This window comes from Drosophila yakuba, chromosome 3R (assembly GCF_016746365.2).
Source record: "Drosophila yakuba strain Tai18E2 chromosome 3R, Prin_Dyak_Tai18E2_2.1, whole genome shotgun sequence".
Taxonomy (NCBI): Eukaryota; Metazoa; Arthropoda; class Insecta; order Diptera; family Drosophilidae; genus Drosophila; species Drosophila yakuba.
This window is the reverse complement of record NC_052530.2, coordinates 8,906,596-8,957,079: the sequence shown is the minus strand read 5'-3', so window position 1 is coordinate 8,957,079 and position 50,484 is coordinate 8,906,596. Positions and strand designations below refer to the sequence as shown.

The window sequence follows — 50,484 nt, the reverse complement described above, 5'->3', positions numbered from 1 at the left end:
CGCTGCCTCTGTATCAGCCCAGTGCTGACATTCTGGCCATTTTTTGAGAGAGTTTGTAAAGGAATTACAAGGAGCCAATTTTATATAACATTATACACAAGTAAATATAACGTAGTAAGTATACACATATATTCCCTTATTTTAAAGAGGTATTTTCTTAAGTTTGTCATAAATGCTATCTTAGTAAGCAAAATTTGGCTCACGGAAATCTTAAGGCATCTCTGTTACCCCGCAATTCGTCTGAACAGCGATTTTTTTGACGACCACCCTGGAAATTGCAGATTCCATTCCCGCTCCCTTAGCCCACGATGTTCTGGAAAATGTAACTGTCGAGTGTGGAAAGTTTAGCTGTCATTACGTGTCAGTAAACCATGATCAGGCCTCAGCTCATTATCGTCATCAGCCTCTGCGGATGACAACTGGCCCAGTTGATTGCCCCGGGTCCAATGGCCAAAGCTCAGTAGTAGGTGACCAATGACTACAGAGCAGTGAGCAGTCATGGGTTCACACACAGAGCACAGAGATATCGTGTTGTATTTAAAATTAATGTTTAACATAAAATCTTGATCAGTTGAGGGCGGTATTTATTTAATAATGTTGTACATTCTAGTGAAAGATTGGTGAAATGGTTTTCACATATAGCACTCAACACTCTCATGTTTAGTTTTTTACTGTGCAGCTTTCCAGTTCCCTAGTTAACAGCAGTGTTGTTCTGCCAACAAGGCTGGGACTCAGTCCTGATGGTCTACTCCACCCCAAAGCTAACAATCAACACATCCGTTTCCGTGGAGCATTCAAATTCACAGGCGAACAAAGCGAAGCAGCTAGAGGAAGGCCAGCTGGATTGAGTACAACTGGGCCAAGTTGTTGACCAATTGGCTCCACTTAGATTGAACGTTCGCTTGTACGTGGGCAGATTAAGTAGTTTTAGCGGATGACTATCAGGTTAAGTTAGCATATAAGTGCAAGGCTTAAAACAAAATAAATAATAAACTTTAAATGAGCTACGTTGTTCTTATGGTAAAGTCACGGAAATGCAGAGGTTTATACTAACTGCATTCACTAATCTGAACTTGTCATACAACAAAACAAATATACTTGCAGCAGTAAGGGGCAACATTTAGTCGCGTTTATTTAATTAAAATATAATACGAGTTGTCCGGGGAAAACGGTAATTAATTGAATTGGGCGCGTCCCTCAACTTGCCAAATATTTTGGAATGTATCTCCACTTTTTGATGGCCAGTTTTAATTGTTTTGGATCTCCTTTCCCGGCCACTTCCCCCTCCTGCGCTTTGTGCCTCCATTGACAGTTGGCTGTGGACATGACAAAGCCGAAACAAACTAGCAACCGGAGGAGCAGTCGGTACAATTGGCCAACAGGTAACAGAAAACAACAACTGCTGGCGGACGTCGAGGATGGGGGCTCCGGGGAGGAGTTACCGCAGCGGCGGTTGCTTTCCGATTCACTAACTTTCGCATTGCGCTTTTTGTTGTTTGGCTCTCTTACCCAATTGCTTTTGTTGTTGTAATCCTATTAAAGGGCCAGCTATCTAGCTTTTGTTGGCACCGTCGGCTGCGATTTTCCAGCCTGTCAGCCGGCATTGTTTGCTGTTTCATTTCGACTCGTTTCGGCGAAACAAAGACTTAAAGTACTCATTCACCTGCTTTTACTGGTTTTAGTGCCGACGCTTGGGCCTTTATGTTCAAATCGCACACTCATAGAAAAATGAGTGCATTTCTGAATTTTAGAAAATCGCCAAAGAAAAAATATACCCTAAAACTAGGGACGATTTTTTATTAAACAAAAAAATAGTGATATAAATTCATGTGCAAAGCAAGGCTACGGACCATAAATGCAGTTCAATTAAGTTCAAAATCTAGAGTAATTGCCACTTAAATAATCCTAATACTTTTCTAAATCGGGTAATTTTAAAAATTTGAGAAATTCCCTTCGATCTTGTTGAAGAGGCTGTTGAGTTTTCCAACGGCTGGGGATTTAGCAAAAAAAAAAAATGTAAAGTAATATCATTTTGTCTGTTTTTTTCGTATTCGAATAACTTGCGTTGCACATATGTTACATACATAATTATTATGTATTATAAATATGTTACAGTTATGGTAACATCTTGAAAACGTTTGCAATTTTCTAAAACAACTACACAAATATTAAATAACATAATAAACATTATGACTGTTTCATTTTATGAAATATTTGTTTATAAAATTAAATCTAATGAAAATGTATGAACCAAAGCTTATTTATGAACTATAACAATGAAAAAATACCTTAAAATAAAGACAGAACATTTTTCATAACTCAAGAAAATTCACTAGAGTAAGCAATATTATGCTCACTTCTTAGGATTAATTTTTCTGAAATAGAGGGCAAGTTGGTAAAGGATCATTTTTTAGGGCTCTTTTCTGAATGTATAGTCAAGTGAGTTTTTAACTATTAGGAATAATAATAATAATTTTAGGAAGTTAATTATTTCTCTTTAAATGTATATAAACCGTATAGATTAGAAATGTTCTTTAATGTTTTGCGTAATGAAACATTTGAGTTAAAAACTTAATAATTCGCATTGGCTAAAACTCAATAAAATCGATGTTATCCAAATTTATATATAACAAAAAAATACTATCTAACAGTTAATGTACATACTGAAATTATATTATACTTAATCTGTCTGAAACCAATCGAATTTTATATTAAATCCAATTAGCAAAATATAATTCGCTCCCAATGTAGATTGTGGAAAAAAAAAGTCCTCAAGCGAAACTTTCTTTACCTCCAGACATCCTGACGAGTATTATCCTTCGAAATGAAAGCAACACTCCTTCAATACCATTCACCTGGCTGGCTGCACATAAAAATTTCAAGTATTTTATGTGGAAGCCAATAAATTCGAGCATAGCTCACACAACGTTACTTCCGCTATTTATTGCCGTTTGCAGCAACAGTTTCCACATGCTGGCCTCCGATTACCCGATATTGTAGGGAGTTGCCTCCAATATCCCTCACCAAGCCTGCCTTATTTATTGAAATTTTCGCTGCTTTATGTTGCGCAGCTTCTGGCTAAGACTTAAGCCATTTCAATTGTGTCCTTGAGAGCCTCTTATATTGGCGTCGTCGAGCGGGCCAAGACAAGGTCGAGTCCTTGACCCCGGAGGTGGGTGGAAATCGCCAATTTGGATGCAGGCACATCCAGACAATATGTCGTAAAACTCAGTCGTAATCGTCAAAATCTACGCAGTCGATTGGGCATAGATTTCTAGGCACCCAGAATGCGAATACTCACTCTGAAAAAGTGCAGTCACTTGGCCTAATAGAGAAATCGCAGTAAATTCTGGTACCATTCATTGTCGAAATGGCACCAAGTCTGTATTGCCCTGATCGATTCTGCTGTGGCTAAGGAAAATCACGTTTATGTTTTCGCCCAAAACACATACTTACAAATTTGGCTCAAACTCTTTAAACCATAAATAGTCCTTGCGGCTTTCGAATTTGCCATCGGCTACAAAGGGAACACCACCCTTATCTAATGGGTTGTTGTTATCTATTGCCGAATTTCTCGCACGTCCTCAGGTGAAGTGCGATGTTTTACCCAGTTTGGAGGATACACTATGCATGAAGAGATAGATGGAAAAATCGGGTCTCTATAAACTAAACTGACTCAAAATGTAATCCTTTTTAGTACTTGAAGATACCAATTTTTTTTCTAATAACATTATATGTATAAATACAACAAAGCTTCATATACTGATATATATTTAAGCGTCTATTTAAAGGTCTAGTATTTCGATCTCAAAAGATTCTGGTATTTTAATACAAGACGTATGAAGATTTACTTTCTAAATTTCCACTTTGCAGTGAAGTGTAATTGAAATGGTGCGCTGTTCGCGACACGAATTCAATTGGAAAAGTAAACAAATCAGAAAATGGTAACAGCGCGACATTAGCGCAGTTCCATCGCCAAAAGGTGTCCGAATGGCATGAAACTATGTCGACAGCTTGGTTCCTGCCGATGATGTCGGGCCTCCTGGCTCCTGGTGGCTCCTGGTGGTTCCAAGCAGCTTTCGAGTCCTGCGAGTGCTGCTGCGGCCGAGTCCTGCCGGAAGCCAAACGCAAAACATTTCTAATTTCAGCTCTGATGTTGATGAATGGCGATGGACAAGAGCAGGTGGCAACGGCAGCGGAAGCGGCCAAAACGCGACAACAAGCCACCCCTCCACACAATCACACAATCACCCAATGACCCAATGAACCTCCCCATCCCCCAGAAGAGCACCTATCCACCCACGCAAATGATTGGGGACGCGGGAGCGAAGGCGACTGCGATGGGTGGCCAAATGTCAATTGTCGGGGCCAAATCCTGCCCAATGGGACTTCGAATGGGACTGGCGTTGAGAGTGGGACAGTGGATATGGCGAATGGAAAGACCATTTGTTCAGGAGGCCTCGCGGGGACGTGTCGCAGCAACTTTAGCTTAAGGAGTGCACAGGTACAAAATTAGTACCTACATTTTATACCGAAACAAATAACATATAACATAACATATATTCCATATAAGGAATTTCATCGAATGGAAAAATCATTGTCACTCAAAATATATAACTGCTCTAATTTAAAATTTCATGAAATCAAGAAAAGTATATCAATGAATGATTTTGGTTAAAATTTTCCATCTCTATAGAATAAACATACATAGAATAAAGAGGAAAAATAACAAGAGGATCTAGCTTGGAGTTTTTAACGTGTATGCCTGGCGGCAAATGTTGCTCGGATGTCTTGAAATGTTCGCATGGCTTTGGCACGCATTGTTGGTGGCTATGTTTTGGATTTTGGCTGAATTCGGACTGGAGCTGGCATTCGGATTCGGTTTCGGACTCAGGCTCAAATACGCCGGCGGCAGCGAGTGTTCCGCTCTTGTGTCCCCCGGGCTCCTGTGGATACTAGCACTCGTATCGCAGATAGATGCGGGTTTGTCGGCAGCAATTACCGCTGATCTGGAGTGTTTTTTATCGTCACGGCTGTTATGACAACGGTTGGCACGTATTCCCACGTCCAACTCATCGCATTCAATTTGCTTGATTTCATTTCCGATTCGCCTTGGCTTGGCCTTCGTTCGAGTTCCTTTTCCTGGGGGCCGAGGAGGTTGGGGAGTCCCAAAACTGGTCATTCGATGGTCGGGCCAAACTATTTCCATTTTGATTGGGCTCCCTGCTGCCAGCGTACTTTGATTTCTCTCGATGCCGCTGCAATTGCAGCTTAAGTGTGCAATTTGATTTGATTTTTGGCCATTTTTTGACAGGTCCTTGAGCTGCTCGGCTTCAGTGCCCTCTGCTCGAAAACCGAAAATGTATCACGAAATTGACATTTTGTTTAATATTCTCGAGTGTGTTTTGCGCTGTGTTTTCTGCCCTCCGGGGCAGCTCGTTGTCGTTGCAGGCAGGATGTGTGTGGTGGTGCCGATTGCGATTGTGTTTGTATTTGTGCAGGGCCAGGATATGAATTGCCGGGCGATTGGCGGAGAATTGCACTGGAAGTGGGCCTCGTGCTCGATCGAGCCATGTGCTCGGCCTGGCGGTGCATTTGGCCCTATTCCTGCACAATTTAAGGATAAGTGCTGGAGAAAAAGGCATGTTATCATGTTAAATACGGTGCATGTTACGGCATTAAATTTAAGGCCAATGTTTGTGTAGAATTTGAGCTAATCAATCATAGTTAGCCCACTACTGTCGATTAAATGGCGGTGTAACACATTTTGAGTCACGATATAGGTATATACGTTTTTTTTCAGCGCTCATATCATCACAAATATTCTAGTAAAAACCGATTGATTACAGCTATAGAAGGATCCAAATTATTGAATTTAAGGAAGCCATTGCAAATGAGTCGTCATTTAATCTTAGGCCCAAGAGATCGAGAACGTATAAATGGAAGGCAACATTAAGAGAAACGGCAGCTGAATTCCTGTGTCGACCCCAAGCCCTGAACTATTTCATTTCATTTAATTTGATTTATTTCCGGTGTCTTTATTCTGTTTTGCTGTTTGCCAGTATGTTGTGCGGCTCCATTTTCGGCTAAAAGGAATGCAGCTTAGTGGCCACCCACTTTCGGAAGCAGTCCATCCTCGAATCCAAATTCAGTCCTTGAAACGCCACGTCCTTGTGCCATAAAGCCTACTCTGAATAGAGACGAAAAAAGTGCGAATATAATTTCCATCCAAAAGATTGAAGCCATAAATTTGGGCGTGGGAAAGGGGAGCAGATTTTTCGAAAGGCAGAATACAAAATAGAATTAAGATTTATAGGAATTACATTTAATTAACGGAGCCAAATAGCACTTTTTTTTTTTGACTATTCCTATTTCAGATATATTGCATACTTTTCAGAACCGGCATTTTAAAAACTATATATATGTACCTTCTGGCATTATATATATATGTACCTTCTGCCATTAAAAGACGAGCATGGATTTATCACTTTGGAAGTTGATATTGATCAAAAATATATATATATTTACATGCTGAGGTTTTATTAAAAGTTTAAAAAGGGTTTAAATTATAACGTACAATAAATATTCTCAAGCATATATATCTGTAGAGTTGATATGTGTTTTTGGCACAGTTTTGGCACTTACTACTTCATATCAACACCAAATAAATTAACTTTAAATCGCACGCAATTCTGCCTCGACCGCGAAAAACTTTCAATGCTTTCCTTGTGGGTTTCCTTCGGAATTATTGAGGATAAAATCAATGCCGAGCCGACTCACAGGCTCACCCACACATTAACAATTGACTTTTGGACCGCTTAATATCATCACGCATACGCCAGGTATGCACACACGAACAGTTCCGCCAGCTCTGCAATCTTTTAAAAAGGTTTTCGGTAAAATATTTTACATATTTTTACGCACAAAGTATGTTGAATGCAAAGCCTGAAGGCAGTACGTTCTCCAAGGATGCTGTATAGTAGTTGAGGTGGTGGCTCTGGAAGTTAAAGGAGAGCTGAACCCGACGCCATTGGATAAATCGCGGAAAAAATGGCGACTCGGCTGTGCGCCTGATAGTTTATAATTTCATTATGGCTGCCTTTAGTTTATTGATTTTGTATTTCATGAAATATTCATAAGCTTTTGGCTTTTGGTTCACATCTGTATTTTCCTTTAGTCATTGTGAATAATTCAGTTTCGTAAGGTATCAAATTGAATTGGGTCTCATTAGCAGTGTTTTGTATAGCCTAAAAGTTTGATGTTGAAGCCAATTAACCACGTGGGCAATCGGAACTGGAACCGAAATCTAGCCTTTGTGCATTTTAGTCTCTCTCTCTTTCATTTATTATTAAATAATGTAAGTATGGAAAGGGCAAGTTGAGTAATTGGAGTGACGAAAATGCTATAAAAAATACTAATAAGAAAATAATATAGAAGAAGGAAAAGGGGGAAATAATATAGATCTAAGAAATATTATTTAAGGTGGCACTTTTGGTCGGTTTGTGGGCGGTTAGAAAGCATTTGAAACAAACTTTCACGAATTATGCGTAACTAGAATCATCATCTGTTCGTACAGATAACGAGTATATTGGATGTAGAAATGATGTTTATTAACATCGTCTATATTACAGCAGGCTTTTCATTTAACTGCAAGTAACTAAAAGTAAGTTCACACTGGTTCTGATTCACTCGTTGTTTTTCTTGGTCTTTGCAATGTCTATTGTGCGGCAATCGGTTTTGATGGATGATGAAAAAGAAGAGAACAAGTCGTTCAGGAGTGTATTTTCTGCTCGCTATACCACCACCATGGGGATTGCATTTGGGAGACAAACCACCAAATTTAATATCCCAATTCACGATACTCGAGCCTTGTTGGACAGGAATGTAAAACGTCACGAAGACGACGCGCGGTTTGTTGGAGAGTTTGATGACAACGAGAACGCTAAGTTTTTCAAGTATACGCCGCAGTCTGAAGATATAGATATTTGTCCCAACGATCCCAGCTATACCAAATTTAAGTGTCCCATGTAAGACCTAATTAATTCATATTAATATTTTAATTGAGTTAAATACTTCAGGGAAATTAACTGCAAGGAGCGATTGAAGAAAGATACTATCAGATATAACAACCAGCTGATGAATGAAATCTCAAACCTTATTGATTACCAAAAGAACGCTCTGGAAGCCGCATATTTCGTTAAGTAAGAGTTCTGTATTAAAAATTGCGCCTATTTTCAAATTTTCGATACAGGGTGATGTCATACACCACTCTGTGGCCACCTTATCATAGTAATCTGGAAATAGCCAACACAAGCCGCACATTTTACCGACTGTCAAAAAAGGAACAGGCCCGATACAACTATATTATGTCCCATAATTTTTCCTAAAAACTGTTAAGAAGATTATTTCATCAAATGAAACAGTCTTGAGAAATTCTTTGAAAAGAATTTCGATATTTATCGATAATAGCCTAAATTATTTACGACAATAATATGCGTGGCCGAACTTCAAGATAAAATAAATAACAAATTTCACAGTGAAAGATTTGCAACTCGAGTCATATATTGCAATGCAAAATGTCACAAAGTTCGCCCAGACTCCAAAGAAAACGGAATATTTTTGCAATTTTAATTTATAGAATAGTTGGTAGATTGTTTTGCACACTCAAGAAGCGAGGAGCAGGCCAAAACAGAAACATAAATCGCGCGACAGAAATATTCCGAGTGTTCTTAGGTACATTCGATCTGCATAAGTAGTTTCCGCTTCCCGGCGACTCATTTACATTGCAAGTGTTGGGCACTCGTTGTTGGATGTTATGGAGCCAGGAGGAGTAACTTTTTGGACGGCGATTCTCAGTTTTGAGCTCCAGGTCCAGGTCCGCATTCGCATCCGTATCCGGATCTCCCGTGTCCGAGGCTTCATCAACGCGGCCGCACTGCGGTCGGTCTGTCATTTACATTAAATATTAACCCAAAATGCTGATAACCCGCACACATTACAAAACGTGCCGAAAAGGGAAGCGGAACTAACGGAAGTGGCTCCGAAAAAGTACAAAATAAATTCTTTTTTGCCAGAGTTCTTTTTTTGAAAAGCGCTGGGAGAGGAGCGAAGAAAGCCCGAAATTTTTCACTTCACTGAATTATTCATGAATGCAATTTTTAGCCACAAATAAAAAATAAGCAAACTCAGACGGCTTCCTGGGGGCGTGGCAGCGCTGAGCTGCAGCTGCGCCCTGTTGTGCTGCTATCTACTCAGACGTCGTTGCAATATTTAGTGTAAATTAAAAAAAAATATAACAAAAGAATAAGTAGTTGCGTCTGAACTTTCGCGTGAATTATGAATGCTGGTGTCGCGCATATTTTCCAGCTGTGTCTTGTTTAATTTTGTGGAAAAATTATAAAATTACATTTTTCTAGAACTATCTAATTTTGATTTATTATTTTTGGGAGTACTAATCATTCTTATTAACATAAATACAAAATGCGAAGCCTTGGCCTGCTTCGATTTCGCTGCGAAAATATATCAATTGCATGGCGCAAAGTATTTCGCCATCGAAACTTTAGTTCGGCAACTTTCTCATCGAGCACTTAAATGGGACTTGCCAAACTTTTCGATTTTGCGGCAACTTAAAAATTTGAATTTCAAATCGCTCTGCCCAATGAATCCAACTTGTACTCCCTGGAAGAGGCTGACAAATGACTCTGCTGCAGCAAATGCACCACGAATGACTTGCGGAGTCAAAACTTTGCAGGTGTTAAATACATCTGCATTGGCAGCTCCACAAAAACAGAGAAATCATGCACAGCATAAGTACGTTAAGTTCTGTGGCATCAAACAACCGAGAAGAGCCATTAAAATAATCGCTGCAATAACCGCATTTGGTTGCCTTTGTCTTTCACCTTTTCAGTTTCGGCTTCGAAAGGCGGGTGAAACGGCGAAATTTGCATGCATAAGTTATGCGAAGTTTGGCTGTGGGACGAGCAGCAAACGTAACATATTGACACAGTAAACTGCTTAGATTGTCAAAGTTCGAGGGGAGCTTTGGGCCCCCACCCGGATTGTCCCCCGTTTTCCGCATTTTCCACATTTTCAACATTTTCCACATTTTCCACATTTAAGGTGCATTCAAGTTTTCGAGAGTGCGCGCAAACAGTTGGCCAAATCCTAAAGGGATTGCGTTGCATATTTCTGTTCTTGGCCCCGCTGTTTTCACGCGTGTTTGTGTGCCAAGCATATGCCTTGAAGTCCTGGCCAGGTCAGCAGCACATGTGAGAGAGTGAGCTCTGAGGTCCTGTTTCGCTGGCAAGAAAGCCTTTCAGTTCCTCTACTTTTGAATGTTTGTGTTTGGCTCCTTGGTTTTTTTAGCTATCATGCAATGCCACGCCAAACGGGATATAGGTGCTCTGAGAACCTCGGAGAGAGTAGCAACATTTTTCTCCGGACAAAGCGACAATTTTCCAACCATCCACGGGTGGTTCGTTTTTCGCATTAACCGGAGAGGAGAGGTACATGCGCACAGAAACGAGAGAAAAGGTCTTTGAGAATCAGTTTCGTTAATAATGGGACTTTCCCATTCGGGATGTGGTCTTGGTACTCTGATACTCGTACCAACAGGAGAAATAGTGGTAACTGCTAGCTACAAATACTTATCTCAAAAGTGCAAAATTAGTGTCAATGAAAAATAGTACAAAAAGAGATAGACGCAGCTCTAAGATATATTATTACTTATACATAAATATATAAATTAATATATTTATATATATGTACATATGTATATGCTACCATAATATATTCTACATACTTACCTAAATCTTAATAAAATAAGTAAACATACTTAGAAAGTAAGGTAACCCTATAAAAGTGCGTTCTAATTGGCATCATTTTTACTTTTCGAAATTCCAAGATTTCCCTATATTTTTTTTAGAACCCACAAAGTCGGTGAATTTTCCACCCCTGAAGGGCAGAGTGGTCGAGTCGTACCAAGTGCCGTGCCCCAAAAACATCCCCCCGAACAGCGACAAATGAGAGCCCTCAGCTGAACTCTCTTGGCGTAGGTCGTAAACAGCTGCAGCTGATGCGGTCGCCAGGATGTTGGTCCTTCGGCTGCAGCATCAGCAACAGCAGAAACGGCAGCAACTCCTGCTCCATCAGGGCTGTCCAGTTTAACGACCGTCCTGACCAACTGCAGCTTATGTGTTCAGGTTACTTTGCCGTACATCCACACAACCGCGCTCACACACACGAGTGTGTGTGGAGGCAAAGATTTATATTTTGTCACACTTACTTGAAACGACTTTGGCTGCCACTTGTTCTGTGGTCTATTGCAGGTGGGCCTTGAGAAGGAGGAGGGTTCTCCTGGATTTCCTTCATTGGTTCCATCGCCCTGCCATCATCATCGTCAAGTATATCGTTCTGCTCTCCGCCAAGGGACTGTAGTCAGCAGCATTTACTTGGGGGCATTAATTTTCTTGCCATTACAGCCTCGGTATGGCTCCGTGATGCTGAGCTCGAATCTAAAATTGTCTTGAAATAAATTATTTAAATATTACTGACAGTTTCTCATTAAGACTTTGTCTCACCATGTCAATCGTGTGCTCTTTCAATGGATATAGATTCCCGCTCCAAAAAGATAACAAATTTTATAATAGCAAAATTCGCGAAATAAACAATAAAATAGAAAATATTCACAGGTGCTTGGTAATTTAATATTTGTCTCGAGATATTAGTAATTGAAGTATTCAAGAAATATTCATGAGCAAATAGCTTTGAAGTTGAAGTGCAGACTTAACGATGTAGGGTCCTACATAGGTTCTGATACATCAATACAAATATTGCTTACGACTTATATATTTTGAATTAAACTACTTTACATACTACTATTATGCTTAAGATAGCATCTGTCTTTTGTCGTTTTCTTTCGGGAAACCGCTCCGAAGTGCCGTGAGTCACAGGAGCATCGCTGGCGCATTTGGTCGAAGCAGAAGGCAATATAATGTACATTTCGCCTTGGCCACCTTGCACCTGAGTGACTTTAAGCTGCGGCCGTCGCGTCGTATGGCACTGGTAATGATGGTTTTGGCCAACGCGAGTGTGGCTGGTGCAGGGCGCACTCTCAAAGTACATTGATACGCGTTCACTCTGCCACTTTTTATTTGCAGCTGCCACTTTTCACGTTTCCCTTTGCCGGTGCACACTTATTTTTTGTGGGCGGAACAGGCAGCACATGACTCAATTATGTTAGATTGACATTTCGCAAAGGTTTTTCATCAATCAAGTGTGCTTTTTCCGATGCTGCTACTGCTGCTTGTTTTGGTGCAACGCGGCGGATACGTAATGGCTAACAGCAATTGCTAACATTGCGCCAGCAATTTATCGTTTTGGATGCTGGATTGTGCGGGTGTGTGTCTGCACAACCTGAGGAAATAATTTTAGCTTTCCATTTTGTTAAATTTATTTACTTTTCGCTGTGGGTTTAATTTCGATTGCATCTGTGGGCCAAGCCATATATGTATGTATACTTGAAACGGAGAAAGCCAAGGTGATTTACGGCAACTTAAATGTACCTATCCAATGTGAATCTGCAGAAGGATCCCATGAGCTGATTGATTTTATTTTTAAAGTTTGTAAAAATAGAAAAATGAGAGTTTTAAAATTTTTTATTTGCACTTTTGTCTACGTGGCATATCAAAACAGACTAAATGTAAAGCGCATATGGGCTTATATATTTTAAGACAAGAAAAGTATGATATTTATACTTTTTTCATTTTGCAAAATTTTATAAATAATTTTTAAAGAAAAATAAAATTTAACATAAACATAACATAAATTATTTGAACCCGACAACAATTTTTAAACCGGTTACTCGTAAAGTAAAAGGGTACACTAGATTCGTTGAAAAGTATGTAACATGCAAAAGGTAGCGTTTCCGACCATATGAAGTATATATATTCTGGTTTTTTTAAGGCAGTTTATTTTAAGGCAGTATCATTTCAAATTTCAGTGCGCTAGTATTTTTTCCGAAATACTTTAAGCTTGACCAAGACTAGTTGTTAAATTGATCACGTAAGCCATTAAATTTTCATATTTCCTGCAAATATTTGTTCGCCAAATCCGCGTAACCCTTTCCGGTGAAAACTTTGCACTGACTTTCCCTTTTCCCCACCCGTCATGTAACCCCAACCCGTTACATCTTTTCTTGGTTTCAGCAAGCCAATATATTGTAACCTAAACAAACAGAAGAGGGAAACAAACGGAAGGCAAATGCAATCACCTGTAACACAAAACTGAGTACACAAACAAAACAAAAGGTTAGGGAAATATTTATGCCAGACTTTGATGTTGCCAATTGGGAAGGGGCAATCGTGGCGAAAGTGGGAAAACAAAAGCTAAATGGTGTAAGCGTTTCTTTTAATGCCTTGATTATGCAACAATTGAGCAGAAATATGTAAAAATTAAATGGCAACTCAAGCGATTTTGGTATCTGCCTTTAGAAAACTTTTTCTTCCCCTTTTATTGGCAAATTTTGCTTTTTGTGTTGCTTATTTATGCGTTTTTCTATTTCACTTCACTTGCTTTAGAGGGTACGAGTATGAGGAGGCAGGCAAAGTTTATGGTAGCTCCCTTCGAAATGAAAACTCCGACGAATTTGAGAAAGGGAGTGTGATATTGCCAGTGCCCCAAAATGGTCGGCTAAATTTGTTGGCCCATATTTTTTTATCCTGCGATTTCTCCCTTTGTTGCTTGGCACAGAAAAAAGTAATGGTTGTTATTCTAGAAAGGAGTTTGGTATAAGTTATTTCAGTTAACTCAACATTTAGGTAAATTATAAATTTATTTTGATAATAACCTATTGCTTCTCATAGAATTCAACTGTGATTGAAACTGCATAGAAATGAAATAAGTGGCTTATGTATTTCTAACCGTGACATTTGCCTGGAAATTTTGAATTTGGAATAGAAGTTTCTCGCCGTGCTTCTTTTCTTATCCTTGTTCTACTCAGGACATCCACTTGCAACGGCATTGTCTGAATAGGGTAGAGTACATTTTCCGCACAATATGCAAATAATGCTGACAACAATGACGGAAGTTCAGCGACAGGGGATGGGTTATAGACCATTAGCATGGACTGCACTAATATACGAAATGCGGAAGATATTCAGCGAAAATATTGGCCATTGTGTGGTAGTTTTGTGTGGGAGTAATCAAATACGCTCGCGAAATGTGAAGTAAACGTGGACACATAATGCGGCAACAATTATGTTATTGAGTTTTCGCATTTCTTTTAAATCACTCCAAGTCTTTTGTGTACTTAGGTGGGAGTTCGTTTGCCATTTTCAGATGTCTAAGTCTTGCGATTAGTGTGGCTTGTGTATGGCAGTCTGCATTTCAGCATTCTAAAAATATCTGCAGTGAAGACAAAGAAATCCAATCTTCGTTCTGAGCTATCAACGCAGAACAAGTGTATCCAACTTAATCGCTTTTCAATTACTTTAACTTAACCACTTAATTTATTCATCGTATTACAGGTGTCCAAACTGGCAGTTCGCCCAATCAGCGTGCAAAATCCCAGCGAGTCCATTTGGCTAAAAAACAGGTGAAGAAAAGCATTTTTCAGATCCCCTGCTGGTAGAATCTGTCACACTAAGAGAAACTGACATTTGATAACTTACAGCGATGGAAGCGATTAAATAAATAATCGGATAATCGATTCAATAGGAAACGGTTTATACAAATATTTATTATAGAGCTATTTAATTTATTTAGTTAAGTTTGTTAAGTATAACCGTGATTTCATTTAAATTTAATTTATTTAAACCTTAATAAACTCTTAGGGTGCCCTGGCACAAGCTAGAACTACAACCAAACTACATTTTATATGGATTTCTTTGACAAATTATGTGATTTGGAACTAAGTTTTTTGGACCAAATTGTAGAAAAAACCCGTAAATGGCTAGCCCATATTTAAATAAAATCCTTCGATGTCCCCCTCTTTTAAATCCCAGTTAAGTGTGATATTTTGCCAGGTGTAACACGCTGTAACCCACCACTTAGCCGTCGACACTTCGCCATTGTGTGCGCCAGAGACTCATCGCTCGCCTCGGCGCCATTAATCCAGGTGAAATGAAAGGTGAGCGATTTTTCCAAAATCCAATTTGTTATAAAAAGGGCGAGGAAGCTGAGGGAAAGAGCGAGGAGTCTTGTGGACCGAGGACGTAAGCCCATCCCATTCTTGATGCCGATTTCGGTGTGTAACATAGCGGGAAAAAGCGTTTTAAGAGTTTAAACAGCTTCTCGCTCCTCGACCTCTGAGCTGTCAATCGCGTTGACGTTAAGTGCAGTTTCATTCCATTTATTTGTCGAGCTTATCGCAGGCGAGCTTCTAATGTGTCAGTCCTGGGAAAGATCCATTGATTCTGCATAACTCATTGCCAATTATGCAGATGCAGTTCCCCGTCGCTCGTCAGTTTCAGTTTTCCAGCTGGAAAATCAATAAGCCCCTGCAGGGCGACCGCTCATCAACAAAGGTCGTTAGTTTGATAAACCCTCGTGGCCTCCCTCCCATTTTGCACCCAAGAAGAAAGTTGCCAAAGTGTCTCGAGTGCTTTAAACTTCTTCAACCTTCTGGCCGGGCCAAGACGGCGATGATGTTCAGTGCCATTTCCGCGTTTCCTGGTCGACTGCCTCTCAAGTGGCCAAGTTGCCCCAACTCCGAGCCGCATTAGACCAGGAGCAGGTGGAAGTTGCCACCTTGTTGAGTCGAGTGTGCGGTTTGTGCGCGCCAAAAAAGGGCAAAGATGGGCAGGGATGAACTGCACTCGAAAAAATCGCACCTTAAGAATGCCGCTAAGAATGATCGGCTTCACCAGTTTCATCGATTCTCGAAACTTATTCACAAATTTCTACTTTTTACGCAACACTATATAGATATAAAAAATGTTGTATATATCTAAGACGAAATTATGTCCCAGTCAAATATTACTAAAACTTTATGTGGATGTAAAACATATTTTCAAAAAAAAGGTAAGCAGCTTTCATATGAAATTAAGTCTTATAATTCAGCAAGCCAACTTCAACCAGGGTACCATAGTTATCTGGTTAACGTGTAATAACGTCTAATAAATAATCACTACATCTATTTGTTGAGAAAATAACTATTTTTGTTCTATTTTTTCAGACTTAAATATAATTCCAAGTGTGAGGCAGAGGCCTGCAGCCACATTTCAAGTACGACCTCTTCGAACGTTCTTCGATAACCTTAATGGCCATTGAGTGTGGCCCTGAACCGCTCCTCCCCACGCCTCCATTTTCCAGCCGCGAAACCGTTAAATGATTATGAAAATTGTTGGCAGCCAGTGACCTCAGGGAGAGTGGAAAAATTGAATGGTCTGCAGTCAAGCTTTGGCAGCTGCCGCAGGTCACGCCCAAACAGTTTTCGAGTGTTTTACTTTACCAGGAATTTAAGAACTGCCCAGGAGGAAGCATTTGAAAAGGTGCAATAAAAAGTGCGGAATTATGGCTGTATCATTCAATTGTATTTAACCACCGGGCCATTTGCATAACAATTAATCATGGGGTAATTTAATGATTAAATTATTTATTAATACGCTAACGCATCACAAATCATTTGTCGAAAAAAGTGTGATTGAATGCCTTTTTTTTTATTGTATTATTATCAATAATTATGTTAATGCAGTGCATTAAAATCAAATTGATCTCAGCAAGAGACCACTTCAATCTGCTTTAAATAGTGTAACTTTCTGTAATGCCTGGAGCAAAAAGGGCTTAAGAGTTATATTTTATTATTATTATATTTTCTTATATTATAAAGCAAAAATAAAACCAAGAAATACTGAAAAGAATTGAATTTTTGTTCAGCCACGTAAAATGTCGATTAATATATGCTCTATATTTAAGATATTATAGCCTACAATTTAGCATGAACTCTAACTCTGAACTGGACAGTTGAATTCTTTTAGAAGCTTTACTGTGGAAAAGTAAAAAACGTACGATTATAAATTCATAATTAACTTGAAATTGGTTGTGAGCCCTTAGTAAACTTAATCAAGTACTTAAATTAAGCGGCTTTAAATCAATATATTTTTGCTGACGAACGCATACTTGAACACAAGAATATGCAATCAATTTTTATAGCCAACTTTTCCATTAACTTTCATTTCGAATCTATACACGAAAAAAGAAGCAATTTAAAATTCGTCATTGCTTTGGCTCTTCCTGTTGTTGTTCGTTACCAACAGTCATCAATTATGGCCAGCAAAGGATAACCGGGGATAGGCCGACCCGCCTTCGGGTTACGTGCCACGCCCACGCCCTCTTAACCCTCCGCTGGCCCGCTGAAAAAGTGTCACAGGCGGAAGCGTCCAACTAACTAAACTATGCAAATTGGTTATTTTATGGCCGAAACCCTTTTGTTGTTTTGTAGTAGGGTAACACGACAACGCGGCAGACAATGCAGCAACAAAAAAGGCGGCGGCGCAATAGAATAGTATAGAGTGCACTGGAAAAAAGTTTACACATTATGTTATGTGCATGAAAATTATGTCAGGAATATTTATGTTAAGTCTATTATTTTCGTCGATTTTGTGAAATCCAATTTTCAAATTAATGTACGTATATAACAAATTAAACTAGTAAATGTATGTAATCAAAGGATTTCTTAAGGGCCGTTTTTCTTTAAGTGTACAGTAATAAGAAAAAAGGAAAGCAGGGACATCGCCAACTAATGGCACAATTTCGCCAACTAGCTGGATGCGAGTGCGGATGCGGATATGTGAGAATTCAATGAAATGGAAACTAACAAAATCAAATTGATGGAAAAGGCAAAGGCAGAGCACGGATCAGGCTTTAAAGGACACTGCGATGAAAAGAAATCGGCGCAAATCAAACTGAGCAGCGCAGCAGGAAAAATTGGGCCGGCAAAAAAGGAGCAGAACAAAAAAGGTTAGCGGAAGCGCAGCGACAAAAGGGCGGCACCGGAGCTTTTCCACCACCCATCCTCGCCGGAGGACAACAAAAGATGCTGGGAAAGCCGAAGGAGTCACGACATGGAACAATGCCTCCGCTTCGTCCTTGGACAGGAGCTGAGTAGTGGGTGGTGGCGGAGGAAGGGTAGCCAGCTAGCGGGGCATAACTCGTGGCCAGCTTCCGTTCAATTTGAAGCCTGTTTGCTGCCTCAGTAGAAGAAAGCCCAAGCGAAAAACAAAAGCGGAAACGAACAGTTGGCGGCCGATTGGAACAATTGCAGCGGAGGCATCAGCCATCAGCGGAGGTAGAAAAGAAAATTTAAGAAAATAAACTTATTTGAACGGTGCACACCCTTACATTTGATTACAATTCAATTATACAAAACTTTGTTTAGTGACATGACGAGCAAAGCAAAAATTCTAAGGCCAATAAAACTCGGTATTTTTCGAAGTTTATTTGTAATATACATTGCTATGCCATTCTGTTTTTTTCTAAATCTAAGTGTATTTGGATATGTCGAATTTAAAATGATTTTACAAGATTAGTTGTCCTTCTTAAGTGAACAATTGTTATCAATGTTTAGTTGGTCTTACCGCCGCTATAATTGTGCTTTAAATGAATCTCCCCTTTTGAGTAGGGTATGAAAAAGCGAATCAAGACGCAGCGGTGGCAAAAATTAAACAAACATGGGCGACTGCGGAACCGGCAAAAAAGGAGCTCGGAAAGCGGGAACTACTTGGCCGACCATTGTTTGAAGTTATTATTGGTGCAGTCAATCGAGTCGGAGTCCGGCAGCGGACCCAATCATCGAACCGACTTGTTATTGCCTTTTCTCCAAGGATATCGCCCGATTGCTGCTTCTCGCTTTTTTATATAATTTTTTGCCTCCTCGATTTTTGTTTGTCTTCCCTTTTGCAGTTGGCATGTGAGCGTATAATTTGTAAAAATTATTTGCCCTGCTGTCGTCCTGGCCACTGCTCCTGCCCCTGCTCCTGCACCTGCTCCTGCTTCTTGATGTCTCTCCGTCCAACCCTCGCAGCCGGAAGGGAAAAAAAAAAATATTTTTTTCATCAGTGCATCCTGGGTCGGGACCAAGGAATAGGGCAGGAAACGTTGCGGTCGCCGCCTCCAGCAAAAAGGGTTTAAATTTTAAATTAAGCTCCTTTATTGTCGGGTCCGAGTGGCTGGCGATTCCTCTTGCGGTGATTGTCCAGCCCTGTAATTGCGTCAAGTGACCCGAAGACCTGGGCTTAATTGGAACAAAGATGATTTGCAGATCGATGCCTCGAGTGGACCATCGAGCTGGAGATATGTCAGCATACCACAGCGATTGGTCATTTACTCGGATGGGAACGTACTGCAGTAAGAAATGATGAATAAATATTCGTATACCGAGACAAACTCTGCGCATCACCAAGATTGTAATATATAACCAAGTAAACTTTTTCTATCGTAAAAATTTGAATATTTGAAAATATTTGGCTTTTATAATTTTTACATATTTATTTGATACAGTCTACCATTTCTGAGTAAATTGTTTAATAAAACTCACAAAGGTGTTATGAGCCCAGGTAACCTAAGCATAGGCGTGTTGATTATTTTCCTTACTATCACCCAGGAAGAGGCCGTCTTCCTTTCAAAGAAACCATCATATGGAAATCAGGCCATAATATTGGTCAAATACTGATCCGACCAGAAGGGCCAAGGCTGGTCCGCAGCCAATTCATTACTACACCAGCAGTGACAACATGCTCGCGGCCATTAAGCCAAATCGAACATAACCGGGACGCACAAAAAGAGCATCGGGAATGAGAATCGGTAATGGCGTGAACTGAGAGGGACGCCGATTTTAATGCTGCCCACGGACGAGGACGACAGCCCGGAAAATGGGAGTTGGCGGCTAAGCCCGCCAAAGGACGCAGGAGTGGCCGTAATGAGAGCTGGCACATCGATGACCCTGGCCAGGCAAAAGGACTGGCACTGATGAGGCGACAACCAAAAATCATCAGCGCCCGTTCTTGGTCGAAGACAGCCACTAAGCCGTCTGCATTGAGTCCCCGTAATTGGAAATGATGCTCAAGTCCCACTCGAGTGACGAACGAGGCCTTAATTCCCACCAATGCAGCGGTTATTGTTTTACACAGAGATTAATCCTGGGTAAGGTCTTTTATATATTATGTACCTTTAATTCCTGTGCTCTCGAGATGAAATTATTTTTTTACCGTGCAATCATTAACGTCTTGCCGCTAAGTTAAATGAAATTGACTACACTTTAGCGAGACTAAGAGACTCCACCAGAAAACATAGCTCTGCATTTTCATGCCCAGAACTGCCATTTCATCTTTTTAATTGAATTTTAATTTGTTTAGAATGCGCTTAGACTGGACAAGTGGCCAAGAGCTACTGGGCTACTCCGATTGAATGCGGCTCTGCCCTGGGCTTAGAGTCCGCTGTTCGCTTTCCGTAGTCTGGAGTGCGGACACGCCCTCACTTAATTTACCATGCAACCCATCCGGATCCGGACTTCGCCTGCCTGCACTATATAGTTGTTGTCTGGCAGCTTTTCACAAATCGATTAAATTTAATTTGTTTTCCTTTCCGCTGCCAGTCATTCTCGTCCCAGCCCTTCTTTCCTTTCTTTTTGGCGGAGCTTAGTTTCTAGCAGTAATTTCATAATGAGTTGACTTTATGCGGCCCAGTCCCAGCTGCAAGGAGAATTTTCGCCCATTGCTGTTGGCAAATAAAACCGTTGGCGCTAACATTAAACGGCTATGAAGTGTGGAAACTAACAATGGATGCAAGTCTCAGTCGAAAAAAGTGAGCAAAAACCTGAAAAATTCTATGAAATTAAAATATTAGAGGATAAGTACTTGAATAATTCTTCAACTTCTGGGCGTAAAAATAATGTTAAAAAGTATTGACTAAATATCCTAGAAGTAACATGGTGGCGTGAACAGTTTTGTGCATATTAAATAAAACTTTTGTTCTTAAAAATGCGAGATAGACACATTAAAAAATAAATATGAAAACAATAAATAAAGGAATCTAAAGAAATTAAAAAGTGTACTCAAATTATATTCATTATACCCAACGCTGCAGGCCAAAAAGTATGAGTCGCATATTGTTGTCGTCATTTCGAGGGACTTATAACGAGCTTCGTCACATGGCTGAAGGGGATTTTCCATTTCCTTTTTCGTTCGCTGCTTTTATTTGGCCCATGGACAAGTTTTGCCGTTCGCCAGCATACTTACCTACAATTAAAATCCCCCGCAGTTGAAACGTAAAAATAATCAACAAAAATAATACCCGCAACGAAGAATTTATAATTTTCTTTAAGGAATCGCATTTAATAATAATAATAGTAACAGCCCCCATTTCGGGAGCCAAATTAATTAAAATATTTTGTTGTTTATTTTGTGCTGCTTCTTCGTGTTGCTATGTTATGAGTAAGAGCATTAAAATAATTGAAATGAAAAAATATCAAAACCTTTTTTAAATGTGTGGGCAGTTCTTGGCGTGGCAGCATGGGTCCACAAACTTGATCAAGAATATACATACTTTACATGGTCGGAAACGCTTCCTTCTCCCTGTTACATAATTTTCCACCAATCTAGTATGCCCATTTACTCTACGAGTAGCGGGTATACAAATTACGTCCATGCTTGGAATGCAAAGCATTATTTTAACATATTTACAACAACTATTTTGGACCAAAAAAATGCTTTAAAGGCTTTAACGGGTGTTATTTAATATGTAACTGAAAATAAAATAACAACAGTAGCAGTTTGCCTATTGTAATGGCAATGGTTGTAATGGCTTGGTAACATTAAATTAAGAAACATTTATTTGTCTATCTCTTATGCATTTTATTTATTCATTTAAAATTGAGCGAAATAAGTGGTGCCTTTTCGCTTACAAAATTTCATAAAAACATACCTGCGGCTTGGTATTTAAATTGTAGAATGGTAAGAGCACGCATCATATTTTCATGTGAGGTATTATTAAGCATTTTGCCACCTTTATCTGGCATATTTGCAAAACGTTTATTAAGAGCAGTGGAAAGTATAAGCACCAAATTTAAAATGAAAATTTAAACGTTCAGCTGGCTGCAACAGGGCGTATGCGCAATTGTTCTTTGTCATTCCTTGCATGTGTGAAGACAGAGTTTCAGTGCTCTTGAGATTTTTTAGCAAGCGACTCGCGTATTCGATGAAAATCTTGCGATAAAATGCCAGCGAATTTCCCCTGTTCGCAATGAATAAATTTGAATGGCCTTGTTCTTCCTGCCGCTGTTTCAGTTTTCTGCTGCTCATTTGCATGTGGCCTTGCACAAAATGTTTTTGTCATTACCGTTGAAAGTCAGCTAAGCAGGGCAGCACAAAAGGATGCCAAAGACAAAAGGGGAAGCTGCACTCGCATCCGTATCCGCACCCGGGGATGCATCCGCAAGCATCCGCGAGCATCCGCAAAAATGTCAACAAATTGAATGTAATTCCTTTTAATTTCGGAGCAGTCTTAAAGTCCTTGCAGGACTCTATCTCGCCCCCATTTCGACCATCTTATCTGCTCCCTCTCCCAGTTTGGCACGTGGCAAGCTGTCGTGAAGCAAATTGCCCGAATGAAGTTGCCTGCGAGTTGTATGCCGCGTGCCATGAAATTAAGTTGCAAGCTGCAGGATTTGCTTTCAAGTTTCGCAACATTTTCTGTGCCACACTTTCCCACACAGGCGCCCAGCTCCACCAACTCCACAAAGAACCCTTCTCCAGGGACACATGCTAAGGTCCTTGGCTCCGCTTTCGTGGATGCTAACACGCGTTTTTGTCGTTTCTCCTAGCTTCTTGGCTGCAGCCGGATAATGTCACGCTAATGCCAGCAGCTTTGTCCTGCTTAATGTTGCGTCTAGTTATTGGATTTTTGGTATATGCCGGCAGGAGCCCACATTTTGCTAGGTGCACCCCGAATCGGGGCTGTCAATGGAGTCTGATCGATGTGGCGACCGGGTCCGGACAACGGCCAGTAATTTGAGTTGGAAACACCATTTGCACTCTTATAGGAATACACTAATTATCGGTCACTCCTCTATAATTGTCGTATTAAGTTCATATTTAAAAACGCTGGACTACCTACAGCTGATTGCCAAAAAAAGATTTAAATGGCTCGTGTCAGCATAAATATGATGAAAAACAATGAAGGTTAATTTTTTCGAGGTATTTCTATGACAGCTACATATATGTTATAGTAGTCCGTTGCGACTTGTATACTACAAAAAAAGTAAATACAAAGAAAGTCGACTGTGCGTATAAACGCACAGAAGATCTTGACTACATTGACTTGGCTGTTGATACTGATCAAGAATATTGCAACCTTCTAACTGAAATCAATATTTAAGGATTTAAAATAAAAGAGTAACTTAAAATTAAAATAAAAACTTCTACAGAAAAAGTTTGACTACAAAACATATTTCATCAACGGCTTTGGAACCTTCCTTTAACACTAATCTATAATAGAAGCTTTTTTTGGAATGCCCACTTTCAACAGCTGAGTTCCTAAAATCTCAAAAATATATTTATACCTATTATTGGTTCATATTGACTGCAAAAAAAATGTGCACATCCTATTATTAGGGAAAGTGTGAATGGTTTTATAAAAACAAACAGTTAGTCAGGGGTATTTGAGATAAAAAAAATACTAAAAATAAAAGCAGCTGACTGCAAAAAAGAAACTATAAACAATAAGAAAAAACAAGTGAACATTTGATCTGCGTAACTTCCCAACCGTAGTTACATTTTCAAACCCAATATTACCGAACTAAGCCCACAATTTTTTCAGTATAACACAACCCTGTAAGAATTATAATATTTTTATAAAGACTCTTGTACCTGTTAAAGGGGCACCCTTCTTCGTAAGTTAATTGTTTAATTGCCATTATTTATTTTGTGCCGCACTTGCACAAAACCGCATTCCTTTCAAAGTAATCGCCGTATTATCCATCCTCACAATAATTTTCTTGTCAGCCGCACAATTTGCATGCGTCCAGGGCACACCGATATGATTAATGTGAATAAATTATGCACATGCAGGGGAAAATGAAAACCTATAAAAACGCCAAAGGCCCCGCACAAAGCAAACACAAGTCCCCAAAGAAGAAGTCGGTGCTAAAGTGGCCATATAAAATGATTAAGTTGCAAATGAAAGTTATTTCTTGGCCTTTAATAATTTTAACAGCATTTTTACGCGTGCTGCAAATTGAAAGCATAAATACCAATTTCCTTGAGCTGGCAGCCTTCGAGGACTTTTTGCGTTCGCAGCACTTGAGCCAGGTCCTGGTGGTCCTGGGCGATGATGCTGACGGCGAGTGGAAAATTGAATGCCACCAAAAATTGTTGGCCAACTATCGTGTGCAATTTTACCGGCCAGAAATGTCGGTGAATTTCAAGGATCTCATGTACCACGGGTCTCCGCGCACGGCGGTCCTGGTGCTGAATTTCGAGCATGTCCTTGTTAGGCGTCAGGTGTTCGGGGTGGCCTCCGAGGCCGGATACTTTAACAACTCGCTGGCGTGGTTTATTCTTGGTTCTGTCCGCGAATCTCTACCAGATGAGCATCTGATTGACCAGCTCTTAAGTGGCTACAAAATGGGCATCGATGCCGACATCACAGTGGTCTTGAGGGGAGCAGACAAGTAAGGCAGAGTTCCAAAGCCGTACGTAAAGTAGAATGTATATGCATACGCACCTGCGCAACATTAAAATAATGTTTAAATTTCTAGAGTATTACTTTTAAGCTTAGTGTTCTAAATACAAATTTAGCTTGAGTAATATTATCCTATGTAATGATTTCAGTGCGTCGTTGCTTTTCTATGACGTATACAGAATCAGTCGGCGGGCTCACACACCATTGATAATTGAAAAGAAGGGATCATGGTCCCATTTAGGTGGTTTCCAATTGTCCGAAAATTTTAAAAACTCATGGGTAATTCGGCGCCGCAACTTTCTCAATGTCACTTGGATAGGAAGTACTGTGGTGGGTGGCAAAATGCCCTTGTGTCCCAAACACCTCTCCCCTTTCACCTACCACTTTCATCCCAATCTCGCAGTTGACAGAGAAGCCTCCTGGATTCGGTGACATGGAGTACCTGGCCGATGATAAGCAGTTCCAGCAATTGGACCCTATGCAGCGAAAGACCTATCAGTTGTTTCAACTCGTTGAGCGCATGCTCAATCTCAGGTGGGTCCTTGGATCTAGCAGGGAAGTAGGCTCTAATTAACCGGGTTTCACTTAAAGAAAAGAGTGATTTTAATCTGAGAAAGAAATTACTTGACTATTATATATAAACAACTTAAAGAATATTGATAATATCAATATAAACGAATTCACATTGCGAATACATTTAAAAAATTAAATCTTAAAAGTTTTAATGAATATCTAAGTCTTTCTTACAATAGTAAGACCATGATACCAAATATAGAATAAGTTAATAACAATTAAAATGATTATGATGTGATCCATTAATCAGAATATTACACCACCTTTTTCCCAGTGCAGCTTGGCCATAAGCTTAACGGATAAGTGGGGCGAACTGCTGGAGAATGGCAGTTGGTCAGGTGTGATGGGTCAGGTGACAAGTCGCGCGGCGGACTTGGCCGTGTGTCCTATTCGCTTTGTGCTGGACAGGCAACCCTACGTTCAGTATTCGGCGGTCCTGCACACCCAGAAGTGAGTAAATCACAGCGAACTTGACTTGCTCCCAGCCTCACAGCGCTTTTTAATCCGCAGCATTCACTTTCTCTTTCGGCACCCACGTCGCGGCCACATCAGGAACATATTCTTCGAGCCGTTGAGCAACCAGGTGTGGTGGTGTGTCCTGGTTTTGGTCACTGGAAGCACTATACTTTTACTGTTTCACATGAAGCAGGAGAGGAAGCTTTCCCTCATGGAGAACGGGTTGTCCTTCGTTTGGTTTACAATGCTGGAAACGTATCTGCAACAGGGTCCTGCCACCGAGATCTTTCGCCTTTTTTCCACTCGATTGCTGATCAGCCTTAGTTGTATATTCAGTTTTATGCTGATGCAGTTCTACGGCGCCTTTATAGTGGGCTCTCTGCTTTCCGAAAGCGCAAGGACCATTGTCAGCCTGCAGGCACTTTACGACAGCACCCTTGCGATTGGGATGGAAAATATATCGTACAACTTTCCGATCTTCACGAACACAAGCAATCAGTTGGTAAAGGATGTGTACGGGAAGAAAATATGCAAGCCTGGAGAGCACAATATCCTGACCCTGCAGCAGGGAGCTGAGAGGGTAATCCAAGGACGCTTCGCATTCCACACGGCGATCGATCGTTTGTACAGGTTGCTTCTGGACCTCCAAATGGATGAGGCGGAGTTCTGCGACCTGCAGGAGGTCATGTTCAACCTACCGTACGACTCGGGATCCGTGATGCCCAAGGGTTCTCCGTGGAGAGAGCACCTGGCCCATGCACTGCTTCACCTCCGAGCTACTGGCCTGCTACAGTACAACGACAAAAAGTGGATGGTTCGACGACCGGATTGCAGCCTGTTCAAGACCTCGCAAGCAGAGGTTGACCTGGAGCACTTTGCCCCGGCGATTTTTGCCCTGGTGCTCGCCATGGTGGCCAGTGCGCTGGTCTTTTTGTTGGAACTCTTTCTGCACTGGCTAGCGGACTTTCGAAGGAGGTTGGGAACCATGTCCACTTAAGTAATCATTTTGCCTTCTTTCCAGCGCCAGCTCCAGCTCCAGCTGCCCTGTCACGACTTTCGGCTGCAAATTTGTGTCGCTTTTAATGTTTGCTGCATTTTTAATAATAGTAAAAAATTTGTAATAATGTCAGCTATTCCCAGCGCGGGGCAGAAATTAAAAATTCCATTAAACTGCAAACACTTGCATGTACTCAACTGGACTCCGTCCTTTCGCCATAGCGCCATTCCGCTCGTTCTGTCCAGTTCCTTCGCTGGGGTCGTGGTGTTCATTTAGACTTAATTATGAAGCTGGCCGGAGGCGGTGTCACTTGTTTTCTATTAACTGACAAGCTTTTAAGGGGCGCAACTCTTAGTATCCTGAAGAAGAATCCATTTAGCAAACAAGTGGTAACTCTTCCGACTAGCTCACAACAACTCCCCTGCCAAATCGCAAGGGCTAAGGGTATGGGTGACTTTTTTCAACAATTTTTGGAATGACTTTTTTAACCTTCAGTATCAGGCATTGTCATTGTCCGATCCATATAGTCTTTTAAAATGGCAAGCGAATTGTTACACTGAAGCGCCATCTACAAGTAATTGTGTAATCACACTTGGAGCAATTGGATGGGTGATCAGTGTCCTACAGTGGCCACGCATATCCTGCGTGCATGTCCTGCATAACCTTCAATTAAGTTGTCATAATGTCAGACAGATACGGCTGCGGAAAAAGGGCGCTTCGTTGGAAACTCGTTGGGTCGATATATTCACATTTATATTACAGTGCAGAATGAGATTGTGCAGGGGGTCGGCACGGCTGCAAATCCGTGCGAGTGCTGAAAAAGTTGGACATCCAACTTGCTTAAATCTGTTATTTATAAAAAGTTCCAATAGGGAAATTCCAAAGCTCCGGCAGCCGCTGCTAATTACCACAATCAAATTTCAATTAAAGCGTTTGCATATGATGATTTTCTGAGTTCGTTTTTTCCATGCAATTGCCACTAGTGTTTTAATTGGCGATTCTAAGACAACCTGAAATTTACATTACATATACACTACAACAAAATTAAACGCTTCAGAAAAGATATATTATTCGTACAAAATTTTGCTTATATTTTGATTCCAAGTTTTTCAAAATAAAAATAATTTTTTTGTTTACCCATAAAATGTTATTTTTTATGAAGCCCAAGTGAAAAGGATTTTATGCATTTTCTGCATAATTCAACCCAAGGGTGTTGAATTAATTAAGTTGAATGTATAATGTGGAATTATTTTCTGTACAAGTTTTTATTTCGAAAATAGTCATTGATGGCTGTCGAATATTTTAAGACATATAGCAAAGGTGCATTATATATCTGACTGTCTTTCAGGGACATCTATGCTCCTTACGATACGCACACACGCTCGCATTCACGTCAAATTATGCAAATTTACAACATGATTAAGCTCGTTTAGCTGGACTCCCGTCCAACGAGTATATATGTGTATATAGTCCTATAGGCTTATGTCGTCAAGTCTCTCGTGTTTGTTTTGCAATTCAAATGAATTTGCAGAGGTTGGGCTCAGGTTTCGGGCTCAAAACTGAAGATATAGCTGTGAGTGATGCTGGTCATTGTCCCACACAGCTTGCCACATTAAAAAAGTTTCCAGGGAAAAACTTTAAACAATCATATTTTAAATTTATTTTTCATATGAAAAACGGCTCATAAAATATAACGGTCATCTTGTATATTTTCCTCAAAGTGGAATTAATAACCAGACAATTTAAGAGTAAATACGTGGCAATGCTATATGATTTGGCAGCACTAGCTGAGTATAATCCCTCTAGCTGGCCGGAAATTTCGGCTTGTTCGTTTCAATGTTTAGTTGTGCGCTGTCTGGGCCACCTTCTCTTCGCTGGACATATAAATTCGTACAAATTGTTCAATGGCCGTTCGCTGTGTTCCTTCGGCCAAAGTATCAATTGTTTGGCATTGGTCTTTATTTATGCATGGTTGTTGGCATAGTTGTCGGCATTGTTGGCCTGGCCTATCCGATGTCTGCGTGGTGGTCTGTGTGTTTTATTGCTTATGGTTATGGTGGGGATATGGCCGACCGTGCTCTGAATGAATTTATATTGTTTTTGAAGTGTTTAAATGTTTGTCCGTGTTTGCCACAGGACGCTGGCACACTGGGCGTATGCGTAATGCAAATTTATGCAGGCCTAATGCTATGGCAAGTGCCCTCGAATGGAAATTTCGTCGCCTCAGCGACAGAGGATTGAAGTTTATGCAAATAGGGCTCTAATCGAGATATGACTCCAGAGCTAATTAAATAAGACAAAGCCAACTTTAATTTCCAGCTAATAGAGTGACGGAATTAATTTAAATTTGAGTTTACTTCGGCAGCGTCCCATCTTTTGGAGCTTCTGTTTCTTATGTATTTACATAGCAGTCTATTTAAAGGAGTTGTTTATTTTTACTTTTTTCATGGTAGCTGCGTTCAATCTTGGCCCTGACCAAAAAGCGTGACCAAAAGCTGACTAAAGAGCCGCCACAACTTTAGTAAATCAATATTAATTGCTTAGATTTACTCGACCATAAACTTATTTTAAAAAGCAAAGCTGCAGAGTTGCTGGAAAAGCGTGCAGAACGAAAACAGCAATCCGTTATATTTTCACTATTTATGCTTGGGGTTCCCACTGCCCCTCTGGCAGTATACCTCTTTCCACTCCTTTGACCGATTGTCGAGTGGAAAAAAACTTTTGCAACTTTTGCGCTGCATTTCTGAGGCATCCTTTCGTCCTTTTCGCCACAGTCCTACAGACGGGCTAATACCCCTGCGCACCGCTCCTCTCTGGCGTCATGTGCTTATTATAAAATAATTAAGTCCTTTAGGAAATTATAGTTCTTGTTGCCGTTGACTTCCTTTCTGTTGTCATATTTCTCTAACTCAAGCAATCTGTGCCGGGTTTTATTTCGCCCTCCTTTTCTTTCATTGTTTAGTGATTTCCGAGCTCTTGCCTCTCGGTCTTTACTGTTTGCCATGGTAGTACGTCTGGAAAATTCGCAAAAAAATAATATAACTTACTATCGTTAAGGAACGTTGACCTAAAATATATTAATCCATTGAACTCTACAAGCCACAATCTGGCAAATTACGTATTTTGCTAAGCATAGTTCCAAAATTTTATATGTTGAAAGATCCAGCATACTAACTCCATTATTCTAAAAAAATGTTTCAAATTAGTATTTAAATTTGACTTTAGAAAATACTTTAAAACGCCATAAAGTATGTGTTCATAAAAAAGTCTTACTTTTAGAGACTTTTACAGAATTTGGAGCACGAAACTTTATTCTGTCTATTTAAATAAAAAACCAACTTGTATCTTTGGCATTGCTTGATTGCTCTTGTGAGTGCCTCCCATGAATAACCTGGGATGGATTCCCAAAGGTTAAAAATTCAACATAAATTGCTTTCGAGTCCAGAGACTCGCAACTCGTTCCATTATTTCCAGGCCTTGTGAAAAACTAGACACGTTTTGTCTCTTTTCTCTTGTGGGCTGCCACTGGCGTATGAGTAATTTATTGTGTATCTAATTAATTATTGCTGCCAACGTATTTTTCCACAACGAGGCAAATGTGGCGAGTGTGTGACTGTTTATATCTGTATCTGAATCTGGCTAGTTGTCTGTGTGGGCGTCTGGGTCGGCATCGTTAGCTTTGACTTAATTGCCAAGCCACAGAATGACTCTGAGCCTAAAAAAGCCAGGCAGTGGTATCTTGATCCCACATGCGGGCAGGACATAATGATCTATGTGTGGGATATGGCACTTTGCATTGGAATTTATGTATCGGCTGGCTTCCGCTCTTTAAAAATGCAATTCCTCGCCCATCCGCAGTGGGCCATCCATTTTAACATGCCACGGAGTATGACAAGTGTCGGTCAACTATAAACAGGGTGGAGCGCCAGCCACTAGGACACTCGACGAGTCCATGGGCAACCAGGATGTCGGGACACTGGCAGGACTTCAATGGCCCTTTGGCGATTTCATAAAAGCCGCTTGAGTGCGATGTTCTCGCGGAGCCTATCGAAGGTCTCACGGTGCACATAGACACGTTTAACGCGGGGATAGTCTTGCCCCTTTAATTAAGCAAATCTGTACCACATTTATTACCCTCTGCATTTATTCTCTCGTTTGGCAATTGATAAAGGACGATAACTTTGCACAGAAATATAGGGTAAGATATTTTAATTAGGGTCAAAACATTGTGGTAATGGTGAAACTTTTATTTTTATGTTTACTTTTTGCGGAAGCAAAGCTTAATGACTAAATAGATAACTGCTAGCGAGCTGCAGTATTGACCAGCTAAAAAGTATGGAAATTAGTTATCCAATAAGTTGGAAATCCTTTCAAAGTTTCATGAAAATCATGTCAACCAATCAATTTTCGTCAGGGCGACAAATGAGCAGCCAAGAGTTGGCCAACGAATCGTTTATCAAATTTAAATTTATTTCCAATCTGGCTAAAATGCAGTTCCGAAAATTCATCATGGACGCCATTGTAAAGTCCCGCAGATGTGTCAATGTATCTGCGCTAAATGTGTCCGTATGTGCGTATCTGCATAATTTTGATCGCTCGTTTTTCGGGGGTTCGAAGAGGTTTGGGTTTTTTGGACCACTTTCGGTCTGTTTTTTGACCAGGCGGCGCATAAATTTGCATCCCAATTCGGTGGTGCTGCCTCGCTTGCTGTTGTTTGTGTTACCGTGCGACGAGTGTTGCCAAAGTCCTTGTTTGTGGCTGATGATTTGCCATTTTAATTAGGCAATGTCCTGTCACAAGCAGACGGCCAGTAGATACGGTTATTAGTTAAGAGACAGTCTCTGGTTTGACAAGTCCACTGAAAAAAATAAGTAACTACAAACTTAGCATTCAATTAGGATATTGGAAATTATTGTTTTATCTTTCTTAGTTATCGAAAGCAGTTTAGCCCTCGAAAAGGATGCATCTTCTGTAGATTTAGTCAAAAATCTAACGATCAAAATTCAACGATTTTTTTGAAGAGCTTATATAGGCGGTCAAGTCAGAAGATTGTCCAATTGAAGTGGTGGCAAAATGTTCTTCCGCGGTTGGCCTTTTAATGAGGCTACCCGCAATCAGTTCAAACGATGAGTGCCATGGCAGAAGGATGTAACCAACTGAAATAGTCTTGGAATTTTAATTATGTTTAAACAGTAAAGAATTTCAAGCCGCTGTCCTCTAGCATCCGGTTCCGGTATTTGAGTCGCAAGTGCATCCTCTTGAACATTTTGTGCACTTGTGTAGGAGCCACAAGCTAATTCGCAACCATAACTTTTTTTAGCACACATTTAAACCAGCAAACTTTTATATCCGCTTTGCGTCTACACAAATAAACAAGCTGTAACTAAATAATTGCCAAAGACTGTGCAAACGCCAATAAACAAGCCCCACACACAGGCGCTCACATGGCGTGTTTCCGTTTCCGCTTTTGCATGGCACGTGCGTGTCTGCGGCTTTTGGCCATGATTTTGGTGTGCGAATGTGTGGGTTGGTGGCCATGCCTGTTGACAAATTTGTGGTCAAGCGAAGTCAACAAAGTCGTTTCAAATCAAAGTACTGGGTGCTTAAAAAATTATAAATTTAATACTAGCCATTATCAAGAGCTAAAAGTTAATAAAGCAACGATTAAATTCATACGAAAATAGATAAATAATCATTTTACCAGAGCAGTATGTGCTCAGAATTTGGTATTCGGCTGAAAAAAACAGAACACATTATACATGAAATTACAAAAAGCAAAAGCTGGTTTCTTTTAACCTACAATTATGTCTTTAAAATAAATTTACAGAAGCGCGTTTAAATAAAAGTCCCCATTTACGTTGAGCGTACCATATAAAAATGAGAATAATTAAGTTTATTTCTATTGGTCAGTGGCCAAATTGATTACATTATTCATTTATTTAGTTATACTGAAGTTAATTTTTCGAAAATTTAAAATTTTCTGTTGACCAAATTCGTGCTAGCTAGTGACCTGCAAAACTTTATATTATAATATAATTTGCTTTTATCAAATTACCCTACTCTAGAATTTATTCCGTGGCAACCAGCTCTATCTACCTCAGTGACACAACTTGAGCCAGGCAAGAGAAGTGTATGCTATTCATTTTGCGGCTCCACCGTTTGGCCAGAGCCCTACACCTCACTCCATTAGGCTTTTCCATTACGTTTTTAATTAATTAATGTGCCTCCTTGTGCGGCTCCACCACTGTTTATGGCTTAAGAAGATCAAGCCAGGCAACGTATAATATTAAAACATAACCGGGTCGTGTATGTGCCTGTAATTAAAAGGGGCGCCTACTTTGAAGCTGGTCCTGGTTAAAAACTTATGCTCAGGAGCTGGAAACTGAGGAAACTGAGTCAACAACTTTCTATTTTGTCATTGAAACGGTCTGCTCGCTTCGCTGCCAAAGTTCAGAGATTCAGTACGACCCTCTTGTAAGTGACACACTCTGCATACACATAAGCAACTGGAAATAATTTTTCAATTCGCAAATGCAACTTTTGACACACACAAAAAGGAGAGCAAACTTTAAGTTTGCAATTGCTGCAGCCGGAGCCGTTCCCCGGTGGAAAGCGGTAAACCAGCAAAGGATGAGTTCTGGGACCCGGGAGGAGCGTGTCTGCCAGACCCGTCCAGCTGCAGTCGTCGTATTCCCGTGTACTTCTTGGGGTTTCTGTGCCATTTCTTGCTGTGTTTCTTTTAGCCACGGCCCCAGCTCCAGAAGGAAATTACAAACCAAAGTAAACGCCAGCAGCAGCCAAGGAAGTTGTTGACGCAGGACGAGCGCCGGCGCTGAGTGTCAGTGTCATATCCTGTGCCAAAAGTGCACACAGAACTTCGGGCTGGGAATCCAGACTCCAGATCCAGTAGCCGAATGTCCACACAGAGAAAGTACATGGTATATAACGCATATATGTATAGGGCTTACATAATATTACAACTAACAAGATATACAAATTATTATATAACTTATAACGAATTGGTAAAACTCTTTTCCTGATTCTAGAATCGCGTTGATGCTACTCAACTACTAAATATATGCATATTACTTGGAGGATTAAATTTTCTCAGTGCAGTAGCAGGGGCCAAAGATGCTGCACATTACAAATGAATAATTTATGCGCGCGCTCTCTCAACGCCAGATGGATGAGGGATACGGATGTGGATGAAGCCGCTGGCTAGGGGATCCAGATGGGCGGACGGTGGCCTGGATAGGGGGCTGTTCTGCCCGTAGACCCAGTCACGGAGGACTGCGGCAACGTCCAATCCTGGTCAATGCCAAATGAGTTGTGGCAACGCCTCGCTGGTGCCATAAAAGGGAAAAAGGGAACTGGGGAACAGGGGAACTGGGGGATCGGGCATGGATGGAATAGGGAAGGGAAGCTGTTGCTCTGCATAGACTGAAATCTGCTTCCAAAAACTTCGCCCCAGAAGGGCAAATTACATAGCTCTGGTGTGAAAATTATCTTCCTGGCAAGCGGCAGCAAAGAAGACGGAAGAAAGCGCAAACTCAAAAGTTATTAGAGCAAATTTTTGCCTTTTGCCTAAGTAATGGCCAAGTGCATATCTCTCAGCACATATTGAGTTATGACTTAATTGGATAAGAGCCCGGTTTGCGCAACTTTGCACACCCATCCCGCTATTCACTGTCCTCCTTCCTCAATGCCCCTCTGGAGCTACTAAGTTTGGCGGAAAGTTGAGGAAACATTATTTCTTCTTACCCGCCTTGAGGCTCGGATTGCGGTAATGGATCTCGTAAGACTCTGATTATGTTTTGCTGAGCAGAAAATAATTTCTTCGGTCTATCTTGCCAAGCATATTATCAATATGAGGTCTCACCCAGATTAAATGGTTCCCACTGGGGAGAATGAACTGTGATATTTAATACATTCTATTTTAAGAAGTCTTTTGTGATAAGGTGTCCAGGGACTGCGATTCCGTCGATTAACAGAAAAAACAAGAGAGAACGCTATAGTCGAGTTCACCGACTATCTGATACCCGTTACTGAAAAAATGAAAATATATCAAAAACTTTTTGAAAGTTTGTGGGCGTTAGACCAGATCGCATGACCAGATCGACTAGACTTCATATGATCGGAAACGCTTCCTTCTGCCTATGCTATACTTTTCAACGAATCTAGTATACCCTTTTACTCTACGAGCAACAGCGATTTATATTATTCTATTTTAATGTACATATGAATATCGATTTTCAAAAGGGGTTGAGGAGTACGCGTTTAAATACTTTTAAGGCCGTCTATAAAACGTGAACGTTAAGTCTTTCTAACTTTTAATTGAAGAGAATTTCCCAACATAAAATGAAAGATCATACGGATGGATGCGAACTAAAAGTGTCCCAAATCCCTGCTGGAAGACCAATCAAAGCGACTTTAATGCAAATGCGCTGCCATTTCCCTTTCCAGTCGATTCCGTTGACATACAAAAAAGGCGGAAAAACACAGATAGGGGATAGATAGGGAAACGGCGAGGGATAAAAAAAACAACGGCGAACCGGCAGTGCGATTTGTGCTCATTTGTCAATGCACGGGTGATGCTACGTCGGTGCCACTCGCCTCACGTCAATCCGGATAACGAATACGCCCCTTCGGCCACGCCGAATGCAGTTTGTAGCTTTGCCTGTAGTTGATTTTGTGTGCGGGGAAGTGTGGGTTGCCTGGCGTTTGGGTTGAAGCCCACACGGAGCACAGAACACAAAACAGACAGCGATTCCATTCTCAATCCCAGTTTCCACCCATTAGAACATCAAACACCCTGCACTGGGCGCGCTTTTCCGTTGGGATTTTAATTTATAATTCAACACTCGAACATGTCACCAAAGAGTTTCATCAATATCCACTCTAAAATCAACTCCACGACGACGTAAACCGATTAAGCTATTTGGTGATTGTGAGATTCCTCACACGTGAACCATAAAATTTAGATGGGCCTGATTAATAGGACAGTTCGTTTTCTTAGGATATTTAAACGCTTTAGAGAAACTGAACCACCTGGAGAAACTTTTAAACTAATGGTTATACAACTAATTTTGAACCCATTATGGTGTTTACTTGAAGTTAAAGAAGTTAAACCAAGTAAGTATTTTCAACAGAGACAGAGACGAATGCCCAGACCAGCTGATTTCGCGTATGTGTGCTTATCAGTATACTTAAACAGACGGATAACAAACAATCGTCCATCCAACATACTTTCTTCTTTTTTTTAAAGAGTAATGATTTATTATTACTTATGTGCGCATATTGAGTACATTCGTACCCCCTGGGATTTCATTTTAAAGGGGTAATACGAAATAAAAAATGCGTTGGTCGCCAGAAAATCATATTTATAAAATAATATGATAATGAAAAAAAATATATATTAGATTTATATTCTATTTATATTTTATCATTCTAATGCCGCAAGCATTAGGCCGAAATTTATAAATAATATACAAAATAATACAAATGGACTATTAAGATATAGTAAATGGGGTATATAAAAGTCGCCAATAATTTATTTAAGTCCAGTATTGTACAAGGAAAATAAGCTGATTACTCACGCGGCCTGTTTTATATAAATTAATAATTAAAGTGAGATTCTGAGGCAATGGGTATATAGGAATCGATTTTTTATTCTCGACATCATTTAGTTCTTGAGCTCAACCAGTAATGATTAATCGTGATTTTTTAGTGTCCATCATATGCTTGCTATTTACATTCCTCCAAATGGGTTAGTTTTTTAATAGCGCACTAAGATAATTATTTTTTGAAAGCGAAACTATAGAAATTTTAATTCAAAGCACAATCTGGCTTTACATGCCGCGATGGCCAGGTGATACCTGACTCCAATAGATGTGATGCTCATAAGGATTGTAACGATGGCAGCGATGAGAGCTTTGTTGAATGCTTCCAAGAGATCTGCCCGGAGTATAAGTGTTCATATGGAGGCTGCTACCAGAAATTCAAGCGTTGTGATGGCAAATTAGACTGTTGGGACGGAACCGACGAACACCCAATCCATTGTAACAAAAATCAAACCCAATTGAATTCTGAAGAAAATGTTTCATCGCTTAAATGCACGTAAGTTTGACATTAATAAAGGTCCAGTTCAGTATACACAATATATACATATATGTTCTGCACGGTGCCTATCATAATAAAGTTGACATAATTCAATAAAGAAAGAAATATCAGTGTGGGTAATAAGTATTAAAAGTATTATCAGCTGAGTGATAGGTGTTAGGCCTTTGATGATTACAAACGACGTTTTAAATTATTTCTCTTTTCAGAGAAAATCACTTGAAATGTCAATCAACATCGGAATGCCTTGATTTCAAATACGTTTGTGATGGCATCAAGGACTGCCAGGATGGCAGCGATGAAGCCAATGCATTTTGCCTAATTTCCGAGTGTCCCAACGATACATTCCGCTGTGCCTACGGAGGATGTTTAGCGAAAAGCAAGGCATGCGATGGGGAAATTAATTGCTGGGACAAGTCGGATGAAGAGTATGCCATTTGCGGAAAAACACTTGGTAAGCTTGTGCCTGCGACTCTCATCGAAGACCGAAATGGCACAAATCGCACCACATCACTGGTTTCTACCAATGGATTAGATGCCCACCGAATATTTACTCGTCAGTCTTCGGGCTGCAGAATACCAGCAAACCTGAAAAATCTTCAGGTAAAAACCCTCTTTAATGTCCTGCCCTATAGGGTGGGTGCAGAAATAGCGGACTCCACTGTGGTGCGATTGAGTTGCTCTAACAACACACAGCTGTACGGCAGTGATCTTAATCTCTGCCTCAATCGAAAGTGGCAAGGGCCATGGCCGGATTGCATCTCGAGGTGCCACAGAAGGATTTTTACCAAGGATCCCTCAATTCGATCTGCATGTCGTTACAATGGAGACACAAGGGATTGCACACTCAAGTCGACCAAGTTGTTCACTGGAACCGTTGCCAACGTAACCTGCGCTTCAGGTTACAAGCCAAAGGGAAGGACTTCTTGGCAAACTCGAACCTGCGTGGAACTTCCAAGTGCCACCTCCCCGGCTTGGATTCTTGAGAAGAAACAAAATCGCCTCCAATGCGTTCCTGAGTGTGGCATAACAGTGCTAGGAGTAAAGGACATTCCTTGGACCGTGAGTCTATTCACAAATGCCATGACCACGTCCAATTTCTCCTTTAGATGCCTGGGTAAAATAATCAGTGCTTATTCGGTTATTGTCGAGAAACAATGCATTGATACTGTCGATGTGATGCGATATGGCATTATCACTGGAGAGCACTCGATTGCTTTTAATGACTATGACGAGAGTCCCTATAAGGTATACCTTATAGGAAGCATATATAAAGGGTAAGATACATAATAACACACTTTTAATATATATATTTGCACGTTTATTAATATCTCTTAACTTTTATAGCTCATCAAATGCCCTTGTCAACACAGTTGATCCCTTTATATTTTCTCGCTTGGTGCGCCCCATTTGCCTGCCCCCCATCCCTGAGTGGTATGCCCTGTCCTCGAGCACAACTGCCTATACGACCTCGAATGGCATTACGATTACCTATCTTATTAATATCGAAGATGACATACGCGAGAAAATAAAACTTATACACGAGCACAGCAACCAAAAAGGAAATGAAAATACCCATAATTCTAAAGCTCTCATAAACATTTAAGAGTACGCCTTAGCTTGATGCTTCAAAATGTCAGATAAACACAATTTGGTCGACATAAAACACACCTCTTTTTTATACCAATTATTTTTACTTATTGTTTTTTCTCTTCTTTGATTGGGACCCGAAGCCCCTACCTAATTGATATATCGCAATGGCCAGCCAAATGAGCTTAGCGGATGGTTTCCAGGCTCCAAGTGCCGGAGTACAGCCGCACCTGCAGCCATGGGAGGCACATGCGTGGTCCCCGGAACGTCTGGGCTCCATGTACTCCGACTGGGCGATGCACTTCTTCAGCCAACAGCGGTACGCGAACGGACTTCGCTATTTCAATAACGCCCTGGATCTGAATCCATTCAATGCCAGAGCTCTGATGCGCCGAAGCCAGCTGAAAAGATCCATGGGCCTGGCCCCCGACGCTCTGAAGGATTGCTCCCACGCAGAGGGTTAGTCCTAGATTTTGAAATGGGACTATTTTAACTATTTTAAACTATCGCATTTGTATTTAGATCTGCTGATGAGCCGAAGGCCACCAGTAGTCAATCCCAATGTCAGTCTGGAAGTCTGCGATGCGCTGTACGAGTCCAATCGGCTGGAGAACTCGAAAATAAATCTGCATTGTCACTTAAAGCGATTTAGCTCCGCACAAAGAGGTCCTGTTGTCGACCGTCTTAATGTGGTAAGTGCACCTCTTCAAAGCATTAAGAATTGTCGTAAAGTGACCCACCTTTTCAGTTAAATGAGAACTTTCGAGACACATTATCAGATGATACCACCATGTCTGTGCAGCGCCTTATCAATCGCATGATGGATAGTTTGGCTAAGGAATCCAAGGATATGAAGGATACTTGCGACGTGATTAGCATAATGGAAAAGGAGGTAACTTTACTCCCTCTATATTCACTTGAATGCCTTTGAACGATTTCCAAATTAAGGAAGCCCATTTGTCCCCGCTGGAAATAGCCAGGCGAAAAAGGCATTTTAAGATATATAACCAGTCGTATCTGAGCAAGTGCTGGGTGGATGTGGCCTTCCTAAAGAGACTACGCGATGATCCCAATGTAAAGCCCAAACATTGCAAAAAGTCATCCGAGTACTTGGGCAAGCTGATGGCTAGCAATTATAAAGCGGAGCGTACTCTTACGGTTGGCTCTTGACATATTAATATTTTAATAGATCGTGTAACAGTGACTGCCATTTCTGGTAATTTTTAGAAAATGCTGCATACCCGAAATCCCATGTACGCCTTGCATCAACAGAAATATCCCAACGAGGCATTTTATAATAAGCACCGGGAGGAAAATCTGTATCGCATTCAGTACCAGACAAGGCGAAATATGTTCAAGATTCTGCGCAGTATTCGATTGCTGATTCGTGTTGGAGAACTCAATGTGAGACTTGAAATTCAAAGTTTTCATTTAATTGTATTATGAGCTTGATTAATTTGTAGAAACTAACCACATTTATTGAGGAGGTCATGGGCGACTATGTCACCATTAAGACGAATCGCGTAATGCCGTGGAAATTTGAATTCACTAATGAGGTCTACAACTACCTAGGTCTAGCCCGCATTAATGAATACAAAATCCCCAGCAATATGACTGTCTTGCAGGGAAGACAACGTCTTCTGACACTTTTCAGACTGCCGCTCAATAATAATCTGGACATAAAGAAATCAAAGACAAAACGATCGAGTACTCTTCATATAACAAGATCGGGCACCACCGATCCCAAAGCTGAGCACTTTAAGTATGTTTTTTTTAGCAACATGTAGGTAAAATTGTTTACCGAAAATTATCTTATTCTAGGAAACAGGTGGTTCGACTGGAGAATCGGATGCGGTTTGCCGAGTATCACATTGAACGCGCCTATCTACTGCATGAATTGGCCCAAGAGCATCTGAATTTTAACTCATTCGATGGAGCTTGCTCCATGGCACGTATTGCCCTGGAGGGTAAGTTAAAATTTTACAAAGGCCCCAAAACATAACAATTGATTCCACAGAGGCCATCAAATGCAAGAGTGTAGTTTGGAGCTTCCTGAGTCTCATGGTTATATGCAAGGCCCACGCAATTCTGGGGAAAATCGAACGGGAAAAGGATATTCTGGCCGAAGCCTTCGAGCTGGCCAAGAAAATGAAGAACCTAGATCTGTGCTTGTTCATCGATATCTGCATTAAAGTTAATGCGGAGGAGATGGAAATGAAGCGCATGGTTACTACAGATTTGACTGCTAGGAGACAAAAGTTTGGCTCAAAAATGTTCCAAAGCAACGATCAGGTGAATGAGGATCGCAACCAAATTACCTAGAAAACAGTGCAGTATAATACTATAATGGAACCAATGTTTCGAAAAAGTACAAATATTTTAAAGGTATATTAAATGTGTTTTTTTTTTGCTGACAACTTGGTATTATTTACCAAAACAAATAAGCAATGACTACTTGCTTAAATTCATAAATAACTTATTTCCCAGAGAAGGTAGTGGGAATTTTCGTGAAAATTCCGCCTGCATAGGGAGAGAACTTTAAAGTGCGACTTAGCCCGTGTATTTGGGGCCAGCCAAAAGTTTATCTCAATGAAAAACCCCAAGCACATTAACGGCTGTCGGTGTTGGGCATTCAATCACTGCAAAGTGCAGCTGCAACTTGCTCTTACATATAAATAGTTTATGTTTCTTTCCGCTTCTTGTTGCCACTGGTCGGAGGCGGCAACCTTTTCAGTGTAAACTTTGCACACTTTCGGATTTTGAAAGCGCCGGATCTAAGCCAGACTACCCCGAAAAACTCAAACCCCACCCACCGGATTTTCCTCAGCTGCCATCGGTTTCCACCTGGTGGCTTGAAGTTCCGTGCAACATCGCACAAAAGACGCAAATAAATGAAGCCATTTGTTGTGTTGTTAGCTGATTTTCGATGCAAAGGATGGCCAGAGGTGGAAAACTTTCGCACCCCCTGCCCAGCGAAACTGTTGGCAATTCCCATTAGTCGCTTGTCATTTAAATTTTTCGACTTGGTCGTAAACCCCGGGTGTATGGAGAGATTTTTTAAGCCCGACACGCCAATGACATCCCACTACGTTTCTTTGACTTTTGGAGAGTGTGGTTCCATGAAAAATATGTGCATGCTACGGTTGTGGCTCATTTGTTAGCGGAAATAAACTGTCTTCCATGTGAAATTAACAACATCGCCATCTGTACTTCCAATTTAATATTTAGTATTTATATAATTTAGAAAAAAGTACCTTTTATTGCCATGTCCCATGTACCAGAACTAAACAAATGCAGAGCAGAAAATGTACTCAAATCAACTACATACAATGTATATTCCTTTAAGATTTAAGTCTGCCAATTGCAGAAGGATGTACCATTTGTCTCTAGGCATAGAGTTACCTTTCTTGATTTAACAACTTTAAAGCCGGCATTCAGCAACCACAAAATCCTACTGCATCGGAGGATGTCTTTCTTGGTCTCTGTATTGTGCTTTGTGTGTTTTATGATGCAAAATTACACAAAGCCATATAAGAACAAAGAATGCGAGAAGCGGGCAACAAAGAAAAGCAAAGCAAAATAAAACAAAGCCAAACAAAACAGCCCGACAGCAGCCAACTAAAACTGCATCTCAACTTTGTAGACACACCGGAGGCTGCTGCAGTTGCTGCTGCAAATGTTGCTGCTTTTCCTCTTCCTGTTGCTGCTGCGTCTGCTGCTACTGCTGCTGCTGCTGTTGCTGTAATTGCTGCAGAGACATGCCATAAAACGGCAAAAGAAATTGCTAGCAAGCAATTAAAAGCGCAGCAAGGCAAATAAATGACCACGCCCAACGATCGACGCCCACTTTTCCGTAATGGACTTAAGCTAAACGGAGTCGTCGCTTCGGTTTTTTATGTAGTTACCAACTTGACGTACTAGCTGACTAATTAGTCATAAAATTACACGACCCAGGACGAGCGGGCCGCACAAAAGCCGGGCAAATACAGAAGGAGAGCTCAGTTCCTGCCCCCCAAGTGTCCTGGCAGCCAAGGCAAAGTGCACTGGCGCTGACGGAAATGCGTGCCCACTCCACACACACACACATGCGAGCACACTCGCATCCAATCACACACATACACATGCGGTACAATAAATAGCTATATAATAAGCGGGATCTTAAACAAGTCTAAGTTTATTGTGGTTCTAAGTAAATTGTATTTCTTATGAAAAAGTTAAACTAAAATGTAGTGTTTTCTTATTTTAATTTCAATTAATAATTAATTAAAAAGAAATTGCTAATCCCTTGAACTGCTCTGTACATGGGAATCGGAGGGAACTGGGTCCTAAGGCTTGGGGCGTTAGGTCTGCCACTAATTGCTGATTTCCCGTGCCGCTGGCAGTGGAAACGGACTCGAAAACTAGCGATGGACACGTGAACGGAATGGCGAGCGGAGCTCGATTGCGATGGAAAATGGAAATGGGGTCCTTTCTCTCACACAAACCGGCGCAGGGAAACCAAAGCGAGGCCGCACATTTGCCACATCACTTATTAGCTTTATTGCTTTTAACAATTTCAACTTCCACTTCCTGCAACGGCAGGGATCTAAAACGTGTGCTGATTAGTGCCACACAGCACCACCACACACATACTCACACACACATCCTTGTCTGCTAGAGGCAGCGCCATAAATTCCTGAGCTGCAGGCAAAACTGCAGCCAAAGTCAAAGACAACCTACACACACGAGCCAGTTGAAGCCGAGTGGGAGTTGGTAGCTACACGGAAACCTTTTAAAATTGGGAACTCCTTAGATGTGTTTGGTCGTCAGGGTTATAAAGAAAATCAATAATTTGACTCTGAAGGTAACATCGAGTTAGTTTGGAAAAAGATATAATGCATATCTATTTGAGTGCCAAAGATACATACATTTATTTGAAATTACTGGCCTATTTCGTGTACAATTTTTCTCGGTGCTGGAGCTGGGACTCGTGGAGGCAGACACATGCAACATTTAACATTGCAGACAATTTATAAGGACATTCATGGCACACGGCGGTGGCGATGGCGATGGCGATGGCGATGCGAGGAGGCCAGGCCCATAACTTGGCACTCGGCACAATGCGAACAGTTCGTCCTGCCCTCATCCGGCCGGAGCATGTGTCCTGTTTTAGTTTTCTCCTTTCCTTCGAGTCCACCCCATCCCCCACACCCACACACCACCTCGCTTTCCCCGCTCTCATTGTATTTGAAATTCAACATTTAAGCCACTTATGGCCCAACTTGAACTGGCATTTCAAAGGCTGCATCGCAGCAGCTAAAGCAAAAGCAGCAGGACAATGCCGCCGGGAGAGATTTATGGCTGGCTAAAAGCGTGAGAGGATCTGGTGGCAATGATAAATGCCGCCACGAAATCGTTTAAAATAAGGCAATAATATTTAGCATCTAATAAATGGATTAGGACAGGAACAGTGCACAGCCAATAACTCTAGTCCGCATATTGTAACAGTGAGCAAATTAGAATAAATAAATCAATCGAGAACGGAAACAAAATGCAGTTGTGAAAAGTATTGAAAAGAAGTTTGCTTAACACCGACAACTTATATCCAGATCGACCCGATGCAACAAAATACCAGCTTGGTGGAAAAGTTCCCGGGGCCCAAGCGATACCAGCCAGCCAATTCATTCTGATATCCCCTCGTTCGAACCGAAACTAGCTCAATCTGTCAAACCGCCGGCACTTAAGTCCGCCTGCCTGGGAACTTTTACGGCTGCAGCTGTATCTACACATTGTGGGTTAATGCATCGAACATCGAAGACAGGGCTGTCATTTGAGCCCCGGCATCAACAGTAAACGAGTCCCAGCATCGACAGGCCATTCGATTCCGACCAAGTCACCGGGGGACCTTAAAAAGAGTGCAGGCTGGCAGGAGGACATGCAAATTAGATTCGGGCGAGGTAGCAACGGGGCCAATCCCGTGTCCGGCCAAGCGACAAGGATAAGTAAGCCACCGCCCGATGCACTTCAGGACTCGCCAGCCACGAAGAGGTCATTGTCTGGACACAAAAATCCTACTGCACAATCTGCGGAAAATTAGATTCCACTCCCCCAACTACCACCATGATGCATATGTGCATGGAAATTGCCGGCAGGACGTGCACCAAAAACCACTGTTCTGGGGCTTGGCAACTGTATTTATGACACGTGACCAAATGAAATTATTTGCGCCAGGCCATCTTAAATCGCCATTCTGGCATGTCGGCCGGATATTCGGGTGTATTTTTGTTCCAGCCGCCTCGACACGAAAAAGGTGGACAGCTCACACAGAGAGCGGCCAAGGATTAAGTAAAATAAGTGAAATCCTTACATATCCAAATTCATTCCTACGATTCCTACGGCACAGTCAACAGCGGAATGCGCCTGCCTCTGACAGCTCAGTTCAGCCTCGGCTCGCCAGAGTCTAGATAATAAAGTCGGTTGACAGCAAGGATATCATATTCTTACATATTAATTTTCTGGGCGACGCAATTATCCAGAGTGAAAGAAAAAATGAGACATGTCATTATTCAATTAATTGCAATTCAGTAAATTTGGTCGCGCGTGGAATACGTAAAAATTCATTTCAGAAATTTCTGAAGCTCCAAATTTACTTTTCTGTCTTTAAGTCTAGTCACTCTACATTTCTGCTTCATCTGTTATCCACGTGCGATCCAAATTGTCCCACTGTGCATCGTCTATATCCTGCAGCGCTTCTGTGTGATGTGAAACAAAAGCGAGGAACTTTCGCAGGCAGTGCAGCAGTAATAAACTCTGCCCATCCCACCAAAAATCGCCGTGGAAGCCGGTCTACGTCATCAAGTTTGAATTCTTTAAGAGCAAAAAGTAAATCAAACGAGTTCACATGCCGCTGACAGATAGCATTGAATGCACTGCAAGGACCCAGCTGACAAGTAAATGTAAAAATAAAATGAAATAAAACGGATGGGGAAGGGAAGCTCCCGAAACGAAGACAATTCAATGCGTGACTTGACTGAGCAACTGATGGATGTACTTGAAGTCGTCAACTTCATTTTAATCAGCGCCTGACAGCGAGCAACTATTAAGGCGAAATGTAATAGTGTCCTCGTTCTCCCACCAGCTCCTGCCACTTCCCTACCACAATACCTACCACAGCCACTACCTTCGGTACCTACCAAAATAGGGCCAGGAATTTGATAAGCCCCGGGTGATAAGACAGACGTCGGCAGACGTTCAGCATGGGTTCAGTTCAAAATGGCGTCACAAAATACATTTTGAAACGAGCAGCGAAAACGTGAGTTGATTAGCAATAACCCGCCGGCTCCATCTCGATTTGTGTATGTGTGTGTGGGTGTCCTTAGAGCCATTTTGTTTCATAGCGGAGACAAGTTTAATGGGCACCTCTTAAAAGGCTTCCAGGATCCCAATATGGCCTGCCACATTAGTGCCTCAAGTCTGGAGGATACTAAAAAATATTGTACATCAAGATGTATGGCTAGCACGTGGCTGCCATATGTCAGAGTCGCCTTTATTAATATTTTATGTGCTGTTTATAAAACAACAGAATCCAAATGTTTTTACTGACGAGCTTCCAATGGTGTAATATACGCGTATTGACGTAATGGCTCAACCAGTTTTTCCCCTTCACTCGCGTTTTTTCATTCATTGAAATGCGTTTTTGCAATTGATAACTATAGTTGACTGTGCTTCCATATAGTCTTATTACAAAAGCTTATATTGTTAGCTGCATTAATTTGCCACAGGCTGTCATTGCGGCACTTTGAACGTTTTTATGTCTTTTCCGTTTGCAATATTTGCATTTATTCCCATCGCTTAACTGTCGCTGCTTACGCCTATTTGGCTTTTGATGGAATAATAAAAGCCATTAAACTGTAAAAATCATTTTTTTTACCTCTTGAGCACAACAAATTCTTGAAATTTAATCACCACAAAATGCAGCCGAGATAACAGCAACTGAAAAACATTAAAAAGGGAAGCTATCAACTCAAAGATGGAAAAATATTTATTTTATTTATTTTCCGTTATTTATCAATTACTCACATTAAATTGCCTTGAAATCCTTTAAGGCGTAGAGTTTTTAACTTAAATCACTGGTTCAGCACTGTAAATAGATTTAATATTTGGTTCAAACCACAGTTTTTTGGGCAATGCAATTATATGGCCGCAACTGAAACAAATTCCAGCCAATAAACCAAAAATGACAAACCCAAAATCCAGACATTGACAAAGCTCACCAAGAAATTGGCCGAAGCCGTAAGAGCAGAGAAATATGACAAGCCAACAGACACACAATCGAAAGACAAGGAAATTAAAAACATAAATAAAAGGAACCCTCACGCGCAAGGGTTAAGGCCCATATGACCCATTCTCATGCAACAACAAGTGAGAATTATGAGCCAAGCCTTCGGATCTGTGGCCAAGGAGTTGTGTATTGTAATGCATTTGCTCAGCTGCCCCCAAACAAAAAATACCGAATTAAATGCTCACAAACAAGGCGGGAAAATGCACCAGAAACTCAACACTTTTTCACTTTTTCAATTGGGTTGGGGATATTTTTCTTGCTGCTGGCGTTTTGGCTATTAAAAAGCATACAAAACAAAAAAGGATTTTATCACCAAAGCGCGCAATAAATCGAAAAAGTCGCTAGAGGATGTAAAATTTTCTTATGGATATCCATGATCATTTTAATGTAATTAACGTTATTTTTAATTAAACCCATAATTATAACACTAAATAATTTTTAAATTGAAAGTTAATTGTTGCTGTTGCGCTGCTTTAAACAGCTGTTGAGAAAATAAATCAAGTTAAAAACTTAAAAAACATAACATTGTTTTTACGAAATGTAGCCAGACTCATAGGCAGCACTGGTTTTGGGCTACGCTGTCGACTAGGTTCCGGGTGAGTGTACGGGTAGGAGAACTGGTCCGGGTTCGGGTTGGGGTCTCCTATTCCGATTCCGACTCCGGTCGCCGTTGTCGCTTAACATAGATAAATTGCGTTAGAAAAAGAGGCGGCGGTGTCCTGGGTCCATTCGTATAATTCACTTTTGTCAGACTCATAAAAATTGTTGAGTGACATTTGTTTGTGTTTCCCGTTTGCTGTTCTTGTAGCTGTTTGTTGCTCTGTTTTCACTGATTTTGTGTCAGTGCAGCCATCTTCTTCTTTTCCACTGGACTTCCCACACACAGATACTTACCCACACAACCCGCGTTTACCTACCAGCCAACAACACAGTCTCAAAAAAAGCACACATTGTATTTTGCCTTTTGGCTTTTAGCATTTTTCTTGCCTTTTTCCAGAGCTCTCGTGTTTCTGTCTCCACATAAAAGAAAATTAGTGAGTTTTGTTGCAAAAATATAAAACATTTCCCCCCGCTGTGCCCACCCTTTGGGCCATCCTTTTTGGCATTCTTTTTGAGTTTTTTGTCTTTGCTTTTGACATTTCTGCTGTAGGTACATAATGACAAAGGTTTCCGTTTTCAAATGGTCTCACACAAAGCGATAAAAAAGCTTAAAACTGTTTTTGTTTCGCATTGTTTTGTGTTTGATTTGAATAAAAATGAATAGTTTGGGCCTTTGATGCAACTGGAGTCCTTGTTCAGAGGAATCTCGTGTGTCCCGTGCGATTGACGCCTTACGTCCGGTTTGGCAGTCAACTGACTGCAATTAAAATGAATTTTCTGGGACAATTCAAGCTGTGATTAGACTTCGGAATGGATACCAGAAGAATGCTACCCAAATAAATGAGCTTTTCAAGCTGGCTTATGTTGGATTATGAATATTGAACGTAGGAAACAAAAAACGGAACTTTACATATATATTTTTTTGGCTTATGTTAAAAGATATTTTATTTTGGATAAGTAAATAAATAATAAATAGAAAGTACAGTAAAGATGTAAATATTTCATTCGCCACTGAAAAGTAAAGAAGGATCTGGGATTGCGTTACTCAGGAAGTCCTCTTGTCCGTTCCACTGAGTTCAGTTTGCCTTTCATATGTGAGTATTTTTTGAGTCAACACGCCAAGTTCGTTCGCTGGCATATTGAACTTTGCACCGCCCGCAGCCAGTGGCCATTGCTTCTCTAACGAACCACAAAACGTCCACAGGTCCTTCACAAATCACGGCCAACACGTGCCATCCAGTTCGGAGTCCTGGGTCTAGAATAGAAACTCCAAAGAGTCGATGGTCCAGCGTCCTGGGCACCTTCGCTTATTAACAATCCTCGGAGATATTCCCCATCGCCGGCGCTGGCTTTTCCTTTCCCATTCACATTTCCCCGGCATCCGTGTTTGCCATTTCCCGTTGCCGTTACCATTTTTACATTAATGAAGTGCTCGTGTGGGCAAGTTGTTACATTTTCCTTCGGTCTGGCGTTGATTACATGAGAAATTCATGTTCAAATTCAAATTTAAAACTTTGCCAACCGACGGTGAAAACTTTGTTCAACCAGGTAACCGATAAAAAAGGAGCTGAGAAATAGACGGCAGTCCAAGTTTTTTTAACGAAAATTTTCAGCTCGACTTATGTTGAAGTCGTGCCATTGCACTTTCCCAGGGTTTTCCTTGATTTGTTGACGGTGCTGGTAGTCGTGGTTGTGGGTGGTAGTTGGTGTGGTTATGGGGGTATGTATCTCGGATATATTTCTGTCTGACCACCGTTTTGTCGCTGGCCACTGCAAAGGAAAAATTTCGAATTTTGCTTGTACATTTTCCAATGTGCTGCATTCAAATATTATCAATTTCTGTAGCTAACGATTTTTCTTGCCATAGCTAACTGATTGAATTGTTAGAACGTTTTACGTGTGCGGCATTTGAAATGCCGCGCAACTATGCCACGCCCCGGCCCCGCCCGCAGCCTCACCCCTCGACCTTCAACCAACGCCTGCCATTCAGACTGAACTTTGGCGGCGGGAAAATCAATTTTCGTCGTAATAAATTGTAGAAATTCTGGTATAAATTGCAAACGTTTGCCCAGCATTTTCGCAACACGCTTTTCCTCTCTTATCGCTTAATTTGGCAGCTTTTTGCTTTTGGCGGTCAGAAAAAAGTATGACAAAAAAGGGATTACTTGTAATAAGTGCAAAAAATCTTAAGAGAAATAACATTTTATTTGATGCCCCAGTATCCATAATATAAGGCACATAAATCGCTTTAGCGTGCAAGTCATTCCTTCTCATTTAACGTTTTCGTTGCTATGTTTAATTAGTTAGTAATGTTTAGCATCGATTACAAATGTATATAAAACTTAAATTACGTCTTGTTTCTTACTGAATAAATATAATTTAGCTCAAGGCCAATGATTGTTTTGTTTAGCTATTAAACAATGTTATTTGAATTAGTTTTCTTACGACATTATTTTAATTTCCCCGTGATTTTAACTAAAGAAGTATAATCTAAATCAATATCTTACATATTTCATTAGAATAATCAGGATCCCCAATTACTCTCCGACTAATGAGTATTTGGTACCCTCGGCAGACTGCTTTTCACATTTTCTAAATTCTTCAAAATGAACAGCAGTTTTGTTAAATTGCGGAGCTGTATTATATTCATCGACATCGCTCATACGCCATGGAGATCGACGACGTCGATTGGCTGTCTGTATGGCTGCTCTCAGGCTTCTCTGCTAATTGTTCCAAAATGACAATGCAAATTTGTACAAATTCTCTACACACTACCACACACCGACACCGACACCGACACGTAAAACGTTTTGCAAAATAACCGAAAAATTTGTGTTAAATAAGCGAATAAAAGCAATGAAAGTTTTGCTACTTGCCTGCGTCCGGTTCGCTCATTCGTGCTGCGTGTCCATCCGTCTGTCGTCGGTCACTTCCTGTTTTATTTTGCCAACTCATCACCATCGTGGCCAGAATGGTTAGCATTAAGTTTAAAGAAGGCCTGAACAGGAGGCAAGTTTTAGCGTTTTCAGCACTAAATTCCTGTTTTCATTCGCATGCAGCACTTTCGCTTTCGATTCCAATCCAAGCACCAGATTACTCGTCAGTTACGCTGATTGCCACACGTGAAAGGGACATTAGCATTTCTGATTCAATTTCA

At 40.8% G+C, this 50,484-nt stretch overlaps 4 protein-coding genes and 1 long non-coding RNA gene across 7 annotated transcripts; all 5 read left to right on the top strand.

Annotated features, from left to right (window-relative positions):
* The first annotated feature begins 7,619 nt into the window (after positions 1-7,619).
* On the top strand, positions 7,620-8,542 carry LOC6539877. The gene is made up of 3 exons (XM_002086724.4): positions 7,620-8,027; positions 8,079-8,201; positions 8,252-8,542. Exons 1-3 carry the CDS (start codon positions 7,714-7,716, stop codon positions 8,385-8,387), a joined length of 573 nt encoding a protein of 190 aa, XP_002086760.2. The 5' UTR covers positions 7,620-7,713; the 3' UTR covers positions 8,388-8,542.
* Positions 8,543-17,553: 9,011 nt separating this feature from the next.
* LOC26535745 lies at positions 17,554-18,448 on the top strand. 2 transcript variants are annotated; one of them, XR_005561676.2, is made up of 2 exons: positions 17,554-17,624; positions 17,697-18,448. It is a non-coding gene; the product is annotated as an uncharacterized LOC26535745 (long non-coding RNA). The 2 variants fall into 2 exon arrangements; XR_001453705.3 differs by having other exon boundaries at positions 17,680-18,448.
* A 5,682-nt stretch (positions 18,449-24,130) lies between these two features.
* On the top strand, positions 24,131-26,848 carry LOC6539878 (glutamate [NMDA] receptor subunit 1). Its single transcript, XM_002086726.3, has 5 exons — positions 24,131-24,664; positions 24,825-25,005; positions 25,079-25,209; positions 25,528-25,698; positions 25,759-26,848. Exons 1-5 carry the CDS (start codon positions 24,156-24,158, stop codon positions 26,699-26,701), a joined length of 1,935 nt encoding a protein of 644 aa, XP_002086762.3. The 5' UTR covers positions 24,131-24,155; the 3' UTR covers positions 26,702-26,848.
* Positions 26,849-36,463: 9,615 nt separating this feature from the next.
* LOC26534986 (modular serine protease) lies at positions 36,464-38,423 on the top strand. The gene is made up of 4 exons (XM_039376259.1): positions 36,464-36,467; positions 36,538-36,817; positions 37,027-38,094; positions 38,165-38,423. The coding sequence occupies exons 1-4, from the start codon at positions 36,464-36,466 to the stop codon at positions 38,421-38,423; spliced, it is 1,611 nt and encodes a 536-aa protein (XP_039232193.1).
* A 28-nt stretch (positions 38,424-38,451) lies between these two features.
* Positions 38,452-40,795, top strand: LOC6536046. Of its 2 annotated transcripts, XM_015192046.3 has the most exons (8): positions 38,453-38,866; positions 38,930-39,099; positions 39,156-39,299; positions 39,356-39,565; positions 39,635-39,811; positions 39,871-40,169; positions 40,229-40,374; positions 40,425-40,795. In XM_015192046.3, exons 1-8 carry the CDS (start codon positions 38,575-38,577, stop codon positions 40,727-40,729), a joined length of 1,743 nt encoding a protein of 580 aa, XP_015047532.1. In that variant the 5' UTR covers positions 38,453-38,574; the 3' UTR covers positions 40,730-40,795. The 2 variants fall into 2 exon arrangements, with proteins under 2 accessions (XP_002096656.2, XP_015047532.1); XM_002096620.4 differs by lacking the exon at positions 39,356-39,565 and having other exon boundaries at positions 38,452-38,866.
* The last annotated feature ends 9,689 nt before the right edge of the window (positions 40,796-50,484 follow it).

What these genes read in the sequence shown, in the direction of transcription:
- LOC6539877 (XM_002086724.4), top strand. Translation starts at nt 7,714, where the DNA reads ATGTCTATTGTGCGGCAATCGGTTTTGATGGATGATGAAAAAGAAGAG. An exon ending in ACCAAATTTAAGTGTCCCAT is followed by an intron (nt 8,028 to 8,078) that starts GTAAGACCTAAT and finishes TAAATACTTCAG; the next exon opens with GGAAATTAACTGCAAGGAGC. An exon ending in GAAGCCGCATATTTCGTTAA is followed by an intron (nt 8,202 to 8,251) that starts GTAAGAGTTCTG and finishes TTTTCGATACAG; the next exon opens with GGTGATGTCATACACCACTC.
- LOC6539878 (XM_002086726.3), top strand. Translation starts at nt 24,156, where the DNA reads ATGATTAAGTTGCAAATGAAAGTTATTTCTTGGCCTTTAATAATTTTA. An exon ending in GTCTTGAGGGGAGCAGACAA is followed by an intron (nt 24,665 to 24,824) that starts GTAAGGCAGAGT and finishes TAATGATTTCAG; the next exon opens with TGCGTCGTTGCTTTTCTATG. An exon ending in CTTGGATAGGAAGTACTGTG is followed by an intron (nt 25,006 to 25,078) that starts GTGGGTGGCAAA and finishes CCAATCTCGCAG; the next exon opens with TTGACAGAGAAGCCTCCTGG.
- LOC26534986 (XM_039376259.1), top strand. An exon ending in GTTTCATCGCTTAAATGCAC is followed by an intron (nt 36,818 to 37,026) that starts GTAAGTTTGACA and finishes TTCTCTTTTCAG; the next exon opens with AGAAAATCACTTGAAATGTC. An exon ending in ATAGGAAGCATATATAAAGG is followed by an intron (nt 38,095 to 38,164) that starts GTAAGATACATA and finishes TAACTTTTATAG; the next exon opens with CTCATCAAATGCCCTTGTCA.
- LOC6536046 (XM_015192046.3), top strand. Translation starts at nt 38,575, where the DNA reads ATGGCCAGCCAAATGAGCTTAGCGGATGGTTTCCAGGCTCCAAGTGCC. An exon ending in GGATTGCTCCCACGCAGAGG is followed by an intron (nt 38,867 to 38,929) that starts GTTAGTCCTAGA and finishes ATTTGTATTTAG; the next exon opens with ATCTGCTGATGAGCCGAAGG. An exon ending in TTCGTGTTGGAGAACTCAAT is followed by an intron (nt 39,812 to 39,870) that starts GTGAGACTTGAA and finishes ATTAATTTGTAG; the next exon opens with AAACTAACCACATTTATTGA.